Source organism: Cryptomeria japonica, chromosome 7, assembly GCF_030272615.1.
Source record: "Cryptomeria japonica chromosome 7, Sugi_1.0, whole genome shotgun sequence".
NCBI lineage: Eukaryota > Viridiplantae > Streptophyta > Pinopsida > Cupressales > Cupressaceae > Cryptomeria > Cryptomeria japonica.
In genome coordinates, this window is record NC_081411.1 from 417,832,694 (window position 1) to 417,904,782 (window position 72,089).

A 72,089-nucleotide genomic window follows, 5' to 3' on the forward strand; every position below is an offset into this window, starting at 1 on the left:
ACAGTATGAGAATAATTAAGGATAGAGATAATAGTTATTTATAAAAATGTCTAAGGCCGATAGGCCAATTAGATATTTGACTAATTAAATGATTATCCGACTGAAGCTATATATTTTCAACACTCCCTCTTAGCTAGGGACCAATATATCTATCCTTAAATGAATCGCATTACCTTATAGTGATGTCATGAACACAATAGCTTCATCAATTGTTTGAGATAACGATATCACCTCACTATGACATCAGGAGTTATGGCATATCCATGGATATCACGTCACATGATATTCACCATAAATCTTATAATGTAATATCCACCATTATGGCTTGTGCACGGATATCACATCTCATGATATCCGTCATTATGGCATTTTAAGGGTATTACTTCATGGCATGTCCACAGATATTACATCACATAATATCCACCATGAATATCTCTTTATGTAACATCAACCATCATGGCTTATCCACGGATATCACGTCTCATGATATCCACCATTATGGTATATCCATAGATATTACTTCTAGAGATATCAACCTTCATGACATATCCATAGATATCACGTCTCATGATATCCATCATAATGGTGTGATCAATCAATATTGTAAGATCGTCACCTTACAATAATAATCAGATATGCAAGTGTTTATCATTGAGAGATCGTCACCTCACAATGATATCCATCATGGCTCATCCAGAGGGTGAACACGCAAGTATAAGAAGGCCATCACGGATTCTCTCATGTGATGTTGTCATGGAGTCACACACATGACATTAATCATGAACCATATCAGATTAATAAGTTTAATTAAGAGTTTACACTTTAAACATCTTTGCTCAAATAGAAGAATACATTAGTATAACATATAACTAAATCAATGATGTTGAGACTCAATCTCAACTAGGGTTTCATTCTTTACCATGCCAAACTTACCTCGAAAGTACACACACTTTATACTGAGAAGAGGTTTGGTGAGAATGTCCATCGTCTACTCATTAGTACTAATGTATCTTAACTGAATAGCATACCTTTCCACATGCCTTGACCTTTCATGAAATACAAGGTTGGAGTCTGCATCACTCTTGGTGTATTTGAAGCTTGTCAAGTATCATCTATTCAGAATTATCATGACCTGGGAGTTAGTATAAAGACGTTCCAGTCTATATCCATTGGATTTCATCTCATGAATCATAATTCTCTGATTAATTACTAGAGAAACTATTTCAACATATTCCACTCCCTCTGAATCAATATGACCAAGATTCTTGGATATTCATTTGAAGTATATCTTCTTAGTTGCTCCCTCTATCACGGAAGCATCCCCTACTCACATGGACCCAATCATGGAAGATATCTTGCTTCAGGAGACTCTCATTTTCTGGTATGATCCTCATATGTCTGAAAGTGCTAGATCCAAACCATCATGGATCTACTATCATAAGATCGAGCCCTGCACAAATTACTTATAGCTTTTCCAAGATGACTGTAGCACTTTTGTAAGTAAATATTGTTTCATAAAAGTAGAAATTCAAAATTTCAGAATTTCCACTAAAGTCCTCTGCATATTCCTCCTGAATTTCAATCTCTTCATCACAAATAGAACTCTAAAATTTCACAAGTTGTGATCCTAAGGATGTCCTAGATGTAAGGGATAAGTTTCTCATAGTAAATTGAAGAAATTTAACCATAGGATATCCAAATGCAGCTTGTTGTAAACAAACATCTGCTAACAATGTTGATTCACAAATAACATGCATAATGTAATTGCATGAATTAATAACTACATATGAAATTCATGAACATTATTCAATCATAAAAAATTTAAAAAACTTCTCTTTCAAGTCAGAATATGAATCCATCTGAATCCTTTTGTGGAAGAGTTTCACCAATATGTGCAATGGAAGCTTGAGGCATAGTCCTGGTAGGACATTGCATTGCATAGTGACCATATTTGTCACATCTAAAGCATTGGATTTCTGAAATATCCTTCATTCTTTTGAATGTAGGAGCACCATTAGATTCCTTATCTTTCTTCCTTTTGAAATGTCCTTTCTTACCTTTCATCTTTGTGGAGTGGGAGGCAAGAACATGAATGTCTTCATTTATGGAGCTTTGGCCAATGCCTCTTATAGCCAATCTAGACTCTTCTTGAATGCAATCTTGCTTTAATCGATCAAACTTAGGAAGTTTTGATCTTGTGCTTATCCCTTGAATAAATGCCTCCCATGAGGAGGGGAGACCATTTAGTTCCAACATGGTTAATTCTTTGTTCTCTATTGTGTGACCTATAGTAGAGAGATGATTGTTCAATTCAGTAATCTTCATGAAGTATGAGGTGATGAATTCGCCTTTTGTCATTTTGACATGATGGAGTTGTTGCTTTAGAGCAAGAGCTCAGCTTGTGTTGTTTATCTCATACATGATCTCTAATGATTTGAACATGCCATAGGCAATCTCCATCTTGGAGATAATTGGCACAATATGATCTTTCACTAAGTCAACTAACATCTTCATGGCTTTATTGTTCTTTCTCATCCATTGAAGCTTTTCATCTTCTTCTTCTAGTTCCAATATGGCTTTCTTCACAAATCCATCTAATTCGTTTTCACTCAAAGCAAGCATCATTCTGAACATCCAAGATACGAAATAGATGCTCCCTCGAGTCTGTCTTCAACTCTAATCCCATTCACCATCTTGATGTTGATAGGAATTATGATTTTAAAGATGGTAGTAGAAGGATAATCTCACTTTTGCAAATCTGATCTGATCTTTTCCTTAACTTGGCTTTGATACCATGTTAAATTTGATCGGATTTAAATAGGTAGATAATTTCAAATTTTAATAACACTTATATGTGCAATACTTTAGCTCAGGTATTCAATATCAATTGGTTCAATGTATAATATATGTTTGATAACTTAATGTATTCAGTATTGCAAATAATATAATTCTTATTCATTGTTATAGATAGATCAAAATTCCTTAATTCTAATATTCGAACTGTCCACGTTCGAATATGGTGAATACTTTATACTATAACTATTCTTGCAGACCACACACTATTCTCACATGGTATGAAGGGTTTATCATGATTCATACTGCATATGTTAATACTGAATATCTATTGTCTTGATCGTCGACCACATACATATGTGGCACCATATATACACATGGTCGGTTGCATAGGGTTGCAACTCTATGTGGAACATTCACCAATTTGTAAGGATTCCTTGATTAGATGAGAATTTTAAAGACCTTATTGTTATATGTTGAGACTATATTTGTTTTTAGCATCCTTAGACATTAGTAGAACTTACATATTTGATTGCTATCATGACAAGTGTCAAGAATATGGATTATATTTTTGGGATATTTTTCTTGTTTATAGAAATGCATAAATGGATTGCATCATGGTATGACATCTCTACAAATTTTAACAAATGTATTTCGTTTGATTATTTTCAAGTCATATAACCATTATAATAATTTAATATATTTAAACTATTATGTTTAGATAATAATTTCATACTTAACCTTATCGTATTTGAGGTGTGATAATTCTACCTTGTCCATGCACATATTATAAGATCCATAGCAAGAGTACCCAAGGTCTTAATGAGTGTGTGGTTTTGTATTGAATGATTGTCCTATTAGTTGAGTTTGCTAGAAATAAGTGACAATATTGTTGTGATGCAATTCAAGAACAAGAACTTAGTGAAGGGTAGCCAATCGTAGCAGTCAAAAAACATCTCACAAATGCATTATGGAAGTAACAAACTCAAAGCACCATCTTCATTTATCAATTTTATATTGCAACCTTCCTCAAAGGCCTACTTAATCATGCATTCTTACAAGAACCTTTATAATCGTTCATTCACAACAAAAGTTTTGAAATTTTGATTACAACTACAATCATAGACATTTAGCAAAGAAACAACTAATCTTCAATCTCTAACAATTCTTGTTCCTTTTGCTAACACTTGTACCATTTCTAACTAATTTAGGCTTAATTCATCCTAGCAACTCATTTAGCATTAGACCATATTTTGGATCTCTTTGCTCCAAAAGATCAAGCAACATATTGCAATCTATCTTAGTAAAAGGCTCAACTCCTTGTTCCATGACCTTGATTGACCATGTGTACTTTCATTCACTTATTCCTCTACACTTGATCAATAAGGAATATATTTTGTTGTTGTTCTACTACACTACTTGCTTTCATTGTTACAACCTCACTTACATCATTGTATATATTTCAAACTTAATACCTTGGTTTCCCTTTTGGGGCCTAGGAGGAAGTATTTTATAATACGAGTTATTAACAAGAAGGGTAAGTGCACCAAGATGGTGAACAAAGAGGGGGGTATAAGTGGCATTTTTTTCTTCTTCCTGAAATCAGCTAAACTTGAACTTGGAGGAGTAATTTGAGACTTGTGCACTCAAAATTTGAAGATAACAAAAAAATGAGAATTGTATTACTCAAAATGTAGTGTTGAAAATGTATAGCTTCGGTCGGATAATCATTTAATTAGTCAAATGTCTAATTGGCCTATCAGCCTTGGACATTTGTATAATTAACTATTATCTCTATCCTTAATTATTCTCATACTTCATATCAGCAATTAAATTGACTAAATCATTATGTTAATTATTATTGTTTTATTGAAACATTTGAATCGGTTAAATATGTGCTATCGATTCTATGTGTAATTAATAATAATCTTTTATTATTAATTAATTACACATAGAACGGTATTATGCTACACCGATCTATTGTTATTTAGTACATTGTTGATCGCTATTATTAAATAAAACTGAGTCGTGCCTCATAGGGTTGCGACTCTATGTGGAACCGACAATGTGTAATTAATTAATAATAAAAGACTATTATTAATAAAACATAGAATCGGTAGCACATATTTAACTGATTCAAATGTTTATATAAAACAATAATAATTAACATAATGATTTAGTCAATTTAATTGCTAATATGCAGTATGAGAATTATTTAAGGATAGAGATAATAGTTAATTATACAAATGTCTAAGGCCGATATGCTAATTAGACATTTGACTAATTAAATCATTATCTGACCGAAGCTATATATTTTCAACACTACATTCAGAGTAATATAATTCTCATTTTTTTGTTATCTTCAAATTTTGAGTGCACAAGTCTCAAATTACTCCTCCAAGTTCAAGTTTAGCTGATTTCAGGGAGAAGAAAAAAATGCCACTTATACCCCCGTCATTGTTCACCATCTTGGTGCACTTACCCTTCTTGTTAATAACTCTTATTATAAAACACTTCCTCCTAAGCCCCAACAGGGAAACCAAGGTATTAAGTTTGAAATATATACAATGATGTAAGTGAGGTTGTAACAATGAAAGCAAGTATTGTAGTAGAACAACAACAAAATGTATTCCTTAATGATCAAGTGTAGAGAAATAAGTGAATGAAAGTACACATGGTCAATCAAGGTCATGGAACAAGGAGTTGAGCCTTTTACTAAGATAGATTGCAATATGTTGCTTGATCTTTTGGAGCAAAGAGATCCAAAATATGATGTAATGCTAAACGAGTTGCGAGGATGAATTAAGCCTAAATTAGTTAGAAATGGTACAAGTGTTAGAAAAAGGAACAAGAATTGTTAGAGATTGAAGATTAGTTGTTTCTTGGCTAAATGTCTATGATTGCAGTTGTAATCAAAATTTCAAAACTTTTGCTGTGAATGAACGATTATAAAGGTTCTTGTAATAATACATGATTAAGTAGGCCTTTGAGGAAGGTTGCAATATAAAATTGATAAATGAAGATGGTGCTTTGAGTTTGTTACTTCCATAATGCATTTGTGAGATGTTTTTTGACTGCTACGATTGGCTATCCTTCACTAAGTTCTTGTTCCTGAATTGCATCACAACAATATTGTCACTTATTTCTAGCAAACTCAACTAATAGGACAATCATTCAACACAAAACCACACGCTCATTAAGACCTTGGGCACTCTTGCTATGGATCTTGTAATATGTGCATGGACAAGGTAGAATTATCATACCTCAAATACGATAAGGTTAAGTATGAAATTGTTATCTAAACATAACAGTTTAAATATATTAAATTATTATAATGGTTATATGACTTGAAAATAATCAAATGAAATACATTTGTTAAAATTTGTAGAGATGTCATACCATGATGCAATCCATTTATGCATTTCTATAAACAAGCAAAATATCCCAAAAATAAAATCCATATTCTTGACACTTGTCATGATTAGCAATCAAATATGTAAGTTCTACTAATGTTGAAGGATGCTAAAAACAAATATAGTCTCAACATATAAAAACAAATATAGTCTCAACATATAATAATAAGGTCTTTAAAATTCTCATCTAATCAAGGAATCCTTACAAATTGGTGAATAGACATGCTTTTTGAAGTAAACTTGAGTACCCTAACATTAGTGGGGTAAAGGCTTCATAGTATATCATTTCTATCTTTACACACAAAATTTAGGCATCATTGAAGGTCATTTTCACGTTAGATAAACACTAGGCCTTAATAATTCAATGTTGCATTCATTTTGTATTCATTCAGACAAGAAGCAAAATATTATATCTTTTGATTGAATTACGGTTTTTGTTATTCTATTATATCACATGCTTTGTTTTACACTTGTCATTGATATTATAATAGATCAGCATAAGAATTATTATTTGGTTGGAGCAACACCCTTCTAAACTCTATATCTATCCTTAGTCCTATATTTCCAGTTAGATCTTAGATCTCCTTGCTATGTAATGGCTACTATCCTTAATTGTTCAACCTATTTTTTTCTCAGCCCTATCTTATGAGTTGGTTAGTGTAGTCCACATTTATACAACTTGAAAACGACTCAACTGTTATAGCAGTAATGATCCATAAGATTCAAAAGAAGAATGAGATTCAACAACATGAAGTTTTCTAGAAATGATGAACAACAAAAAGCACCTAGTTTTTCTCAAAAGAGGAAAACCACGTCTTCCATCAAGGGATGATTTCGACACTACCCTACAAAACCATTGTTTCCAACAAAGAGGTGGTTCCATACTATCTATCTATATATATATTCAAAATCACCCTTTGATTGGAGAAGCAGTTTTATATGGACATCTGAGCCTTAGGTTTTTCCTTTAATTGTTGTATCTACTCTTTGTACTTGATTGTTTCCGACCTAAAATGATTTGTTATACATGCAATTACTGCTCCCAAAGAGCTTTTCCAGCCTTGGGGATTTCCAAGATAAAATAATTTGGTGCTTTGAGTTTCAACATTTTCTCTCTTCTATCTGAACAACTATCAATTGTCTTAAACTGTACACTTGAGTAATTCAAATACAACCTTAGTTTAATTGGGTGGGTTGCTAATTTTCATTAAGGATCATTTAAGTATCCTTTTGGAATTTTAAAAGAAAAATATACATTAACTATTTTTTCAATATCAGAAGCCACTTTAAATGTTCAACAATTTCATGATAGAACATGACACGCAACTCAAAATCAGATTTACCCGTTGGGGTGCAGGCCCAACAATGTCTTTCCTTAGTTATAGAAGAAGAGATTTTCCTTACAATCGTAATTCTCAGCTGATGTATTCTACCCATTGCAACACCTTACAATCGTAATTCTCAGCTGATGTATTCTACCCATTGCAACACCCTAAATCCGCATTCTTAACTATACGTCCCCATTAAACTTTGAATTCAACTTCTCATATTTGCTGCACTGGGGAATCGATTTCACAGCTTCAACCATCAGTATCACTAAAGATAACAAAATTTTCTTAGGATTTTGCTAAGTGGATGATGAAGCTAGAAACATTGATAGGCTTGGTGAGTTGAGGATTTGAGAGATCATGGGTATAAGCTTCAATGAAAACTCAAAACACAAGGAGTATTGTTTTTCATTAAGATAGTTACAGTTGAAACCTATCTGGATTATAAAAGAGAAAATATATGAGGCCTGCTTCAGGAGGGATTGAGTTATGCCCACAAAATTAAGGCATGACTTCTCTCAAGGCATGTATTGGTTTGCCTGATACCTATTTAACATGAATTAGACAATTTTGCTATAGATGTCTAAAGTATTACATGTGCTGCTATTGTACTCCTTGCAGGCCTTACTGAATGTTCATGCATAACACAAGCCGTGATGGAAGGTAGTCCCCTAACAAGTGCAAGGCATGCAATTTAAGCATAGAATACATAGGAAATCTGGATATACCCAAAAAACCTCTCATTTTGATACTAAAAATTTAAATATTGCTACAAAACATATTTTCCAGCACTACGAATTGATTTAATCTTTCTGATAGGAAACATTCTGCTCCTGGTTCCACAATGTCTATATGCTGTTATGCATAGACTTCTACTTCCCACTTGATTATACAGTTTTTCACTACCCTACCGACTTGTCACTGGAACTGGATGACCCGAGTCAAATTTGATTTCCAAATTATTGCATAGACTTCTACTTCCCACTTGATTATACAGTTTTTCACTACCCTACCGATTTGTCACTGGAACTGGATGACCAGAGCGAAATTTGAATTCCAAATTATCACAGTTTATTAACATTTTAATCAAAAATTTGCCAGAGTCTAACCTTGATAATGTAATCAAGTGCCTTGGACTAAGTCTCTTTGATAATTGAAATGTTAAATTCTTCTGAACAGTCGGAATCACAATAATTCAAAAGGAAAACATAACTGTTTTGGCTGATATCAAACCAATAACATTTCATTTCAGTTTAGTTTTGCTTTCCATATTTACTATTGCCAACTTTTATAGGGTCCAGATATGTTGAAAAATTCAGATATTGTATGAACATTGGTGTTTCCCAATCGTCTTTGGATTTATATGCATGGAAAGGATTGCTAAGAGCGTGGAATTTTGAGAAGAAAGCAGCACATGCCTCACCATTCCATAAAAGATGAATGCACTTAAATAATTGCAATCCCTTTGAAAATGATCGTTTTTAACACAAACAATTTTTTTTGGAAAGACTAAAGACTAAACAATAGTCTAGTCAGTCAACAATCAAAAACAAAATGGAGTAAATGGAACTATTTACCTTGCCTTTAAAAAACTGCTAAGCCATTTAATCAACAGGAACCCAAAAAATGCCTAACAAGTTGCCCCATGGGCCCTATATGATTTACTACTTATAAAACATTATCAGATCACATATTGCAAAGTCACACTCATGCAGAAACTATGGTTTATAACTTCATATGCTCAAATGATTGGGTAATGATTTTCTAATCACAAATGAAGGGGGCATCTACATGACAATCACTACAGTAGAGACCTGGGCGCTGTGTAAAACCTTGCTTTGAGAGCACCTTCTGAGCTTTCATCACTAGCTCGCGGTTTGCTATGGGACCATCATGCTCAGAAAGGATTGCTTGAATTGCATTGCTTAAAGCTCCATATGCATTAAGAGGGTTTCCAGTAGGATTTGCATCAGCAGAAGTTTGATCAGATTGGCAGCCACTGATCAAAATTCCCATATCTGGAACCCCATTCTTCATAGATCCAGCATACACTTCATGGGTGCTGGAAACCTTTTCCTGTAATGCTGGCTCCAAATACCCAGAACTGTCATCACTGTCCTCCAACTTCTGCTTCAGAAACTGCTGAGCCAAATTTCCAATGGCCCCAAGGAACCCACCATCATCATTTGACTCCAGTTTGCTCACAAGAACTTTGACAAACTTCTTCACTTTGGGGCTTGCATCCTCTCTGAAAAAGTCAAAAAGAGTTGGCCGGATTTTCCCAACATCAATATCTTCTTGACCAGTTTTCTCTTTCAGAATTTCTATTAATACAGACAGAGGAAGAGACCGGTTTCTAGCTTCTCCTTCCCTATAGTTCAGGACCTTCACTGTTTCTTCTTTATTGTATTCACTCTCGTGCCTGTGCCCATTTCGAGAAGGTAGATGAATGCCTCGAGACTCAAAGGCATCATGCACAAGATCATGCACAGTTTCAGATAATAATTCTCTGAAACCAAATCTTCCTTCTCTCTTCTGCTCCCCATCAAATTCAGTTTGAGTACTGTGTCCAATTTGTTCCTTTTCATTCTTAATTAGACCCCCACTGTGGCAAGAATCTGCAACTATTGTAAAGATACAGTCACTTGGGACCTTATCAACAAACTCGCAGAAGTCATCATCTGTATTAAAACAATTTCAGGCCTTAGACTCATATTTTCATCTTATGTCTTAAATTACATATTTGCAATCACATATGTAACAATTATATTTATAACACTCTTTATATGCATTGTATATATATATAAAATTATGCATACATATTACAGATAATTCATAAGAGCCATAATTGAGATGAATTTAGTAACAACAGAAATTCAATGTATTTATAAACTAGAATAAGTAAACTAAGTACTAATGTTTGTGAAAAGTTCCAATTACACAGGAATGAACCAATCACAAACCACCTAAGGTAAATAGATTTTGAGACTGTCCACAATTTGCATTCTGAGAAGATGCACAAACGGAAAACTAGTGGGGATTGTTGCATGGCTCAATGTCACTTGAAATATCTCAGGTATTTTTCTCTGAAACAGTGAATTGGCTTGAATTTGTCTTGACCCTTGATAACCATTTGCAATGTCCCCTATCAGAAAATCTCAAGATCCTAAAGTGATACTTTTTGTAAGTTGGGAATGAATGGAATAGATACAAAGGCCCCTATACTTGATTGGAGAATAATACTGCCTAAATGAGCTAAATTACAAGTCAAAATAATTAGGTACAGGAATAGGTATTCAATGGCTTTCATTTGTTTATGACCAGTTGATCAACATTCAATTAGTTCTGCAATATCACAAACTACAACAGCAATTCATACCAATGGCAATAGCAAATCAGATCAATACAATGTGGCTTGAGTTTGCATCAAATGAAGCTCACATACGAATTGTGTATAAGATTCTCCTCGAAATCACTAGAGTTTTCATCCCAGGATTCCCACACTCAAACACGAGTGGATCAAGTGTAGATGATGATCCCAAACTAAAACGTTCGCTCTTTTATATCCTGCAAATGGAATAAGTTGGCCACCATGCATGCACACCCACAACTTTGAATTTGAATAGTGATCAAGGGCAAGAAAGATTCCACTTTGAAATTAATGGCACCAAAAACAGACTACTAGAAACAATACAACATGAATTGGGAAGTTAGGAGGGAAACAAAAACCTAGGAAGAAATATCAGGTATCAGGGGTCAGCCATATGACAAGACTCAAACCATAGGATGAGGCTTCGAGGATCAAGCAATGGACATGTTAGTAAGGGAAAGTACAAGATTTTGATAGGAAGAGCAGAGTTGAAAGAAAAAGCATACTCAGGAAGGGAAAACACATAGCAAATGGAAATAGGGAAGACACAAGTATAGACCTAATTCGTACAGAATTAGGATGACTAGAGATGAGACATAACAGGTCTAAATTACTCAAAATTGCTTATCCCCAAGCAATTGCAAGTTCGGATGTTCCAATATCTGTAGGCCTTCCCATGTTGCATCCTCCACCAAAAGATCTTTCCACTGAATTATGTACTCCTCAGTGTTTTCGTTTCTCAAATTCCTCTCGCTTACATCCATGACTACTTCAAGAATCAGCACTAGTTTGTTGTCATCATCAATCAAAGGCAACTCATCCAAGGGTTCTATATGTTTTCCTAGCACCTTTTTATGGCAAGACACATGAAAACATTGAGTATCTTGCTTCCCTTTGATAGCTTCAACTCATAGGCCACTTTGCCAATCCTTCTCAACATTTTGTATGGCCCATAGAAATGCGGATTGATCTTTTTTGACCCTCTTGCCTTCAAGAAATTCCCTGTATGGTTGCAATCTCACAAAAACCATGTCTCCAATCTCAAATGTTTTCTCGATCATATGACAATCTGCATACATCTTCTGTTGATTTTGAGCTTGTCGGAGATTATTCTTGAGTGACTTCAAAATCTTTTGGCTCTAATTGATCACATCACTTGCTCCCAATACCCTATTATCCCCAAAAATGAGATCAATGAAGCTTTGAGATTCATACTTGTGCAAAAATATGAATAGTGTTATCTAGATTAACATGTGTAGGTGGTGTTATAATAGTACTTTCCCAAATAGACCCACTTGATCCAAGTCTTCTACTAATTAACAACATATTTTCTCAAAAAACCTTCCACCCATTTGTTCAAAATCTCAATTTGGCCATCTGTTTGTGGGTGGTAGCTGGTGTTGAGGGAGCTCGATTTCCACCAAAAGGAAGAGCTCTTACCGAAACAAGCTCATGAAACAGCCACTTCTATCACTCATGATATTCTTAGGTAGTCCATGGAGTTTCATTACTTCCTTGAAGAAACAAATTGCCACTTGTGGCACCTTAAAATTTCAAGAGATGGCAAAGAAATATGCATACTTCGTTAATCTATCCACAACATATATCCAATTCTTACCTTGGACTTTAGGAAGTTCCATGATGAAAATCCATTGAGACACTTTTCCTTTTTTGCTCCAAAATGTGTAAGGGCTGCAAAAGACTAGCTGGAAATGTGTGTTACCTTTTGTTCTTTTGACAAATGATGCATTCTTTGATATGGGTGAGGACATCATCCTCGAATCCCTTCCATGTGAACCTTTCTCTGATCTATTTGTAGGTTTTGAAATACCCAAGATAGCCCACCAACGGACTGTCATGACCTACCGGCAAAATCATTCCCTTCATCCTTGATTTCAGCACCAAGTAGACTCTTCCCTTGTAAAGAAAATGAGTTCATTATAGATGGTGTACTTGTCTTCTGATAGTTTCCCTTCCAATACATCAACTATGAAGGCATTATTGGTATACTCAGTTATGATCTTATCCTTCCAATCTGCAAGGTCTGGGACACGAAACACAGATTTGGCCTTCTAGACAAGCATCAAGAACAACATTCTTCTTCCCTTTGACATAATATCAAAATCATATGCTTGGAGTTTGCTAACATACTTTTTCTGTGACTCATTTAGATCCTTTTGATTGAGAAAATATCTCAAAATGTTGTGATCAGTTTTGATTACAAATTGGCTACCCACCAAGTATTTCCTTAATTTGACCAATGCATGCATGATGGCCAAAATTTCCTTATCATAGATGGAGAACCATCTTTCCACCTCTATGAGTTTTCAACTCTCAAAAGCAATCAAGTGCATGTTCTGCATGAGCATGGCCTCAATTCCTTCTCCTAATGCATCACATTCCAATGTGAAAGGAAGAGTGAAATCCAAAATTTTTGACACAAGAGACGATCGAATTACCTCTTTTAGTCTATCAAATGCTTTCTATGCACCCTTAGCCCATGTGAAAGCTCCCTTATTTGTTCAATCAATTATAGCTACAACTAGTTGGGAGAAAACCTTAACAAATCAATTGTAGCAGTTGCAAAGGCTGAAGAATCCTTATAGATATGGCAAGCATAGTTACAAGACTCTATGAGTCTGGCCCAAACTTTGCGAGTCCCAAGCCGGATCGACTCTACATAGTCCAGACCACCCTGGACTCGATCGAATCTAGCCAAGTCTGCTTAGACTCATCGAGTCTATTAGACTCGACAGACTCGCGGAGTCCCGAGGGTAAGACTCTGCCGCGCAAAAGATTTCAAAGCTGATTTTAAGATATGGAAATTTTATTTTCAATTCTTAATATGTGTTATAGATGATGTTATCAAATCATGAGCTGCATCTATTGATGTGTTTTTTATGCACATGCAAACACAGAATAAAATACCCAAGAGTATCTTATCCTCTCTGGAACAAAATCTCTCAAATGCTAAAGATTAGCTTAAGGATCACTTGAGAAGACTCCAAGGTTCATGAATGTAGGGTCACTACTTGTGGATAAGCTCCATTGGTTGATGTGATTATGGTGGAATCACAAGGGGACTTACATTTGAATGCCTGAATGCTTGATTCGTTGGAACTTAGATCATCTGATGTTACAATATGGTGATGCTTTTGTTCCTAAACGAGCTGGAGTTCAAATAAATTGGCAAAAGATGAGGAGTTGGGAGAGTCTATTCTAATCCTAAGAATGTAGGAAGATGAGTGAATGATTAGATGGAATCCTACTGAGCGAGGTCTCACCATCAACTTGAACAATTTGACACAAGCTCAGTGCAATCTTCTAAGGATATTTCAAAGATATTTGAATCAATACCATCAAACATCGATCATCATTCAAGTTAATGCATAAGCAATGAATGTAGAACAATTCGAAGTTAAGCTCATATCGTTCCAGTTGACCACACAAGGCACGCTTACAATCAGTAAGAGGCTAGTGGTATGGACTAGGCGGATTCCACATGATACATTCAAAAAATTCCTCCATTCAATCTAATTTATTTATCATCTAACATGAAGATCCAACAAGAAACCATGCGCATTGTAAAGAAACAACACACTTCACCATAACTTCAATGAAAATGGAGTTCATTTACAACTTAGGCAACAATTTCTGCCTTCTCCTCCTACTCTACTCTAATTGCTATTCTATTCTTCTCCTATTTCTTTGCTACTAACTATCCACTATTAGCTATTAACTTTTACAAATGAGAGACTTAAGCCTTTTAAAGTGCTCTCAATACAATTCAATGGCTCAGATCAACTTGAGATCAAAGGTCGAGGATTTACAATGAAACCCTAATTAGGGTTTGTTACAACCAACTCTTCTTAGCCAATGAGATAATTACATTCAAAGAATGTGGACCAATAGATATTGAGGGTAGTTACATTGGAGTTTGTGCCTTCAAATATGAGGTTGATTCATTGCTTCAGGACGTGCTGATGTGGACCTCTCTGATTGGTGGAAGGGATGACTATGCTGCCACCTCAATCTTGCACTTTGTAGACTTGATTTGATTCATCATCATGAAGGGATGTTGAGAGATATCTCTTGATACTCAACATTATTCAGTTGCTCCATGTGATGATGATGATGAGAAGCAAACTTTGATTAACTCTTTTGAACTATCTGCTTCTTCAATCATGTTTGATGTAGGTCTTGTAATGACTTTGGTTGATCCTCCTTCGTTTTCAACATACTTGATGAATGATGCAAATGGTTGAATGTAGCTCCTCATTGTACTGACTTTGATTCTTGGATTCCTAGAGGGAATTCAAGATTGTAAAACATCTTTCCATCATGTAGGTTATCCTTCCTTGATGCTCTAGTGTCTTGAGGTAGTTGGATGATTTCTCCTTTGCACTCTTGTGATCTTTCCATATCAGTGTGATAGAATGAGAACCTTGAAAATATCCCAATCTATTGCTTGCAGCTATGCAATTGAGGTGGTGAGAGTCTTTAAACACTTTGAGATCTTCTCCTCCTTGATGTTCTAGTGTCTGCTGACGAAGCTTCTGGAAGAGGTTCTCCTTCTACCTTGCTTCATCTCCTACAAAACAAACAAGAGAGTATCAAATACACTTGATATATAGATTTAATAAGAACATATAAAGAGAATTTGAGACACTTGTGAAGTTGTTTTAGCGCTCTTTGGAGAGGAGTTCTTGAAGTTTATTCCACCCTTGATGTTCATTAAGTTGCCCTTGTCTTTTGAACTTGCACTTGAAGCCCCCTACATGAAGTTAGCTTATCTCAAACATGAAGTTAAACTTTACCCGAGTAACCTGATTCATGAAGTTGATATTTGCTCATGAAGTTGAGATTCGCTTATCTATATTTGAATATGAAGATTGCTCTAGATGGTGTGCACGTGAAGCTTGTTTTAATCAATTTGCTCCAATCTTCTAAGTCATGAAGTTCACCTTTGTAGAAATTCGCTCGAAATCTTCAACTCCTGAACTTCGCTCCAAACCTTAAACTTATGAAGTTCGATCCAAATTTTGAACTCATGAAGTGCACTCATGCTTCTCAAATTTGCTTCATTCCTTTATCTTCCATTTCGCTTGTGAAGCCTTGAAGGTGAAATTCGCTCCAATACCCCAACTCATTAAGTTCGCTCCAAAAAGGCAACTCACGAAGTTGGAAATTTCGCTCCAAGAAGGCAACTCGTGAAGTTGGAGAATTCGCTCCAAGAAGGCAACTCATGAAGTTAGAAATTTCGCTCCAAGAAGGCAACTCATGAAGTTGGAAATTTCGCTCCAAGAAGGCAACTCATGAAGTGCATTTGAAATCCTCTCTAAGGGGTGTACACATGATGTCTTATTTCAATCACATTGCTTGCTAAGCTTGCTTGTCTCTTCCAAACACAAAGTTCGCTCCAAAAGGTGAAGTCATGAATTTCGCTCCAAAGATGAAGTTCGCTCCAAAACATGAAATCATGAAGCTCCTCGCTTGGAATCTCTCAAACATGAAATTCGATCCAAAACATGAAGTCATGAAGTTTGCTCCAAAAAGGCAACTCGTGAAGTTGGAAATTCGCTCCAAGAAGGCAACTCATGAAGTCGGAAATTTCGCTCCAAGAAGGCAACTCATGAAGTTGGAGAATTCGCTCCAAGAAGGCAACTCATGAAGTTGGAAATTTTGCTCCAAGAAGGCCACTCATGAAGTTGGAAATTTCGCTCCAAGAAGGCAACTCATGAAGTGCATTTGAAATCCGCTCTAAGGGGTGTACACATGATGTCTTATTTCAATCACATTGCTTGCTAAGCTTGCTTGTCTCTTCCAAACATAAAGTTCACTCCAAGAGGTGAAGTCATGAAGTTCGCTCCAAAAGTCTAACTCTTGAAGTTCGCTCCAAGATGGCAAGTCATGAAGTTCGCCCCAATTCTTGAAGTCATGAATTTCGCTCCAAAACATGAAGTCGTGAAGTTGAAATTCACCCCTGAGGCTTTGAAGATGAAATCTCTCCCGAGGTTGAGCTTATGAAGTGGATCTCAAATCACGATTAAATTCTCCCTTGCTCACTTTCACTTACATCCTTGACTTCAATATATAATGACATGGACATCATGAAGTCTTAGAGCAAATTTTAGTTCTTTACATGAGGAGTGTTCATGAAGTGAAATTTGTTCCCCAAAAGTAGCACTTGAAGTGACCTTCTAATCCTTCTTCATTCATGAAATCTAGACTTTGTGAACCTACTTCACAATCATGCAAGACTATACACCTGACTCCTAGCCATTTGAGAACCTATATCTCTCTAATGCAAAGGCTAATAGCAAGGACACAACTAACAACTAAGCAAGTAGGAAAAAAGTGGGCATCCCCATTTGCAACGGGGCGATGTGTGAATACCTCACAACAATATCCAATGTACGATCCAGATAGTTATTGAATACAGAGGATGACATATCTTGACTCTTGAGTGAGGATATTGTATCTACCAACATAGAAAGTTTCTAAATGGATGGGATAAAATTAGTATTACTATATATAATATATTGAATGCTATCTTGTGGAATTAAAATTTCAATAAAAAAATTGCAAGATTTCATTGCTACACATCTGCAAAAGAATATCTTGAATTCAAATTTGAAGATGCATAACTTGTAGCCCAATCAATCTTTTCCAGTAGCAACATAGTTAGGTAAGGCATAAACAAGAGAATAAACACAGAACTAATATATGATATCCTAAATCTAATACATGCAAAAAGTTTCAATATCGCATTCATGTGCACCTGATTAATTCTGCTAAGCATTGTATTAGGCATGCATGAACCCCATTGGTGCATCAGGGCAAATAAAAATTTACAAAGAGTCATGAATAAGGGATTTGCTGTCATTTTAGACTTTCTGTTTGAAAATTGTGTTGGTTGATTTCAAAGATTGAACCTATGAAGAAGTTGTCATCTGCACATGATTGTCTTCAATCAACCTTGTATAGTCTATACACAGATCTAGAAATTTATAGTGTCTTTAAGGGTATCTAGTAATTTTTATTCTATTTGATGAGATTATTGTGTCTTTAAGATTAATTTATTAAAGGATGCATGAAACAAGTTTTAAATCCTTAAAAATCTTTGAATTTCTTGGGTTTTTCAATTTGCCAAGTCTTGGCTGAGTTTTTGCCGAGTCCAAGCGCCAAGTCCAAGTCCGAGTCAAAAATCAGCTTGCCGAGTCTGAGTCTTGTAACACTGATGTCAAGGTCTTTGGGGGAGACTAGTCTCGAATTGATTTCTCCTCCATGTCCACCTGCACTCCCTTTCCATTGATGATGTGACCTAGATACAATATTTCTATCCTAGTGAACTCATACTTTGACTCCTTGAAAAATAGCATTTTTGTGCTTCCAAAACACCCCATACTTCATCAATGTGCCATAGCTACTCCTTCCACTTTTTGTTGTAGATTAAAACATCATCAAAAAAGACAAGAACAAACTTTCTCAATTGCTTGTAGAAAACCTTACTCATGCATTATTGGAAAGTTGTTGGAGATTTTATCAAACCAAACGGCCCGCTTAGAAATCAATAGTGCACGTATTGACATCAAAAAGACATCTTGTGAATATCCGCCTCTATTATGTCCCATTTGCTCAGGCACAATGACTATTGTTTTACTAATAAAACTGGTTTTAAACACAATTACTATAATAATATAATTATATAATAATAATAACATTTCAAATTTTGGAATTGACTTACTTTGCAAATCCTTCATCAATCAAGTATAAAGGAGGGGACTTCACATTTTGAAGGTATCATTTTCTATGCATTTGAAATTGTTTTGCAATTATAAACTAGGACGAAACCTTTAGTTTGGGCATGCTCTAGGTAGGACACAAACTCTATCTAGGCATTGAACATTACACTTGAATCTGGTATGATTTGCAAGCATCTAATCCAAATTCAATTTATTCAAGTCAATGACCCGCATTGGGTGATCTGATTATGACCAATAAGCAATTTAATATCCATTAGAACTCACCACATACATCAAAGGTAGAGTTTATAGGGTTGACCTACTATCAAACACCCTAGTTGTCAACACTAACTAGAGTGATGAATAAGGAGGTCAAGTGTGGTACCCTATGTGCCCTTACTCCAGTTCCTTGGACAGATCCAAGCAGGTGATTTGCAATTCCAAAGCACATATCGGACCTTGGGAGGTCGTTGCCACAAAGTCGTGATAGTTCCAATACTCACCAATAATCTTCTCAACTGCCAAGCAGCACTTGGGTTAACTCAAGCTAATATAGTCTATCCTTTCTGATTGATTTGGAGCTTAATACTTAGAAACGCCATGTCATATGTAAGTTATTGAGATTGTAGACAATGATTATCTAAATTGCAATTTCTTTGAAATTTTGTATTGGAATCAAAGAAACGGGACTCGCCCGGACTCGCCCAAACTCGGTGAGTTTGGGTCCGAGTCATGCCCCCCAAGTATGGCTTGCTCGGACTCGGACTCGACCGAGTCCAGGGGGCGAACTCGCCAGACTCGCCGAGTTGGCGAGTTTGGCATAAACTCGCCAGACTCGGCCAGTCCCGTGCTTGGGACTCGATCGGCCGGCCGGGCTTTAAAAAATCCAAAAAAAAACATTTTTTAAAGTTTTTTTAACTTCTTTTTTTGTTGTTATTTATCCTCCAACCCTAAAAGTGAACTTCATTTCATTCATTTGGCAAAATAGGAGAAAAGTGAGTTAGTTGTGAAGAAAAACAAGGGTGCACTGAAGAAAAACTAGCAAGGAGGAAGCTCAAGATTTCTTCCATTTATCACATTGGGGCTGCGTTGTGTTTGGATTTGGTGCATCAAGAGTTGGATAGGAAGAGTTTGCAGCTCATTTCAAGCTTGTTGTAAGAGGTAAGATTGTTTTTTTTGAGATTTATTTGTTTCTTGTATGCAAAAATTTCATTTTCTATTCATTTCTTTTGAAAGTTTTACATTTTTTTCCAAAATCTTTTGTATGTTACTATGTAGGGTTGTATGTAGAGTTTGTAAATTTATTTTTTTTTAAAGTAGGGTTTGAAATTTTGATCAAACCCTACATTTTTTTAAAAAACAAATTACAAACCCTATCTTAGTTTTTTTGAAAAAAATGTACAATGAGAATGAGTTCACAACAAAGAATGAATGTATTAATTTTTTTTTGTATTTGTAATGTCTTATGACTTATAATTTATTGCAGCAACCTTCGCTTTCTTATTTGCCTCAAGTTTCACAAAACTATCATACAATGTCTTCTTCATCTTCTAGACCCCCAATTAGAAAGGACCCCGCTTGGAAATTTCACGAAGATTTTCCTGGGCAAAGAAAGGGGCAGACAAAATGTATGTTTTGCAAAACAATAATCCATGGAGGCATTTATATATTGAAATACCATATTGCTTGTGTGCGTGGCCATGATGCTGACCCATACATTGAAGCAACGACTAAGGCCATACGCGAGTGCTATGTAATGGTTGAAGCAATTGAAAACAAAAAGAAGCAAAAGGAGGATCGCGCAGCCATTGGAAGTGGGACAACTTTAGGTTGTGTTGGAGGGCCTTCTTCCATGCCTCCACATCATCCCACTCACCATGCTATTGCTAGTGGTAGTGCTTCCTCTTCTACAGGTGCCAATACTCATGTTCCTAGCACTGCCAGTGGTAGTGGGACTGAGAGTGTTAGCATTGGACCTAGAGATTCGTAAATCTAAGTTGGATACCTTCTTTGTGCCTCGCACTACTCCTGGGTCCCAACAGTCGCTTGAGAGCATGGGTTGGAACAAGGAAGTCCATGATGCTGCTAAAATGGCAATTGGTAGGTTTTGGGTCTACGGCAATGTTCCATTCTTTACAGCCAGGTGAATGTTTTATGTTTGATTGTTTTAATGTTTATACTTTAATTCTTCGTTTTATTTTTTCTCGTACATACTACATAGTTCATACTTAACTTATCTCATCTAATTTATTTGTGACAGGTCTCCTTATTGGCAAGAAACGGTTGATGCCCTTACCATATGTGGGGCGGGGTTCTAAGTCCCTTCTGAGTCTAATTTGAGGGGACCCATTTTGACTCATTTGGTGAATGATGTGAAGAAGGAATTAGGTGAACAACGCTAGATATGGAGCACTAAAGGTTGCACCATCATGACTGATGGTTGGACGGATAGGAGAAATAAAACTCTCCTTAATTTTCTTGTTTCTTCCGCAGGTGATTGATTAATTTTAGTTTCATTTAGTCATTAATTTTTTATTTTTCATTTAATGATTTATTGAATGATCATTGATCTTGCTTTATTTTTTAATTTCAGGGGGCACCGTTTTCATCGAGTCCATTGATGCCTCCGCCCATTGCAAGAATGCCACCTACCTATGTGAGTAGATAGAGGAGGTGATTGATGAGGTGGGTGAGGAGAATGTGGTACAGGTGGTGACCAACAACGCAGCAAATTATGTTGTTGCAAGTAAACTTTTGATTACAAATACAGACTAATTTTGTTTGCAAATTAGTTACTATTTTGTAACTTCATTAATTACAATGCAACAAATTATGTTGTTGTAGGTAGACTATTGATGGAGAGGCACCCATCTATAGTTTGGACTCCATGTGTCGTCCATTGCATTGACCTCATGTTGGAGGATATTGAAAAACTCCCATGGGTCAAGAGATGTGTAGAAAGGGCAAGAAATGTGTGCAAATTTGTATATAATCATTCATGGGTGTTGGCTCTTATGAGACAATACACAAAGCAGAAGGAGTTAGCTCGTCCAGGAATCACAAGATTTGCCACAAACTTCATCACATTACAGTCCATGCTTCACTGTAAGTCGGCCTTGAGACGTATGATTGTTGGTGAGGAGTGGTCTTCCTCATCCTATGCTGCCACCCTTGCAGGGAAAGATTGGCAAACTGCATTTTTTATGAGCAAGACTTTTGGATCCCTTGTGATGAGATAGTGAAGGTAAATTTTTTATAAATTCTACAATTTAACTTTTTGTTTTATAACTTATTCATCATGTTCTCTTATTTGCTCATTTTTCTAAATTACACAATATTTTCAATTTTGCAATTTGTTAAGCCCTTGGTGGTTTTGTTGCGAGTTGCGGATGGAGAAAAGCTCGCAATGGGCTACATATATGAGGGCATGGATAGGGCGAAGGAGGGCATCAAATCTGTTTATGAAGGAGATGAGAGCAAGTATGGTCCCATTTGGGAGATCATTAATAGGAGATGGCATCATCAGCTTCATAGGCGCATCCATGCAGCAGCCTATTATCTAAATCCGGCATTCCATTTTAGCCCTACTTTCAAGGCTGATGTGGAGGTTCTTAATGGGCTATACTCAAACATGGAGAAGATGGCACCTGCTGGTACTACTCAGACAGAGCTTATTCGAGAGCTACAGTTGTTCTCAAATGCACAAGGGGAGACCTTCTCTCCTCCTATCGCAAAAGAAAGTAGGAAAACCATGATGCCAGGTAAAAATAAATTGTAAGGCTTAATTTTAGTTTTATTGTATATTGTTAAATGAGTTTGAGTGAGAGTGATTTTATTTATTTTTCTCATTTCAAACTCAGATAATTGGTGGAGCTTTTTTGGCCCAATGACACCAAATATTCAGAAGTTGGCCATTCGCATCTTGAGCCAACCATGCAGCGCATCTGGTTGTGAGCGCAATTGGAGTATGTTTGAGCACATACACTCCAAGAGGCGCAATAGATTATCCGTGGAGAAGATGAATGATCTCGTCTTTGTTCACTACAACCTCCGCCTGAGAATGAGAAAGAATGCATTAGCTGACATATCTACTATCATTCTAGATGAGGTTAATCCTGATGCAGAGTGGGCCACTGAGACAGATCCTGCGGCTGTCTTTAGTGATGATGGCATTGATTGGATCGACCAGGTAGATATAGAGGCTAAGGCTGTACCCATGGCAGAGGAGGAGCGGAGAGCACGAGCAGAGACAGGAGATTCAGAGGCAGATACTGATAGTGACACAGATGTTCCTAATGTTGGTGAGCATGGCATGGTGTCACGGGGAGTGGCTATGGCTGTCGAATCATCCAGGACCTACCTTAGACGCCTTCACAGGGGGTCGGGGCCAGAGGGTGCACGCTCCGCTGAGCCATAGGCTTGTAGTTGTATTTACCTTTGGTATTTGTATGGAACATTTGATGATGATCATATGATGACATGGATTTTTTATTCCATGAGTTTTGCAATATTGTATACATTTGACAATATTTATATATCTATGTTTGTTATTTCCTTCAGCTACAATTTGCCTTTATGCTTATGTGATTGATGTATACTTGTGTATGTAATCAAATGAGCCGAGTTTGATGATGTTATTGTGTCTTTAAGGTGTATTCAATAAAGGGTGCATGAAACAAGTTTTAAATCTTTTAAAATCTCTAAATTTCTTGAGTTTTTCACTTTCCTGAGTCCAGCCGAGTCTAAGTCCGAGTCGACCTTGCCGAGTCTGAGCTGAGTCTGAGTCCCGTTTCTCTGATTGGAATAAAGTTTTTTTATCAGATTGGTTGAGATCTGCAAACTATTATTTGTATGGTTTATTTTCATGTGCTTCTGATTTTCAATTCTATGCAAACTAGTTATTGCATAAGTGTTAAATCTGGGCTGACTAGGAAAATAACCATGATGAATCTTATTGTGGTGTAAAAGCCACTTTGTTTGCCAGCCTATGGGTGTCTAATGAAAAATTATGCAAAAAAGTGAAATAAATTAAATATTATCCTCAACCTTAGAAATCACCAAGGCACTAACTTTGAGCACTTCACTTTGAACTGAGAGGAGCCATAAGCCAAGACCAAGTGCTAAAAATAGACATATGCTGAAAATATAAACTCTACTAGAAAACATTGAAATCACCTACTAGAGCTCTCCACCAAACACTAAGTCCCCTAACCAAATCCACTTAGCCTACGGGAACATGGGAATAGGCTAATGAAAACCCAAAACTGACTAGGTGCAAGAAGGGGACATTACAAGAAATTAGGTACCAACAAAGGGAAAAAAGAAAGGAAGAAGCCATGGGTGATAGGAATGAGGAAATCAACCTCCAAGAGGTCATTAGGAATGAAAACAGAGAGTTGGCCAAAGAATTTCAGTCCACCATGTGGGTGTCTATGGCAAAGGTTGTGAGAACTTTGAAAGGAATGAATCAACATTGGAGTGCTACAAGATCTATTCTGAATGGTCCTTAAGGAAGTCATTCAACCAATGGTGATGTTTCAGTCAATCCAGCAACTAAAACATTTAGAGACAATTTTTCGCAGAGAGAGTTAAGAGGATCCATTTGAGGAAGAGCAACAAGTTCCACCAAGACTTGAGGATGATATGGCAAGGTATCATGATGAATATAGTGCCCTAAACCTAGCCTTCCACCATGACATGCCATTAATGGAGTAATATAATATGAAAATAAGGAATGATCGTCATGGAGGAAGAAGACATCAAGATCAGCCAAGGACAGATATACAACAGCAGTTGGGAAAGATCACTATACCCACCTATAATGGATCCAATGGGGTCACAGCTAGAGCTTGGTTGCAGAAATTGGATAGCTATTTCTCATTAAACCATATGCATAAGGAGGAAGCAATCAAGTTTGCATTACTTCACCTATAGGGTGTGGCTCCTAAGTGGTGATACCATGGCATGGTGACCCAAGGACATAGCTCAATCACTTTCCTAGAGGAGTTTGGCCAAAGATTGATGGAGAGGTTTGACAAGAAGGAATTAGAGATTCACTTCAGGGAGCTAGCACAATTGAGGCAAGAGAGCATAATTGAGCACTATGTGGCATAATTTTAAAGGCTATCAGTCATGGTTCTTGATGTGACAGAGAGGGGACTCATAGTTCTTTTTGTAGAGGGCTTATCCAAACCACTCAAGAGTTTGGTAAGGGCATTTGACTTGAATTCCTTGCAAGAGGCCATTAGGCAATCCCTAAATTTGGAGGATTCAATAACCAAAAACAAATTCTACTTAAAGAATGCACCACTAATTCAACATATGAAGCTTCGTGATAAGAGTTTCCCTCAACCTAAGGCATTACCCCCAAAACTAGACAAATTTGAGGAATCCAAGAATGAACTTTGAAGTAAAAAATGGTGCTTCACTTGTCAAGATCCATGGCAACCAAGTCATGGGTGTTTGGAAAAAGGATAGATACACTACATTGAGGTGGTTTCCAATTAAGATTTTGAGGTGGGAGAATGAGGAGACTCCCATCCAATAGAAGAGACTCACACCATGAATCATAGAAGCCCACAATTTGTAGAAATACTAAGACAACCACACCAAGCAACAAGCCCATTCCAAGAAAATGCAATATAATGAAACGAACAAGCAATCCAAGCTCCCATGCCAAAGGACTCACAATATTATATTTCTTTGAGCTCCATATGGGTCGCTTAATAGATAATACCGAACATGGCATCTCTATTCCCCTTTCACAACTATTTGCTATATAAGTATATGTTCAAAACCCTACAAATTTTTCTCTAAAAGAGACTTCATAGATTTGAAGGACACAACTAATAAATGCACAATGAAATACTTGAATGATATCTCCAACACTGACTAGGGTAGATAGGCCCACTACCGAAACCAACAATCCATGAGGGTTTTCATCCTAGGGTTACAAGCTTCAAGAAGCTCTCCAAGCCAATATGAGAAAACAACCAAGCATATCTCAAATGAGCCTCTCATTGCTCCTCCATAACATTCTGGGAAAGCTTCTAGAACTTGTTTTAATTTTCCGGCACTTTTAATATTTAACTTAAGCCCGAGGAAAAATAAAGTGACTTTATTAAAATATTTACTTAAAAACCATTAAAGTCACTTTATACACTTATTACATTAAATAAATAAATAATATCACCCATATAATCTCCTTTCTCGCCACTATTTATTCCCTTGAATTGGTTATAGCATGTGCCTTCCATTATGAGCCTACCACTAGAAGTAACATAACTTTTGACAACTAAATAATTTGTAGATTGGATGCTGATACCCTCAAATCCATATTGGGATTATAGTTCTATGAAGAAACAGTTAATTGATCTAGAACAATGTGAACTTCAGTGGGATAACGATGTACAAGAATGCCAAAAAGAAATCACACAAAATTGGATCAATGACAAAGAGGACTGCCTACTTACTGAAATTGTATCAAAGTGATTTCAAAGAACTCAGCCTAATCACCATGATCAATAAGATAACAGGTCAACTAGAAACAAGGAATCTCATCTATTCTTTAGTGCACGCAAATGCTTTTACTGGGTTTAAGAAGAATGAGAAAGAGCACATTGTTGTTAAACTACCATACCTGCCTTTGAATAAAAATGCCCAAGATTTGCAAGTTGCTGATCTCCAATTTTTAGAGGCCAACTTAAGACAAGTAAACAGGTGAGGTAACATTGACTTGTTACACTTTGCCACAGAAAATGTGAAAGAAATGTTAGAAAATGATTGTAAGGCAAAAGCAAAGTGAAAGGCAGAAAGCAGGGAATTAAATGCATACATTGCTCATCTTGTGAATCTCGTATCCGAGACAAGAACAAGTTCACCACCAAGGCTGGATGAAGGATCTCAACGGAAACAACTTGACTAGGTGGTGTCACATGGAAGAACAATTCAATAGTGGAATGGGAATCCTTGTGATGATGGCACAAGAACAATTGATGATTTATTCAATTTGTTGAAAGAGGTAGGATTTACCATTTGAAAGTTTATTGAGTTAGAATGCTCTATGACTGTTAATATTTCCTTGTGTAGTGGCATTCTATATAATTCAGAGCCAATGACGTTTTGGGGAGAAGAAGAGTTGGTGAGATTGAAGGTGATTGTAAATCTTGATTAATCATATTCCAAAGTGGATGGATAATTGCCAAGTGCTATCTAAGTTGCAGGAAGATGAAGATTGTTTAGTAGGATATTCTATCTTTCTACACACCTTTGCCATTCACATTTACTGAAGATAATGTGGATATGCTGAAGAGTAATTTAGAGCAGATAAACACAACCTAGTTAGGAGGATCGGCTTTCAATGTCAACAATATGGAATAATTGATGTAGATAGTAGTTAGATTTAATATAAACAGACTTAAGTTGCTAGAATTGCTATTTGCCTAAGTATCAAATATAGTTTACAGAAGTTTTGTTCAACAATTAGACAGCGAAGAATCAGATGAAAACCTGCAACCACAAAAATCATAGAGTTCTCAGATTGAGTTTGATTGGCAAGAGGAAAAGATAGCGCTCTGTCTCCTAAGTCTCCAAATTATTCAGATAATTCAGATTTAGATCTGTAATAGAAAATTATGATTCATAAATAATCATTTTTAACTATTTTATATTTTGAAGCTATTAGTTAATTTTGAGCAAAAGTAAAAGCATAATTTTGTCAACTTGCAATTCTTTATTTGTTTTAGCAATTATTGTTTTAGGATAGCATTATTTCCTTAGTTTAGAAGATAGGGATAAGTTTTTCTTTAAATAAAGAGTTTATTGGGATTATTTTATTCTATTTTTCCTTTAAAGTTTCTTCTTGAGCACTTATACATTTCTTGCGCACATAGATGGTAATGAAATTTTGTTCAAAACCTATGTTGCAAAAGTTCCCATTCAGCTTTGAAGTTAGTCTATTGTATTCAGATTCAATAACGTAGTAATAAGATCTATGTTCAACACTCATTCTCTCTTCTTAATCGGTAGCTTTGTGTGTTTTTAAGGAATTGTTACCTTCAATCTCACATTTGTAGAATGTTTCTTATGTCAAAAAAAATCCTATGGTTAATAAAAATTCATTGGTCTCTATTTTGTTTCTAGTTCACATTGTTATTCAACTGCATAATAGAATCTCTTTGTGGCAAGATGAGAACTTTTAGAGTCTTGTGCTCCTACTTCTGAGATTAAAAAGACAAGTCAACTTTACTTTTACATTGTTTTACTTTCATGCAAAACCTCAATAGATATGTTGGACAATATGCATAAGTAGCAATCTTGTTTGTTGTTTAGATTGTAGAAGTAGATTTAATCAAGGAGCTTCCACTGCAAATTTCAATAGAGGATTTCCTCGCATTGTTCCATTTTGTAATGTCCCCTTTTCCACTCTAGTTTGTTTTGGGGGTCATTAGCCTATTTCGGAGACCCATAGGCTAGTCGGAAGCAGAAATTAGGGTTTCCTACCTCTGGGAGAATGTTTCTGCATTTTCGAAGGCTTGCATGTTGGAATTTATCAGTTTGGGTTCTGGATTCCTTCTGGGTTTTCAGAAAGCTTCGCAGTGAGGGTACATGCATAGCAAGTTATGGAGTTTATTTGACTTACTATTTTTAGTAAGTGGGTTTTTCTGGGTTTTCTATGAACTCTATAATGGTATAACATGCAAACCAATCTAAGGACCTTTTCGGGACTTACTATTTTTAGTAAGTTTGGCAACTGCTCAGAATGTGGTAAAAATCACTTTGGAAACACTTACTGTTTTTAGCAGTATGCTATTTATAATAAGTACTATTTTTGGCAGTGCTATTTTTGGCAAGGGTTCTGCAACTCAACTCAATGGCTATTTCTGGCAGTATTATTTTGGCAAGATCTTGTGTTCACTCAGATGAATATTTTTAGCAATTCAGTTCAGAACTCCAACTCAGTTCAATTTTGGTGATTTCCAGCATTTCAATCCCCGACTCAATTTGGCAATAATCAGTATTTGAGGAGAAGGAATTTTTAATATATTAATACTTTAAGCATAAGGTTTTAATATTTGATTATTTTATGGATGGACGACTTGGGAAAAAAAAGAAAATAATAATTTTATCCTAAGTCTACTTGGGCGAATTATTTCACCCTCTTGTTGGACGCCAAAATACAATGCATCATTATTATTTTATAGACTTTATGTTATCTCCAAAAGTTCGACTTAAGGGGGGACATGTTTGGACGCCATATGCTAAGGGGAAAATATGAAATGCAGCGCCTAAGGGGTGAAATGAAATGTAATGGAATTTGGGTGCCATTTGAGTGGAATTTGAATTTGAATTTGGTTGGCGAAAAGTTATAAATACACGCCTTGGGCTCTCATTTGGACATCCATGAATAATTGTAACGAAGTGCTACCGAATTGTAAAGATAGTAGTTCTTATTGTTCTTTCTTGTCCCACTGCATAAGTGGAAGAGGCTGGCTATGCCGCCTATCTTGGAATAGTGATTTCTCTTAGTTTGTAATCCATATTATGCATTGTAAGCTAGTTAGTAGTACTAACAGCCATCTGATTGGATTATTGCTTTAAGTCCCACTGCATAAGTGGAAGAGGCTGGCTTTGCTGCCTATTTTGGATATTGTAATACTATCCTCCTGCTGCATAAGCGGTAGAGCTGATTTAAATTTCATTTCTAGTCCTCCCGCTGAACAAGTGGTTGATCTTTGGCTTGTCCTTGGCTGGTTTACCGCCAAGTGATTGCATTGTTTTCAATATCTCGCTATATAAGCGGAACGGGCTGGCTTGCCGCCTGAAGATTGTAATCATTTTCCATTATTGGCATCTAACAATCTCCTCGTCACGGTATGCTCTCACCCTCCCAAATTGGGCTCTCAGTGATCAAAAAGTGGAGGGTTACTTTCAACAGCATTTAGTTTACATTTCCTAACATTAACAAGTGTTGTGTTGAATGTAACTTTGTGATAAAATCAGAAAAAAAATAAGGGGGATATTACACATTTTGAGTTGTCTAGAAAAGGAAAAATTCAAAAATCAACAATGTGTTAGCATTTCAATTCTCTTTTGCAAGGCAACATAAATTAGAACAATGTGTGATGTACCATTCTTCATTTGCCCTATAATTTGCCCACAACAATAGTTATTAATGCTATTAGTTGTTTGATATGAGGAATCTGGATTTGATCTATTACAGGTCTGGTCCTTTGCTTGTATCCGCTGTTCACAATAATATTTGCCTGATTGGATGATTGTTGTAGATGTTCGATTCTATGGATGCTCTTCTCCAAAAAATTACTTGTTCTTCTTCCATGCCCTTCATGCCAACGTGGATTTGTTTTATGTATCACTTCTATTTCAATAAAGGGTCATGTCTTCTCCCCACATATACAACCCTCTTCAAAGTTTTGTCTCTTCACAACTATCCCATGCCTCTTGTTTCGACTTTGTTAATTTGCTTAAGTCAATCCTCTAACTTGCTTAGACAAATCACCAATTGCTTGAAGAGAATTTGCTTAGACAAATTGTCTATTAGAATTGAATTTGATCTGTTGTTCTTAACCGTTCCTATCTTGGAAGGCGTCTAGCTATTAGGAGCAAGTACTTGACAGGCTGATCGAGGTCATGACAATCCACCCTTCCCAAAATTTGCTTGTCCCCAAGCAAAGTTAGTGTTCAAAAAATAGAAATATGATGATAGGAATATGTTTATAATAATCATTGAAAACACATCAAGTATGAACCAAACACAGAGCATACACATTAAAAAATGAAGCATACACATGAATATATGTAGACACGGAGCATACATAGAAATACACGTATTGTTAGATCCCTTCTTATCAACTAGAATGCATCCATTGATTTATTCTTACCTTGCAGGCAAGCAAGATCAAGAAGAAAGAAAAAGGTGTTTGGATCTACAACAAGCAAGTGCATCGAAGGATTTGGAGGAGGAAGCATGATAGGTCCGCCCAAAGCCATCCTCACACTAAGCCCAAGAGGAGACACTTACCCTCTTGGCCCCAACGGCAGGCACATTGGACATCCACTTGAGCTGGTCTACCTAGTGGGATGCTTGTATCTGCTTTCCCTATTCACACTTCATCCCTTTAAGTCAATAGTCAATCATCGGAGGGTAGGAAGGGAGCCTAACTCCACCTTACTACTCTGATGATCCTAGAAGGGGACCTAACTCCACCTTGCCGCTTATAAGCCACTTAGAGCCAAAAAGAGGGCCTAACCCCATCTTGCTTCTCATAAGCCATTTAGAGCCAAAAAGTGGGCCTAACCCCATCTTGCTGCTCATAAGCCATTTAGAGTCAAAAAGTGGGCCTAACCCCATCTTGCTGCTCATAAGCCATTTAGAGTCCAAAAGTGGGCCTAACCCCATCTTGCCACTCATAAGCCATTTACAGTCAGAAAATGGGCCTAACCCCACCTTTTAATCTGCTAGAAATCAGATTATAAACTCCTCATAAGTCTCATAAAATCTTCACAATCCTCTCCTCAATTCTGAAATAATTTTCTTATGTAAGACCAAACTGGTGTGTATATATAATCGAATATATCTTTGTACATTCAACACACTCTACTTGTAAGTGATATGTTATTCACAAATTGATATAATCAATCTATTTATTAAATCTGCATGCACTCTCTTCATAAATCTACATGCACCTTTTTAGATCTGCACATTGTATATTCATCACTCAACGCATCTCTTTTAGATCTGCATGTATTCCTTATGCTCTGCTTCTTCAATCAATGTCTATTGCTACCTTCATATAATTCTCTTCTTGTTAATTTTCATTGCTGCACTTCTTATCTTCTTCTAAAATGATCTTTCTTCTTTTTATTCACACAGATCACACTCCATAATACACACCCTTAACTATAATTTCCAATCTCCATTTATACCTTTACCAAGGGAGCCTATTTTCAAAAGATATCACTCTTCATTCTTCAACGGAAGGGTCTTTTTCATAGGTTGCATCTTCTAATAATAAGTCATTCCTTCAGAAAAATCGCAGCTCTTGGTTTATATATTATTACTTGTTTATTAGTAGTTTGTTTATTCTAATCAAATAACTGCATTATCAACCTCTTAAGAAATTGCACTTTGTTATTAATTACTATTTCTTATTCATGAATCGCTCAACCATATCGTATTAAGTCACTTCTGTTGCCTAGTATATGAATTGATTGCTATTCTTGGTTTTATGCTATCATCACTGCATATTATTCTACTCTTTAGTCTTTGCTTTAGTCATCATACACGTGTCTTTCTATAATTGTAGAAGCGCTTGCCTTTCTATACTGAGATCTCTGTCATAGTTGTAGGTATCAATGATTTTGGAGTTGGCCAATTTGAGTTTGCCTAAGCGGTGCCATGAATATACAGATCTCTGCCTTATCATTGGTTTGCTGTCCATAATGATGATCATTGCTATCTTTAACTGATTTGTAATGTCCCCTCAGGCTGGCAGGAATGGTGCTCTGATATCATTTGTGACGTCCCCTTCTTGATTTACTCTCAAATTTGCCCACAACAATAGTTATTAATGCTATTAGTTGTTTGATATGAGCAATCTAGATCTTATCTATTACAGGTCTGATCCTTTGCCTGTCTCTTCTGTTCACAATAATATTTGCCTGATTGGATGATTGTTGTAAATGTTCGATTCTATGAATGCTCTTCTCCAAAAAATTGCTCATTCTGCTTCCATACCCTTCATGCCCACGTGGATCTATCTTATATATCACCTCTATCTCAATGAAGGATCATGTCTTTTCCCACATACACAACCTTCTCCAAAGATGCATCTCTTCATAACTATCCCATGCCTCTTGTTTAGACTTTGTTAATTTGCTTAAGTTAATCCCTTAACTTGCTTAGACAAATCACCAATTGCTTGAAGAGAATCTGGTTAGACAAATTGTTGATTAGAATTGGATTTGATTCGCTGTTCTTAACCATTCCTATCTTGGAGGACGTCTAGCTATCAGGAGCAAATACTTGACAGGCTGATCCGTGTCATGACACACTGTGAGATAAAACCTCTTTTCAAATTAGGAGGGGAAGCTCCCTAAGAATTAACTAAACCTAAGACTAAATTAAACAAACCTTAGACCATAGTTGCAAAAGTTTCCGTTACTCACAAAACTCACAAGTTCTCATGAGCCAGAAATCCCGACAAGTTACTCGCCATAAACCTCACTGGCAAGTTTTTTAATAACTCGTACAAATTTTATCTAAAAAAATTGCCTAAATGGATAAAAGCTTTTTTTTTCACCCCCTATTAAAATTTTTATTGTTATAAGCATTTTGGGCAGCACACAACTAGCGATTTAGGACATGCAATTAAGACATGAATCCACAAGTAACTTATTATTATTTTTGCTTGAAATCAGAAATTTTATTTTATTTTTGCAAGTTCAAGTGAGCTACACATTGTGATTTTCTTTTTCTTAGTTTAATATCCTTTGATTCCTTCTATGTTAAAGTCTAAAAGTGTTGAATTTTCACAGTTATAATTCAAGCCTACAAGTAATTTAAACTTGCAATATGAACAAAATGTGAATTAAACAACCTATAAGCTTGAATTTTCACAATTATAACTGTGAAAATTCAAGCCTACAGGTCATTTGAATTTGCGATAAGAACAAAACTTTAGAAAAATTCATATAATTTCCACATCCAACACTATTGATCTCTGAAATCTTTTATGCAACATTTTTGTAATTTTATTCACAACATTTATGCTGCTAACTATGGTATTACTGTTTTATGTATGTTGCATCCCTTTTGTTAAATTTCAATTTTTTTTTTTGAAAGGAATATGGCTTCCGAAAATTGAAGAACTGATGGCAAACCAAAGGATCCTTGCTAAAAGCATGGACACCAAGTCTAGCAATTATATCCATTGCATTATGAGTATGAACGAAAGCATAAATTGACTCAAATATCACCTTGCATGGATCCCTTGTCAATATGTTACACCATATACAATAGCTAGTCCAAAGGTTGAGAAGGAGATGAAGCACTCCTTGCAACATATGACCAAACAAAAGCAGATAAAAGGAGAACAACAAAGGTGCTGACAGCCCCAAGGGCCAAGCCCAATTTTTAGTTCTGTAAGGTCACAAAGAAATATGGGGGGCTCTTCTTTGTAATGTCCCCTTTTCAATTAATTTGTGTTTGTGGACTGAAGGCTATTTCTTGTTTTTCAGTGTTCCCCTTGGTCCAATTTTTCTTGTGTTCTTTCTCCTCTTCCCCAATGTGCTTATTGGGTTTAGAATTTGTTAAGGTTCCAATATGTTTTAAGCCTACAAGATGTAGGAGTGTCAGAGTTATCCTTCTTGGCATGCCACTTCTCCCAACTCCTTGCCTTTATTCTTGTTGAAGTGTGAAATTGCTCCTTCCCAACGTCCCTTCCCTTTGACCCCACTCTTCTCCATTTCTCTGTCAATGAATCAGACTTCTCTCTGTGTCCCTCACTCCAGACTTGTGGCATCTATCATGCGATATCCCCAAACTCCAAATTCCAAGATTATCGGCTTTTTGCTATGTCATTCCTACCTACTCCTTGCATAGCTACGAGTGTCGTTCATGGCCAGATGGCATGTCATGACTTCTCCAAGAGGGATTCTCCTATCAGAAAACAATTCAAGATAAAGGGTGAAAATATTGTGCAAATAATACAAAAACTTATGTTATTATAGATAGACTTTTCATTGTCTTCACCTCATATTAGAGGCCTTGGCAAAATTCCATGGATCAAATCATATGAAGTATGGTATAAATGTTTTACAAATATATATTCAACCATGCTTGGATCCTCATCCTAAGGAGAAAATATACGAACAAGGAGTTGGCTCATCTAAGAATGGCTCACTTTGCAACAAACTTTACTACATGAATTGCAATAATTTTTTAGTCAAAGGCTGCTTTGAGTCACATTTTTGTTAGTGAAAGATGGTGTACATCATCATATGCTAAGATCAATGCAAGGGTTCACATTGTTGATAGGGTTTTTAATGAGCATAGCTTCTAGCTTTCAACAAAGGAGACTGTAGAGGCATAGTTTGCATTTCATTATATTTTTGTTTGTATTTCTATTTTGGAATTTCTTTCACACTTATTTATGTTAATGTTTGATTATAACTGCAATTAATAGAACCTTTAATTGTTCACCTTCAAGTTGTTAATGGGGAGAAACCTGCAATGAACTATATATGTGATCAAGAAGGCCATTAGATCCATTTATGTTGGGATTTAGGATCAATTTCGTCATATTTGGGACATCATTGATTGATGATGCCACATTCAACTTCACAAGCCCTTACAAGCAATTGTATGTTTCTTAAACCTCGCATTCTAATTTCATTGAGATTTCAAGGCTAATGAAGAGGTTCTAAGTGGATTATACAATAGAGCACAGATAATCTCTAAGATTGAGATCTATAGACTTGCACAAGGAGACCTTTTTGCATGAGACACATAAAAGGCAACTCGGAAAACATTACAGCCAGGTAAGTCTATTAATTCTATGTAGTACTTGTTGTACAGCTATGGATGTTAAGACGAGTGATGCAAGCCCCTCTTAGCCCAAGACTTATTCCTTTAGCTTTGATATTTGTTTGATGCCATGAATTTCATAATCCATGAGTTTTGTGTACACTTGACAATATCTATAATAGATATCTGAAAATGTTGTTCCCTTCAGCAAAAATCTGTTTTTATTACTCATGTGATCGATACATGCTTACATATATGATCAAAATAACATCTATTTGATTAGTTTATTGTGTCTTTAATATTTATTTATTGAAAGGTACAAGATACAAGCTTTCAATTATTAAAAATTCTCGATATTTCATAGTTTTTTCAGTTTGGTGAGCCTTAGCCACATCTTGGCCTAGTCTAAGCATCAAGTCTTTTCAAAAATCAGCTTGTCAAGTCTGAGTTGAGTCCAAGTATTGTAGCTATGGTTGAAATAGATAAAACTACAGCATCCGATTTCAGGTGTGACTCACAATGGACAAGACCTACTGAAGAGATACCCAAGTCATGGTATCTAAACCAACAAGTGTAGCGAGATACTCCCAGGTCGTCGCATCTAAGTTGAAAAATACTGAATGTTGAAAAAGGTAAAACTACAGCATTCCAATTTTGGGTACCATTAGCCCAATGGACAAGACCTGCTGAAGAGATACCCCAAGTTGTGGCATCTAAGCCAACGGGTTTAGCAAGATACCGTTTGGTCATGGCATCTCAACTTAAAAATATGGAGTGTCGAAATAGTAAAACTAGAGCGTCCAATTTTGGGTGTGGCTATTCGGACAATAATGCAGACTGAAGATACCCCCAATTGTGCTATTTTTTGGGTGTGGTTGAAGAAGTGAAAAAAAATTAATGAGGCTAAAAAAGTCTATGTAACAGTCAGCCTGGTCAAATTGACACCCAAGGGACAAGACAAGACAGTGGGCACCCTGTCACATGTTGCATCTAACCTGAAAGACGTCTCACAAGAGGGATTTGCCAATCCAAAATAGAGAAGTTAAAACAGGAAAAGGCAATCAGCGATGATAAAGAAATAAGAAAGCAAAACAAACCTGTGATAAGATTCATGTCAGTGGGAACAATGCATTCATCATAGCCGGTATCATCATCGTCGCCGGTCTCAGCAGGCAGACGAACACCATGCCCACTGTAGTGGAAAAACAGCACATCTCCGGGCTCTGCACCTTTCACCAGGGTCAATAGGGCTCTCCTGATGTTGGCTCCCGTGGGCTTCCTGAAATTTTCATCCGTGTCTATGAGTACTGTTATGTTTTCCTCTTGGAATCCAAAACGATCAGTCAGGCATCGGTACATTCTCTCCACATCGTTCACACATCCCTTCAATTCCGCCTTGGTTCCCGGGTAGTTGCATCCGACCAGTACGGCCTTCTTAGTCATTGTAATCAAATCACCCTTTGAATCTCCCAAAAACCACTGTTAATCTTTCTGCAGATACAGCAGATAACAATCACAGAATTTTGTCGAGAGTTTTGCGCGTGAAGGTAGGTTGATTGTGCGCATAGCGATCTACCATACTGGATGCTTTGTTGACCCAAAGGAATTTTTTAATGGCAAAACCCACAATTTTGAATTCTTTCCCTGGATTTCCAGTGGGGGTGGCCATGTGGGGAGGACGTATTGTGCATATAATTTGGATTATCAGGATGGTGGGACCATATTTATCATTATTTTTATTGGAGTCTGGTTGGGAATAACGTCAAAGGCCGCCTATTGGACAGAAACTCTAAAGAATTTAAGGTCAAGGTTTCCAACATAAAAAAACAATTGTTCCAATCATTTACTGTCCACTGCTAAATTATGTTTTAGGACAGGTAGTTACTAGCAGGCCTGGAACTTGACGGTCTATTTGGCCGTTTTTCTACTTATAGATCGTATATAACAACCAATAAAATTATTAAACCATATGCATTGACAGGTTATTTTTTCTAAAAAAAATTAAATATGACACTTCAAATTATTAATAAACCATAAAAAATCATAATAGGTAATATTGATATATTATTTTAGAAGGTTTATTATAAAAATATAAACTTATTTAGAATATTTTGAAATGATACGATTAAGATATAATTGTTTCTAATTTTTTATTATTTTTTATATGAATTTTTAGTATGTTTTTTGTTATAAAAATTTAGAAACTTTGTCAATTTATTTTTAAAATATTTTTTTATAGGATTGTCTTAAATATCAATTTAGAAACTTCTCATAATTGAAACGATAAGGCATAATCATTTCTAAATTTTAAAATATTGTAATAAAAAAAATTAGATTTAAGATTTTTGTGTAGTACCAATTATCATTGTTTTTAAATTTTTACATTCTTTTTATTTATATAAGATATTAGGAATAATGAAAGTACATGGATTTTTATTTCGTTGGAAGTCCAAAGTTTTTCTTATAGGTGTCGAGCTCCGAAATTCCAAGAATCGCCAAAATCAACAATGTCGTGACTCCAAGGTTTTGCAAAGTATGCGAAATAGGGCGCTCAGGTCTGAAGTTTTAAAAAATTACGAAGCGTGCTAAGTGCTCTGAAAATCTCTAGCTCGCCTAAAACCCCAAAGACCTCCGAAATTCGCCAGAAGTAGATTTTTGTGTATTACCAATTATCATTGTTTTTAAATTTTTACATTCTTTTTATTTATATAAGATATTAGGAATAATGAAAGTACATGGATTTTTATTTCTTTTCACATCAATTGAATTTTATTGTAGCTTCTATGAAGCATGAAGCTAAAGGATTTATTTTATGTAGCTTCAATATATGAAGCTTAAGATATTTATTTTGTAAGTGCATAAATTGTTTTTATTTTATTTATTTTATTGTAGCTTCAATTTCAATGTGTCAATTTTTGAAAGTAATTATTTTTACGCTGAAGGCGTACCCTATTTGAAGTAATTGAGTTAACTCTGAAGATCAATGGTTTACATCTTCTAAAAATTGATGCAAGACGATTGAACTTGTCATGACCATCGATATTGAATTTACAAATTTAAATTAATCCTATTTTCCTCGTCACTCAACATTCTTTTTTCCTCATTGGCCAGTTGGGATTGACAAAGATTTTTTTTAAGCAAAGCAGAGTATCCATTTTTAAAATAATATTATAATTTTGTGAGAGAATTTTATAAAAAATTAAATAAAGAGAGTATCTATTTTTAAAATAATATTATAATTTTGTGAGAGAATTTTATAAATAAATAAATAAAAGTTTTACTAGTGGATGGATATTGAATTCACAAATTTTAATTAATCCTATTTTCCTCGTCACTCAACCATTCTTTTTTCCTCATTGGCCAATTGGGATTGAGAAAGATTTTTTGTGTAAGCAAAACAGAGTATCCATTTTTAAAATAATATTATAATTTTGTGAGAGTATTTTATCAAAAATAAATAAATAACCATCGATATTGAATTCACAAATTTAAGTTAATCCTATTTTCCTCGTCACTCAACGTTCTTTTTTCCTCATTGGCTAGTTGGGATTGACAAATATTTTTTTTAAGCAAAGTAGTGTATCCATTTTTAAAATAATATTATAATTTTGTGAGAGAATTTTATAAAAAATTAAATAAATAAATAAAAGTTTTACTAGTGGATGGATATTGAATTCACAAATTTTAATTAATCCTATTTTCCTCTCACTCAACCATTCTTTTTTACTCATTGGCTAGTTGGGATTGAGAAAGATTTTTTGTGTAAGCAAAGCACAGTATCCATTTTTTAAATAATATTATAATTTTGCGAGAGTATTTTATCAAAAATAAATAAATAAATAAAAGTTTTTATAGTGGATAGAGGTTTACCATCGATATTGAATTCACAAATTTAAATTAATACTATTTTCCTCTTCACTCAACATTCTTTTTTCCTCATTGATCAGTTGGGATTGACAAAGATTGTTTTTTAAGCAAAGCAGAGTATCCAGTTTTAAAATAATATTATAATTTTGTGAGAGAATTTTATAAAAAAAATTAAATAAAGCAGAGTATCCATTTTTAAAATAATATTATAATTTTGTGAGAGAATTTTACAAAAAATTAAATAAATAAATAAAAGTTTTACTAGTGGATGGATATTGAATTCACAAATTTTAATTAATCCTATTTTCCTCGTCACTCAACCATTCTTTTTTCCTCATTGGCCAATTGAGATTGAGAAAGATTTTTTGTGTAAGCAAAGAAGAGTATCCATTTCTAAAATAATATTATAATTTTGTGAGAATATTTTATCAAAAATAAATAAATAAATAAATAAAAGTTTTACTTGTGGATAGAGATTTAAGTGAAAAATAGAAATAAATCATAGTAAATTATAATAGTTTGATTTCATTCCATGTTTTTTTCCATCTTTATTGTTATTTTCAATCTATCACAATTTGTCATTTTATAAAACAAGATTAAAAACTATTTTATAATTTTGTGAGAGTATTTTATAAAATAAAATAAAATAAATAAATAAAAGTTCTAGATTATGTAAAAAAAATATATATGCTTTATTTCCTCAAGTTCATCCACAACATAAATAGATGTGAGTTCTTATGCACTATGATCTAATTAAAATAATTTTTACCCTATAAAAAATAGGAACCATATGCAAGGCATGAGAGGATGAGTAAAAACAATAAATATCTATTTTTTAAATTATTCAATAATTAAATGAATGTATTATTTCTTATTAAGTTTTCAAATTATTATTTATTTATTATAAATTTTAGAAATTAATATTTTCATATAGGTTAACTTTGCATTTACTTATATATTTTTTATTTTTACTTAGATTTGGATTTCAATTTTTTTTATTATTATTTATGTCTATATACCTAACTACAAATAATAAATAAAATTTATCAAATGATTCACAGGAAAACATTTGCCACTATGAAAACATTTGCCACTATGACAACATTAACTACAAATGCAATTGCCAACATTCTTGCGGGCATGTCTATTTCTGATCCTTCTTTACAAGTAACATGTGTAGAGTCCATAAAACAACGATCTGTGAATGTGAAATATCGATTACACCTCTCTGATGGTGTACATACACATCCTTCTCTGCTTCCTGACCAATTCAACAAGCTTGTTTTGAAGGACACTTTAGGCAAAGGTTCCATCATTTTCTTGAGCGGATATACTTGCAAGAAGTTCCACAAATTCACATATGTCCACAATTGCATACTATTATTTTTAAAGTTCTCATTTATTCATCTATATCTCCTTACTAAATTTAAATCTCCTTTCATTGCAGGGCTATTGCAATTAATAGCTTGAAAATAATTTTAAATAATGCAAAAATAGTTGGAACACCAATTCCTCTTCTACAAGCTACTAACTTCATTCCATCAAGCAGCTCTCAAAACCCACTCGAATCTGATCCATCTGAAAAATATTCCCTCCAACAATCTAGAAGGTCTACATATGAACAAACCTTATCCCCTTTTACAATAATCCCCATCAAAACATTGAGCCCATATCATAAGCAATGGTCAATTGAGGGTCCCATCCATGAATATAAAAATGTTGGATGTGATGGGAAAGTTTTTGGCTTTGATTTTATTGACAAAGTGGGAATTGAAATATATGTGACTTGTTTCAATGAACTTGTTGACGAGTTCTACCATGTTATTCAATCTAATAGTCTTTATGTGATATCCAATGGTTGTGTTAAAGTTGGCAACACCAAATATAGTAGCTCCACAAACCCTTTTGAAATATTCCTCCACAACTCATCTGCCATAATTACATCCACATCCATAGACTCTACCATACCCATGCATAGCTTTGATATAAAGACCATAGATTCATTGGAATCATTACCTGTTAATCACCTTGTAGATGTCATCGGAATTCTTGTATCTATCTCTACAACATCAACCATATGCAAAAGGGATGGCACCAAAATAACAAAATGTATTGTTACAATCATAGACACCTTAAATTGTACTATTGAAGTTACACTTTGGGGTCGTCATTGTCAGATTGAAGGTAACCAAATCTCTGAAATGTCCATAGAAACAACTCGCCCAACCCTTTTAATCAAATCTGCCCGTATAATTTCCTGGCATGGAAAAGAACTTGACACCATATTTTCCACTACAATTGTAACCAATCCCAAAATATTGGAAGCGTCAACATTGCAAACATGGTATGCTACCAGATAAATTGACCATCATTCCCTTTCATTGTCAAAGAGACACCTTTCCTCCCACAACTTTAAAAATCTGCAAGCTATTTCTTCTATAAAAAATAGAAGCATTTCTAAGGAGGAGAATGTGTGTGTAAAGGCCACTATCTCAAAACTCCATGTTGATAAATTTTACTACCTTTCTTGTCCTCATATTGTGGACAATAAAAAATGTAAGAAAAAAGTAATCTAGACTTCACCAAATACATTTTGATGCCCGAAGTGTTCTATTGATCTCTCTGAATTTGATTTTAGATATATGCTAAAAATCAACTTGCAAGATGAAACAAGTGAACTCATTAAATTTATCGCATTTGAAGGACCGAGCTTTTTTGGGTGTTGGCGCAAAAGATTTCCAACTACTAGCAGAGCCTGATGGTGCTAAACAAATCTTAGACAATGTAATCAATTGTCAATTTCTACTTGATCTCAAAATCAAAATGATCCCATTTGGTGGACACGAAACATAAAGCTTCATTATTATAGTTGTTAAGCTACTTTAGCTTGATTGCATTTAAATATTAGTACATGTGGAACTATAGTCATATATTGATTTGTACCTCAAAACATTTCTTACTTTTTGTTATGTACAAAGTTCTATTTCCATAACTTGTTATGTCCTAAGTAAGAGAGCATGTACTTCATTCGATACATTCTAATAGATGAAATGAGTTTCATTGGCGCAAAGCTAATACAATAAATTGATAGCAGATTGCGTGAAGCATTCCCAAGCCAAAATCATATCCCATTTGGAGGATGATCAATCATGCTATTTGGTGACTTAGGGCAACTACCACCAGTCAAAGATATCCCTATGTATGCTTCAACTTCTTATGGGGGAATATTGTGGAATTCTTTCACAACAGTTATAACTTTGAACAAAATATTTCATCAAATTGGAGACGATCCAGCACAAATTAGTTTTCGTACCCTTCTCTCAAATTTATAAATTGCAAAGCCTACAATTGCAAATTGGCAACTTCTAATGTCATGATCAATCTCCTCACTCACAACTGAAGAGAAATCTCATTTCTCATCCTCCATACATCTATTTGCAATGAATGAAATTGTGTCTTCACATAATAAACGTGTGTTGTTATCTTCAACAATGCCAGTAGCATTATCCATAGCAGAGCAACTTAGGGGATCAACATGCTCAAATCTAGAAGAAGAAGAACTTGAATCTAACGTACTCCTATGTATTGGCCAAAAGGTTATGTTATGTTCAAATTTGTGGGTGGAAACATGGCTTGTAAATGGTGCACTTGGAAAAGTCAAAGCAATTGTATATAGACATGGAGAAAGACCACCTCAACTTCCATTATTTGTTGTTGTTTGCTTCAAAAATTATAGAGAACCAATGTGGGATCACAATCAACCAAAAAATGTTCCTATAACCCCTGTGAGTCATGGTGTTCGCTGTCAAATACCACTAAAAATGGCATGGGCATTAACTATACACAAATCACAGGGGCTCACACTCCAACGAGCAACAATCGACATCAGCAACATTGATCGTCAAGGATTGACATTCACAACTATCTTGTGAGTTTGTGAACTCACAAGTCTCCACATACACCCCACCCTCACATTCGAAAGATATTCACGCATGCAAACCAACCCATATGTTGCTCGTCGAAAACAAGAGGAGGAGCGATTGCTAGCATTATCAAATACTAGTTCTACAAACACAAGTTAAAAGATCTCCAGGTTTGTTCACTCAAGAACTTGTTTCCATAACTTTAAAATATATACATTAAAACCATACTTTTAAAACTTGCAAAGTATTCAACAAATACTTCCTTTAATTTTGTTTGAATTACTAAATCTACAAATATTTGATAATCAATGTTAAACAAACAAACATGTAACAAAAGTTGTGCAATATTCAAATTCTAATTATATCTCTTTTTCCATACTCTACAGGTACAAATTATACAAAAGGATAATTCAACACTTATTCGTAATACTATTCTATTATTACTACAAGTGAAAAGATCTCCAGTTGTTCAATAAATCACTTGTTTTTGTATCTTTATAATGTATACATTAAATCTAGACTTTTTCAACTTACAAAAAATTCAACAAATAGTTCCTTTAAAAAAATATTAATTACTAAATCTACAAATATTCAATAATCAATGTTAAACAATCAAGCATGTAACAAAAGTTGTATAATTTTTGACTTTCTAATTATATCTCGTTTTCATACTCTACAAGTACAAGTTTTACAATACAATAATTTCCCTTATTCGTAACACCATTGCATTATTAGTTACTTCCAATTCAAAAGAGTTTGCAAAAATAATTTGTACAAATAAAAGAACATTATAGTGTTAATTGTATATATTGTTCAACGTCAAAAACTAACTTAAATACAATATCAAAGATATCCTCGGTGTACCCATTGCACACTAAGGTGCAATTGCTAGTACCTTTGGCTTCAGTCTATGAAGCTTAAACTAATTATTTTAGTAGATTGAAGCTTAAGGATTTATTTTGTACGTATTTTTTTGATGCAAGTGAGAAGTTATCATATTTCCTTGAATTATTTTACTCCAGAGAAAAATTCTTCCTTTTTGGTGCCCTGCAATTTTTGTAAGTTTGTCTTTCTTTCTGTAAAAATTAAGTGCATGTTTTTTTCAAAACATTGTAAGTCTGTAATATAATTATTTTATACATAATTTTTTTTTTGTTTAGGTTCTTCAAAAATATGTCTTCAAAGAGAAAGAAGCAAGCTACCATTGGAGAAATGTATAGGTGGACTAGAGAGAAGGATTCTAGAACTTCTAGTAATTCAGTGTTAAATGAACAATATCATAATAAGGATCTGAGAGAAACTTATAAGGAAATTTTTGGGTCTTCTTCTGAGGATGATTCAAATGAAGAAATATTTCAATCTGGGGAAGGGGATAGTATTAATGTTGAAATTGGGGAGGGATCAAATATTAATCAAGGGAAGGAAAAAGTAAAAAGAAAATTTTGAATGGAATGGCTAGAGAAATTTGTGTGGTTAAACTATTTGAAGCATGATGGTAAGATAGTAATGAAATGCAAATATTGTGAGAAATATAAGTTGCCAGGACCATGGGGGATAGAGGGTGGATGCATTAATTTACAACGTGATGCTCTTGTCACTCATGAAAAATCTGTGATACATAAAGATGCTCAAGCAAGATGGATTAATGCATCAGAAAAAGAAAAAAAAAGATAGTCTATTCTTGATCATATTTTAGAGGTTGAAGATGTCAATAAGGAAAGAGTAATTACCACATTGAAAACAACCTATTTTGTTTGTTAGGAAGATTTATCTTTATCTAAGTATGAGAAGATATGTAAATTTCTTATGGATTTAAGAACTCCTAATATGCCAAAATATGAAGACAATCAACTTACACAAATCATAAGGGTACAAATGACTTTCTTTTTTGCATATCAAAATATCTTGAGCAAATTCAAATAGATGAGATGCTAAAAAGTCCTTTTTTTCAATAATGATTAATGAAAGTACTGATCCAAGTTTAGAGCTCAACATCTTGTTGTTTATGCAATATATTTGACATCAGAGGGTCATGGGGCACCTATATCTATGTTTATGAAAATGATGTCTGTGTCAGATGGAAAAGGGAAAACCATATATAATACTATCAATCAATTGATGAATGATAGAGGTCTTTCATTAACAAAACTAATCGTTGTCTCAACAGATGGTGCTTCTGCAATGGTTGGGCGTGAAAATGGGTTTGTTTCTCTTATGAAACAAAATATTCCAAATCTTATTTCAATCCATTGCATAGCTCATCGTGAGTCACTAGCAGTAGCAAATGCTTCGAAAAAGATACCTGAATTATTATTTGTTGAAAAAATAGCAAATAAAGTGCATTCATAGATCCAAAATTCACCAAAGAGAAATAATGAGTTGAATGAATTACTTAGAGTTATGGAAATTGATGTTTTGAATGTTTTGTAGATCCACACAATCATATGGTTATCCAGAGGATAAGTCATAATAAGGCTTGTGAAGCTTATGCCACCCATTTTAACTTTGTGGAAAAAAGATAAGAAGTGTTCAACATTATATGAAAAGACAAGGATTTATTCTGTTCAATTTTGTTTGCATATGCTTCTTGATGTTTTGGGTGAACTAAATAAATTGAGTAAGATTTTTCAAGAAGAAAATGTAGACATTTTTGTTATTGGTTTGGCTCTTGATGAAGCAATAGGAAATTTATATAGATGGTTTTTGAGGAAAAGTACATTTGCAGAAGGTACAACTTATCTTTCAAAATTCTTGATTGATTCTCAATTTGGGTGTATTGAAGTCAAAGAAGATGGTGTCACTGATAAACATGAATTTCTATACATCCCTATTCTAATTGAGGGATTTCAGTATGGTGATTTAGGGAAGCATTCCATGCAACCTCGTATTGAAGGAACAAAACAAAGTTGTCAACGCTTGACAGAAGGCTATATCCAATCTCTCATTGATTGTTTAAATGAAATATTTCTAGATCTTCCTCTATTTAATGCAGCAAAAGTCTTCAGCCCTTCTTATTATCCATCGGATCATCAAACTCGAGATAATGTCTCAAAGCGTTGGCTTGATAAGCTTCTCCAACATTTACAACACACTACAAATAATGTATCCATATTTGATGTGAATGGTTACAAAAGAGAGTTAAAATATTTTTTTGACTCATTGCATTCAATTTGTGAGGGTTTTAAGATGAAAGATGCATGGAGAGTCTTTCATAACATATAATATTGGCATAGAAGCTATCCTCATATGATGAAGTTATGGAAAGTTGTTCTTACTATTCCTGCAAGTACTATTGATTGTGAAAGAGGGTTTTCAAAACAAAACATCATCAAAGATGTTAGAAAGTCAAAGCTAGCTTTGGATACATTGGATGCATTAATGAGGGTATCTTTAAATAGGTCTAAAATAAATGATGTAAATTTGAATGAAGTATATCATATATGGAAGAATACAAAGTCAAGAAGAGTTCTTGACCTTTGATATCATTTGTTTGTATTTCTTAATTTCAAATTAATAAAATAAAAAAATGTCTCCCTTTCATTTTAGATTATTACATGTTTTACTTGTTAGTAGCATTTTTTAAGTTAGAATCTCTATTAAAAATAATTAACTAATTTCAATAATATATAATAATATACTTTAAATTAATAGCAAAATTATTTGCACATTGATTTATTAAAAAAAATTATATATTTTTCTAATTTTGATATGTATCATTGATTGAATTGATTAAAAAATTTAAATATAAAAAATTAATATTTAATTATTAACAATTTTTTTAAAAAATTGACACTTAATATTTTTCTTAAAACATAAAATGAAAGGCATTACAATGAATGAACCGTCATAAAAAAACCATAGGACAATCAGGGGTGACCGTCAAATTCCAGGCCTGGTTACTAGGCAATTGCACTCTCAAAGATACATGATTATAAGGATGGGGTGATTTTTTATCAGTACTGTAGGGAGATAAATCACACTAGGCATTCACTCAATAGTTAAAAAGAAAATAGTGATGAAATATTAGTTGCATTATATTTTAAAGTATTCATAATAGATATATTTAATAATTGGAGATAGAGATAAATTGAAATGTTGAGATAGAATATGGGTATATTTTAAAATTTGATGTATTATTGTTTATTTTTATTGTTTGTAATGTTGTTATAAGTTATAACATAAAAAAATAAAAAATAAAAAGAGGATTCAAAATCCTTTGCAACGGGCATCATGGATCGGGCAGGATCCTCCCAAGCTTTTGCGACAAAATCAATGGCTGAAGGGGCAGGCTTGGTTCAAAGGGGAAAACAATGATTTGACCATGGGTTCAAATCGTATTCCACTGGGTGAGAGGAAACAAAATCCACCGATTCCCATTAGAAATGGTAACCCTAGCTCCCAGATGGGCGGATGGAAAAGATCGGGTCTGCTAAGAACTCAATATACCTTTAGGGTTGGCCCTAGGGGTAGGTATGATCATGGGCAAAGTTCAAGGCTCAAAAATAGGAACAAATTTGGTTATTTAAATCATGGGTTTGGAGGCAATCGATGGGTCATGAAGGTTCCTAGGGTGGTCAATAATGGATCGGCTTCAGACAACATTAAGAGATTTGGAAGCAAGATGATAGTTCTCCCTCCTAATCTTCTGAAAGCATCTTCAAAAAAGCTGAAGGAGAAAGCACTCTCTGTTAAATGGTATGGCTCGGAGGGATCACAGGAGGAAATTATGGCATGGTGGAGAGAGTCGTTTCCCAATAAGTTATGTATCAAACCTCTTCAAAACATGTTTCTCCTAATCATATGCAATGATGCCAACTTAAAAATGGATTTATTACATGGTTTCTCTATATTTTTCAAAGGTTCTAGTTTCTATAGGCGACACTGGATTCTAGGGTTTGATCCTCTCAAACACAATATTGTTAGAAAATAAATGTGGATCAGCTTGATGGGACTTCCTGCTGAATTTTGGCCGATAGAAGCATTGATCAGGATAGGAGATGCCTTAGGAACTTGTTTAGGCATAGAAGAAAATTTTCTCACGGGGCTAGCAGGGGATATATCTAATTTGTTTGTAGAGGTAGATGTGAACTCTGGAATATATAAAGAAATAGAAATCCTCTCAGAATTCGGCAGAAGGAAATAAAGAATAGAAATAATGAAAAATAAAATCCTAGGGAAGTGCCTGATGAGAGAAGACATGTTATTAGAAAATCCTACTTGTGTTATAGATTGTAGAATTCCTCACATCACTAAAGTAGTTGGGAGTAATCCAGAAGATCTCCCAACCCCAATTATGGGTGATAATTTGGTGTTAGAGGATATGAGCCCAAACATAGCAATAGAGGGTTTGGAAAGAGAATTATCATAGATTGATAATACCAGGGTATTACCAAATGGACATTTAGCCTCAGGGCAAGACCTCATGAAGGAGCCCCAAATAGAAGTAAATGCAGACAGTCATAATGAAAACACTCCTACAAAAATTTTGGGCAGGGATCACGATAAGGTCGAGATAAATACATTATAGAGAGTGAGATTGGAGGCTTCAGATTCTAAATAATTAGATGCAATATGTTGTGCAGAAAATCTCTAAAAGAACAGAAGATTTAAAAAAATGATAGTGAGACCCTAAACAAAGAGATCCCAGATCAATTAAATATTCTTAGTAATCAAGGAGATTCAGAAACATTGATTTCTAGAGAGGTAGAGAAAGTATCAAAAACATTAATGAACTCTAATGATTAGGGGTCAGGTCCCTCTAGGCTTGAAGTAGTATGTGAGTTTATGGGCCTCTTGACATCTGCAAACATGGATTCAGGGGCTCTTAAACAAGCCAACTTTAAAATAATGCAAAAAATCCTGGAAAATGGAGGTTTAGATGAAATGGAATAGGAGGAGCTAGTAGAGGATGAAAATATGGATAACTTGGAGGAGGATCCTGAAGAAGGGAAATGTTTGGGATTATGTATGTGTTTCCCTCAGAAAGATAAACCAGATTGTGGTAGAGCTGAGGGGAAAAAAAGAGGAAGAAAATCATTGGAAAAACTTAGGTTAATAGATGGTTATGCATTATATCAAACCAAAATAACATACATGTCAAATATAGGGAAGGGGAAGAACCTTCCCAAGGAAACATGAAGCTCCTCACATGGAATGTTAGGGGTTTAAATGCCCCTAACAAGCAGTGCTTAATCAAGTGCGGGATCGAAATGCATCAACTTGAGGTAGTACTTATCCAAGAAACAAAATTGAGCATGGAGGAAATGGAAGGATTTAAGAGGTCACTAGATACATGGGCTATCTGGGTGGTTCAAGCGACAGGAGCTATAGCAGGGATGGAAATAATATGGAATCCTAATAGGGTTGTAGTGGAATCAGTAATTGAAAAAGAAAATTGGATGGGAGGCCTTCTGAGAAGTATAAACAGTGATCTAAGTTTCAGAGTGATCAATGTATATGGTCCGACACCACCTGACAAAAAGAGAGAGCTATGGAGGGAGATTGAAACATTTTGTAGTAGTAATGTCTTCCCACATACTATTATAGGGGGTGATTTTAATGTGATTTTGCATTTGTCAGAAAATAAAGGGGGTATCAGAAGAGAGCTACAAGCTCAAACAAATTTCAGTGAATGGGTTCAAAGGAATAACCTAATAGACATTAAGTGTGGAAATGGAATATTCACATGGAATAATAGACACAAAGATTTCAGCAACATAGCCGAGAAGTTAGACAGATTCTTCTTCAAAGGAGATTTTCTTTCATTTAAAGGAGAGATGGCTACAAATATATTAGCCTAGTCAGGATTAGACCATTATCTGGTGATGTTGGATATCGGGGAGGAACAAAAACCTAGGCATGGTCCATTTAAATTTGAAAATATGTGGTTTAAGGATGAACATTTTTTTGATATCATTGAAAAGTGGTGGCGGGAGGAAACTGTGGATGGGTTAAACTATTCTGCTTTGTTTCTAAAATGAAAGCAATAAAGCATAAATTATTAAAGTGGAACCAAGGTGAATTTCAAGATATATTCAAGAGGAAAAAAGAGTTGGAAGAGGAGACGAAATCAACATCAGAAGAAGTGATAAATAAGGGGATGGATACACAACTTTATGAACAATAAAAAATACTATTAGGAGAATATCATGAAGTTTTGGTAGAAGAGGTGTTTTGGAGGCAGAAATCCAAAGAAACATGGTTGGAGGCAGGGGACAACAATTCTAAATTATTTGATGCCAGCACTAAAATCAAAAGAGGAACCAATAAAATCCTAAGGGTTGTCAGAGAGGATGGATTGGTATTGGATACTACAAAGGAGGTAGTGCAGGAAAGAGTAAATTATTTTAGAGATATGTTCAATAATTGGGAAGGATCAAATCTTAGAGATCAATCAGAAATATTAGCATGCCTACCAAAAATAATAACTGATAGACAAAATGCTACCTTGACAGAAAAATTATTCGAAGCAGAGATCCATTTAGCATTGTTTCAACTTCATCTAGACAAAGCTCCTGGTCCAGATAGTTTCCCAACTAGCTTCTATCAGAAATGTTGGCATATAATTGGCAAAGAGATGACAATATCACTAGAAGTTGCTAGAAATGGTGGTAGATTTTTAAAAGAAGTAAACAACACTTTTCTAGTTTTGATTCCCAAAAAAGAGAATGTCTGAAGCTTCGAGGAGTATAGACCAATTTCGCTATGCAATACCTTGTATAAGATAATGATTAAAGCCATGGAAAATAGATTAAAGTTGTTTTTATTTCAAATTATATCAGAGGAGCAATCAGGTTTTGTTCCAGGACGTTAAATCTTAGATGGCATCAAAATAGCCAAGGAAGCATTACATTCCATACAGACAAAGAAGCTCCCTAGCATGTTAATTAAACTTGACATAAATAAGGCATATGATAAAGTGGACTAGAGATTTTTATGCAAGTGTCTAGAGGCTTTCGGATTTTGTAAGAAATGGATCAATCTGATCTACTTATGTATTGCTACTCCAAGATACTCAGTGATAATCAATGGGACACTAGAGGGTTTCTTTGAATCTTCCAAAGGGTTAAGATAAGGGGACCCAATCTCACCCTTTTTATTTATAATTATGCTTGAGGCATTAGGTAGAAAAATACAAAAGGTTCAGTCCATGAGTAACATTGAAGGCATTACCATCACCAGTGCGATCTTGAACGTAACTCGCCAACGATTTGCGGATGATACATTTCTTTTGGGTGTGGGATCTATTCAAGAGGCCACAAACTTTAAAAGTATTCTAAAGTAGTATACCAAGATAAATGCAGGGGGAGCTCCAATTTTGTCCAATTTTGCTGAATAGTCAGATCCCTATAACCCTCCTTTGTCAAGTGTAAATATTGTTGAAAACCATTGCTTCAAAGGAGATAACAATACTTAAAGCTTTTTCTAATAATGCATTTAATCTCCAATTTGGCATTATCTCTTTATTCAATGAATTGATTACTATGATAGAATCCCCTTGGATCTCTAAAAGTTTTATATCCAGATCTCTACATTTCTTAAGCCCTACCACCAAATCTTGGAATTCTGCTTTATTGTTGGTACCCTGTTCTAAAGGCTCTACCATTTTAGCTATGATCCTTCCATCCCATTTTGAAACAAAACATCCAACACCTGATGTTCCTAGATTTCCTCTCGCCACTCCATCAAAGTTTAATTTATACCATCCCTCCTTAGGTGGTTCCCATTTACATTCAAATATGTCTTGGTTACTAGACAAGCCCCCCTTGCCACAAAAGTGAGGGATTTTAAGGCCAGACCATCTCCCTCTAATTTCACCATCCCAATGAGTAAATAAAGAGTTCTTGTGAGATCTATTTTCATTCCTGATATTCACCACCTCTACAATAGCCCCTTCAATTTTGTTGATTAATGAAGATACCTTCATCTTTGAATCTTTAAAAATTCTTCTATTTTGTTCTTTCCAGATTTCCCAAGTCAAAATGGATAGACTTATTGTCCAAAAACCACTAATTAAACTTGAACTATTTATCCTTGGCCAACTCTTGAATAGACTTAAGATATCTTGTGGAAAGGCAGATACTCACCCTAATTTCATACACAACCATTGCTAGCATTGTTGAGAGAAAGGGAAATGGAGGAACACATGATTAATTGTTTCCTCAGTCTGTTCACATAGGATGCATCTTGAAGGTCCATTAAAACCAATTTTTTAAAACCGTTCTACTATCATAACTCGCCCTTTAAGCACAAACCAAACAAAAATCCCCACTTTAGGAAGGCATCCTTTGTTCCAACATAAATGTAGGGGGAGCTTCAATTTTGTCCAATTTTTCTAAATAGTCAAATCCCTATAACCCTCCTTTGCCAGGTGTAAATATGGTTGAAAACCATTGCTTCAAAGGAGATAACAATACTTAAAACTTTATCTAATAATGCATTTAATATCCAATTTGGCATTATCTCTTTTCTCAATGCATTGATTACTATGATAGAATCCCCTTGGATCTCTAAAAGTTTTATATCCAGATCTCTACATTTCTTAAGCCCTACCACCAAATCTTGGAATTCTGCTTGATTGTTGGTACCCTGTTCTAAAGGCTCTACCATTTTAGCTATGATCTTTCCATCCCATTTTGAAATAAAACATCCAACACCTGATATTCCTATATTTCCTCTCACCACTCCATCAAAGTTTAATTTATACCATCCCTCCTTGGGTGGTTCCCATTTACATTCAAATATGTCTTGGTTACTAGACAAGCCCCCCTTGCCACAAAAGTGAGGGATTTTAAGGCCAGACCATCTCCCTCTAATTTCACCATCCCAATGAGAAAATAAAGAGTGCTTGTGAGATCTATTCTCATTCCTGATATTCACCACCTCTACAATAGCCCCTTCAATTTTGTTGATTAATGAAGCTACCTTCATCTTTGAATCTTTAAAAATTCTTCTATTTTGTTCTTTCCAGATTTCCCAAGTCAAAATAGATGAACCACTAATTAAACTTGAACTATTTATCCTTGGCCAACTCTTGAATAGACTTAAGATATCTTGTGGAAAGGCAGATGCCCACCCTAATTTCATACACAACCATTGCTAGCATTGCTAAGAGAAAGGGAAATGGAGGAACACATGATTAATTGTTTCCTCAGTCTGTTCACAGAGGACGCATCTTGAAGGTCCATTAAAACCAATTTTTTAAAACCGTTCTACTATCAGAACTCGCCCTTTAAGCACAAACCAAACAAAAATCCCCGCTTTAGGAAGGCATCCTTTGTTCCAACATAAATGCAGGGGGAGCTCCAATTTTGTCCAATTTTGCTGAATAGTCAGATCCTTATAACCCTCCTTTGCTGAGTGTAAATATGGTTGAAAACCATTGCTTCAAAGGAGATAACAATACTTAAAGCTTTTTCTAATAATGCATTTAATCTCCAATTTGGTATTATCTCTTTTCTCAATGCATTGATTACTATGACAGAATCCCCTTGGATCTCTAAAAGTTTTATATCTAGATCTCTACATTTCTTAAGCCCTACCACCAAATTTTGGAATTCTGCTTGATTGTTGGTATCTAGGATCATAGATAAAATTGTAGAGCCTTCAAAACAGGGTACCAACAATCAAGCAGAATTCCAAGATTTGGTGGTAGGGCTTAAGAAATGTAGAGATCTGGATATAAAACTTTAAGAGATCCAAGGGGATTCTGTCAAAGTAATCAATGCATTGAGAAAAGAGATAATGCCAAATTGGAGATTAAATGCATTATTAGAAAAATCTTTAAGTATTGTTATCTCCTTTGAAGCAATGGTTTTCAACCATATTTACACTCAGCAAAGGAGGGTTATAAGGATCTGACTATTCAGCAAAATTGGACAAAATTGGAGCTCCCCCTGCATTTATGTTGGAACAAAGGATGCCTTCCTAAAGCGAGGATTTTTGTTTGGTTTGTGCTTAAAGGGCGAGTTCTGATATTAGAACGGTTTTAAAAAATTGGTTTTAATGGACCTTCAAGATGCGTCCTATGTGAACAGACTGAGGAAACAATTAATCACTTGTTCCTCCATTTCCCTTTCTCTCAGCAATGCTAGCAATGGTTGTGTATGAAATTAGGGTGGGCATCTGCCTTTCCACAAGATATCTTAAGTCTATTCAAGAGTTGGCCAAGGATAAATAGTTCAAGTTTAATTAGTGGTTCATCTATTTTGACTTGGGAAATCTGGAAAGAACAAAATAGAAGAATTTTTAAAGATTCAAAGATGAAGGTAGCTTCATTAATCAACAAAATTGAAGGGGCTATTGTAGAGGTGGTGAATATCAGGAATGAGAATAGATCTCACAAGCACTCTTTATTTACTCATTAGGATGGTGAAATTAGAGGGAGATGGTTTGGCCTTAAAATCCCTCACTTTTGTGGCAAGGGGGCTTGTCTAGTAACTAGGACATATTTGAATGTAAATGGGAACCACCCAAGGAGGGATGGTATAAATTAAACTTTGATGAAGTGGCGAGAGGAAATCTAGGAATATCAGGGGTTGGATATTTTATTTCAAAATGAAATGAAAGGATCATATCTAAAATGGTAGAGCCTTTAGAACAAGGTACCAACAATCAAGCAAAATTCCAAGATTTGGTGGTAGGGCTTAAGAAATGGAGAGATCTGGATATAAAAGTTTTAGAGATCCAAGAAGATTCTGTCATAGTAATCAATGCATTGAGAAAAGAGATAATGCCAAATTGGAGATTAAATGCATTATTAGAAAAAGCTTTAAGTATTGTTATCTCCTTTGAAGCAATGGTTTTCAACCATATTTACAGGGAAGGAAATCAGTCAACAGATGTTTTGGATAATAAAGTAACAGACGGTATGCATATAGATGTGGAGGATCTATTTTAAGTCGTGTTTGGTTTGTCAGTTATTTTTATTAGTTTTTGGTTTTGTAAGGTTTTAAAATCCTTCGGAGTGGGAAATCAATCCGAATTTTGAAAATTGAAATGGAGAGTACTGGGCCCATAATGATTTAAGCTGGATGGACACACCATTAATAATAAGAACGGGCAGATTTTATTTAAAAATTAATAAGATGTGAAGTGATGTAGACGAATTGTCAGGAAAAGTATTGATGAGTAGGAAAGCATACAATCATAGCATCATCATATATGACATAGTTGAGCGGCGATTCGAGAATTTTTTGCTATATTTTTTGAAGAAAGTACTCCCTTGCCAACTCTTTAGCCTAAAGTCTTGCGGTGATCACACAAGTGGATCTAGATACGGAGATTGCAATAGACTTGTTTTGTGTGTCTCCAGACATTCACTATGGGGTGTAAATCTTGCTCGAGAAGCTTCACCGCCTCTATTAAACCGATATCTTCTAACCATTCTTCATTCGTTTTCTATTTGTGTTTAGCAGAGCCGAGCGAAGAATTTCAATGGATTCTTATATCAGGCTGGTAGTGGAGAAGCGACAAATGGCATTCCTGGGTCCTATCACGAGTAAAAGGATTCAACACGTGACAAAAAATTCAGATCCACTCCTGTTGGATGCAATCTGTGATATATTGGGAGTTCAGTTTCTCATAGCCAACCACAGCTATAGAGTCAATACCGACATTCTGGTTCATTTCTTGGCTACTAACTTGAAATTGGGGGAATCCAAAGTGGTAGCAGAAGAGTTATGTTTGAGGATTTTTAGGGCAGGCTTTTTGGGGGATATGGACAGAGATCTCTGTGAGATTTATCACAATCTTACTATCCCTCCATCTTCCTTTTACGAGTTACCAAGAAGGATTGGAGTCCCAACGCCTAGGTTTCCAATTTTTTTCATATGGGATCAAGCGCGTTGGGAAGTGAGTATTCCTTTAAAGAGGATATGCTTAGACTTTATCAAAAAGGTTATGGGATTTGCAGATGATGGAGTTCTGGTTCCTCCTATAGGGGATGATATTGATGTCACTCTGCAATGGGTGTGTGAGTTCAAACATTTGACGGGTAGGCATAACGAAGATGATCCTTTTCTCAGAGAGTGGGAGTAGCAGCAATAGTGAAGGAGACGAGGAAGGCCCAGTTTTAGGCAGGGAGTGAGCCTTGTATTGACTTATAGCCCTATCATGGTTTTGATAATATATACATGATAATTTATTAGAAAGTTATATATGGTCAGGATATGATAGTAAAATATCTCTGGTTTTGTTAATTGTCAGAGACAGTAGATCTACTATGGATTCCATCCCTATTTTGCTATTCAGGGATTGTTGTAGCTCAAAAGTCTACTTTGAGATAAATCAGTAGTGATATGGCTCCGTATATGATCTGAAGAGATCCGAGAAGGGTCAATTTGTAAGATGTAAATTTTTGCTTATATTAATACAATACGGCTATATACCCTTTATCGAGCAAAAAAAAATAAAAAATATTTTTATAAGTTATTGAGTCAAATGGGTGGAGGATTTGTATTCTTGTGTTGGCATATGTACTCTTGAGCTAGACTAATGGTGGATAATGTGTACTTTTGAAAGAGAGGTGACAATTTTAAATCCTACAAGAGTCAAATATTTATGCATCATTTGTAGCACAATCAAGTGCCTCATGCATGGATCACAAGGTAGCCTCCTATATTAAAGCCATTTGTAGACCCAAAAAAGGAAAGAAAAAAATAATTTTAATGTCCCTGAGGCTAAGATTAGCCTATGGGAGAAACCACTTGATCAATTTGACTTTTGCAATTCCATCCTTTTCCTATGTAAGGTGATGATGAGAGCCCCCAACTTCTCAATGATCCCTTAGTTGAATAAATAAGGCCAGGAGCTAGTTGTCAAGATATGCACATATTTGTCCATATTGTCTTTGAAGGCATCATGCTCTAAAATGAAATGCTTTTATGTTTCTGCATTCCCAAAAGTTCAAAAATTACACACTCTTTCTTCCCAATATTCTTTCGACCCTTTCGATACCTAGTTTTGCAACAGAGTTGATGAGAAGTAGTTCTTAACTAAGCAATAAGGATTCTAGCTCTCCACGAAATGTTAGCCCCTATGTATGCTTTTTGATGATGGTCAAAAGTAGGATTGAACTCATTAATATAATAATTTTTGTTTCTCCCTAGCTCTTTACTCCAAATGCGTTTGTGGAACTTATCCATAACAAAAAAAATTATCTCTTTGCCAGTCTTAAGACACCTTTTAAGTAAATATTTCATTTACTCATCCTTATGCTATTTTGTCACATCCAAGTCTTCTTTCTTTTGCACAAAATATCATTGAGAATAAAATTCGGCCATCTATCTTCCTTCATTTGCTCAATTATTTTTTGATAACTTAAGAGACACACCATAGCAATTGTTTTGATAGGAGTAGCCTCAGTTTCACTTTACATGCTACCATAGGGAACCATGTTTTTAATTTTGAACTTGCTTGTGATCTTGAACATTTCTAATTTTTCTCAATTTTCTTCCACTGTGACTCTAAGATAATGCTAGGCCACTATTCACACCCATAAGAACAATTGAAAGTACCAAAAGCCCAAAAAGTGTTAAGATAGTTTCCAATCCCATATCTCTTCCTCTCTACATATATTTTGAAGAGCATAAAATTATTTCCAACTGCCTCAAGTTCTCTTCTTTCTACATCATTCCCAACTCAATTTTTTGCTAAAATCAATCCCAAGATATTTGTAAAAAGTCAATCCAAAGATATTTGTAATCATTGACTTCTTCAAGGATATTACCTCCAAATTAGAACTTATGTTGGTTTTGTTTTCTTCTATTAGAGAAAACCATGACTTTTGTCTTGTTGATATTGGCTTGCAACCCCTCCACTTTGCATAATTTCTCAAGGACAAAAAGGTGCTCATGTAGACGAAGAGTCAGTTTAGCAATCAAAATGAGGTTGTCTGCTTAAAGAAGAAGCCTAGTCACAAATTCACCCAAGTGGATACCATCACTGACCCTATAGATTTAACAATTCTTCCAACTTGTCAATCTATAAACCAAAGAGGACTAGGAGATAGAGGGCATCCTTTCTTGACCCCAATATCACTCCTAAAACTCTCTAAAATTCCATTGGAGGTTTTGATTTTGACTTTGACATCTTCATAGAACCTATGGACAATTGCTCTGAGATGTTTAAAGGAATCTCAAGTTCTTCCATTCTATGTCAAAGCTTATCCCTAGGGACTGTGTCAAAAGCCTTTCTGAAATAAACAAAATAGCAAAATACTTCTTCCTTTTCTTTAAAGCCTTGTCAATGATGTGCCTCAAAGTAATACAATGATCAACTAGAGTTTTTTGGTTTGAAACCAACTTTCCCTTTTGTTTGTTTATCTTTTTCTTCTGCCCATTTTCTAATTCTACTTTCTATCATGCTGCCAAATAGTTTTGCAAATAAAGGATTGATCATAATGGTTTTATAATTGGAGGGACTGTTAACGCCACCATACTTTTGAAAAATGAAATTACAAGGCTAGTTGTCCAATCTCTAGGAAACCCACATTGGATGATGTTGTTGAATATATTCATAACGCGTGGTGCAAGAGTTTTCATACCCTACTTTAAATACTCAACTTGAAGCTCAAACAAGTCTTTTTCTTTTTCAACACCCAGTTTCATAATATCCATCTCTATCTCCTACAACAATGTTGACCAAGGGTGGAGGATCAACCTCAAAGTCTTGCTCATAGTTTTGCCTTACATAATCAAACCATTGAGAAGTTATGATTTATTTTAAATTTGTTTCTTACTTGGTTGGAGTTCTTCCAAAATAACTTGGGTCACCCAATATTATAGACTATGAAAGGGTCCATTTCCAAATTATTGATCGAAGATCAAAGATAAAGATGCCCATGGATTTCTAGTGCCTTGCATCAAGTCACATATATGATCTAATCCACATATGTCCAAAAAATAATGCAAGAGAAAAAACTATTCATATTTCACACTTTGTGAGCATTGTGATGGTCTTCTATCAAATCTACAACTAAGAAATATTATCTTATAAAGAACATGAAATTGAAGGTTGCCACATGAGTTAACCCCTTCAACTTTGTTTTTAAATATTATATCATACCTCTCTATCCTCCTAGATGCCAAAATAGAAATGTTAAAAAAAAAATCAAGAACCTAAACACTTCCTATTTCACTCTTTGCCCACATAGCTCACTATAATTGTCTTATAAACCTTGTTGCCTAGAAATTTTGTCTCACCTCACTTGAAATCTCAAAAAGAACATTAAACTGAAGGTTACCACCTGAGATACCCCCTACAACTTTATTTTTGCATAATATATCATACCCTTTTATCCTTTCAAGTGCCAGAATAGAATAACAAATGTAAAAAATAACAATTCAAGAGCTAAAACACTTCAGAGTTCACTCTCGGTCAACATAGTGATGTATTCACCACTTATAATGAATTGGTGTTTGTGCATTTGTAATGATATTCATACATACATTTTAGCATTTTATGCACATGTCAAAAAATTTGGTACTTTCACCACTCATATCAAGAAAAAAAAAATCATTCTTAGGTATTTGCTTAGATTATAAGTTTGTAAATTGCTATGGAGACTCTTGAGATGCTTTGTATCACCTTAGTGACCCCCTTTACTTGTTTGCAACATAAAATAATGATTTGACATTGAATTATTATCCTTGTATAACAATTCACCTTCTTAACTAAAGTGCTTCTAATGAAACCTACTAGGAAAACATGACTAAACTTGATGTTTAAGAGATCTTTAATCCCCTAATTATCAATAACTAATAAAATGTAAGAACTCAATGGGTGGAAGTGGCAGGATGGAGTGCAGGAGGAGACTAGGGTTTGCAGGTGGCGACGGGTTTCGTTCGCGAGCTTTGGAGGATGGCTATAGGCGCCTAGATAACCAACAACCTTGGTTTCCACCGCGCGCAAACCAGTTTTAGTGATAGGCCTCAAACCGAAGGAGGAGAGACGGGGGTAGTTTTGGTGAGGCCAGACTCTCTTTTGAGCTAGATAAAAATAAATGGGGTCATTCCCGGATTCTGAATTTCCCTAAGTGGAGTAAAAAGCAGACAGAGGAGCGGTTTTGGAAGAAAAAACCAGCAGCTACAAAGAATCCCATTACAGTGGAGGCACCGATGACGACAAATAAGAGAACCATTAGCATCTGTATTGATTCATCGACTTGGAAGGAATTGGTTCAGGTCTTGCATGCTAGAGCTTTCTTCATGAAGTGGGGAGGAGATTGGCCCGCTTTTTCTAAGATTAGGAAATGGGTTGATGAGGAATGGGGGAGCCACTTTGAGATTAAAACCCTAACTAATGATTTTTTCCTAATCATTGCTGGGTCAGAAGTGGAAAAAACCAGAATTATGTATAATGGGTCTTTCATGATGATGGGAGTAGGGTTCTACATTAAAGATTGGATCCCCAACTTTGATCCCCGACAAGCCTTCATTGAGGAAATCCCTATTTGGATTAGGTTGTACAACCTACCGCATGAATACTGGAAGGAGGAAGTCTTCAAGGTAATCGGCGACAAGTTAGGGAGATTCATTAAATCAGATGAAGCCATTGACAAACTGGACTCATGTATGTATGCTTGAATCTATATTATGTGGAAACCACACCCTTTGCTCCCCAAGGCCATTGAAATCCGCTCCCTTGAGGGTTTCTGGAGGCAAGAGATAGAAGTTGAAGAGATCATGGTGAAGTGTAAGTCCTGTAAAGAATGGGGGCATGAGGATTTAGAATGCATGGCAGGACATAAAGGCAAAGGTAGGGCAAACAGAGCACTAGAGGATTAGTTGATAGCATCATCGAAAGTTGTTAAGGTCATGTCAGATGTCATACTCACAGATTCAGCTCATGTCATCAACTCTGTTGTTAGTCCGGGTGCGACGTGCCTACAACGCGACTCAAAAAGGGGCAGGCTTGAAGTGTCCATGGATTTTTCTAAAGATGCACTGGTGTCTAAGTCGGTAGATCAAGCCACGGCCTTTGTTCCTGCTGTCGGTTTGGATGTTGCAAAACGGATAGGGTTTGAAGGGGAGGCTACATTGAATCAGGTATCGCTCCTGGCAGGATATGACAGGGAGATCCACGCAGTTTCAGCAAGTGGAGAAGTGCTTCAGGGAGGTCTCATTCCAATGATTGGCTATGTTTTAGAGTCAGACCCAGTGCTTATACTTTAGGCTGGGATAGGCTGTGTGGGGATTCCCTTTCCTCCCCCGCCGTCTCCTCCCTTAGGGCCCGGAATGGAGGTACCTATTGTAGGTATCATGGGGAATCAAACATCGACCCTGATTTATGACACTTTTGCAGAGATTGAAGAGGTAAAGGCAGACAGGTTCAAAGATATTCATGTCTCCTCGATCAAGGAGGATTATGAGAAATCAGTGGGGCTGGAGTTTGAAGATGAAGATGGCCTGAGTTATGATTCATTAGGGTTGTTGGTGGAGGTAGGGGAGATGGATTCAAGGATCATCAAATAGACCAAAGAAAATCCTTTTAAGGCAACTAAAGGGAGTATGAGGGGAAGGAAAAACAAACAAAAGTTGTTGGAGGAAGCAAACAACATGAAGGGGAAGACTAGACTTCTTAGATCTAGGAGAGACCTGTTCTCTCCTGGGCAGCAATGAAGTTCCTTACTTGGAATGTCAGGGGCTGCAATTCCCTTGAAAAGCGACACATGATCAAAAGAGGATTTGATTAGGTGAAGCCGAAAATTATTTGCATTCAGGAAACTAAGTTAGGTAGTGAAGAGGCAGCTAGAATTCTTGGTGTTAGACAGAGGTGGTCTAGTTTTTTTGTTTATTTGGAGGGGGCTTCAGGTGGCCTGGGTATCTTATGGAACCCCCAACTAGTGAAAGTGGAAGCAGTCTCAAGTTCTAGATATTGGCAGATGGAAAAGGTAAGCTCAAGGACTATCAACTTTTCAAGTTTCTTAATCAATGTTTATGGCCCTATTAAAACAGTAGATAAGTGCCAGCTATGGGAGGAAATTACCAATATTTTAGAGGATATAAGGTTGGCCTTAACAATTGTTGCAGGGGATTTCAATGCCACCCTCTCCTACTCGGACAAGTGTGGAGGGGTGAGAAGGATGTGCATGATTCAATTTGATTTTCAGACCTTTGTGGATTCTAATGCTTTGTTTGAGGTGGCTGCTAAAGGTGGGAACTTTACGTGGACCAATAAGCATTTGGGTTTCTCCAACATAGCTAAGAAACTCGATAGGTTCTTTTTAGCAGGGGATTGGAACCTGGTTCCCCTTATTTTTGAGGTGGAAGTTTTGGCTATCTCAGGTTCGGATCACTCCCCGGTCTCAATTGTTGTGTAGAAGGATGGAGTTCCACTCAGATGCCCCTTTAATGTGGAAAAGATGTGGCTAAGGGAGCAGGGCTTCAAAGATCAGGTGGTTCGATGGTGGAAGGAGGCCCTTATGGTTGAAGGCTTCTTGTCCTATCAGTTCTTTAAAAATCTAAGCTATGTTAAATAGAAACTGAAAAGCTGGAACATGAATGTTTTTGGTAATATCTTTGAAGAAAAATGAAAGATTGAAGGTGAGTTAGGGGCTCTAAACTCGAAAGTCCTTGCAGAGGGAATGGACGAGGTGGACTACCTCATGGAGAAAGACCTGCTCAGTAGATATGGGGAAGTTTTGTAGAGGGAAGAGATTTTCTGGAGGCAAAAATCTCGTAAGAATTGGATTAGAGCTGGAGACAGAAACACAAAAAAAATTCATAGTTCTGTGAAGGTAAAGAGATGTCTTAATATAATTCTATCTCTGTGTCTCATGGATGATACTTTGATGGAGGATTCCACCTGAATTAACCAGGAGGTAGTAGATTTTTTTGGAAATTTATGGAATAAGAGTGGGTTATATCAGAACAAATTGAAAGAGGAGTTTTTGGTGGTGATTCCTCATTTAGTTTATAGGGAGGACAATCAGATGCTTGAGGAGCTTGTCTCTCTGAAGGAATTGAAAGTAGTTGTTTTTGGTTTGGGAGGGGAGAAAGCGTTGGGTCTAGATGGCTTTCAGGCTTTCTTCTACCAGTTTTTATGGGATTTGTTAGGTGGCGAGCTGTTGGCAGTGGTTGAAGAGTCTAGGACTAGGAGTTTTATCCTGAAAGAATTCAATTGTACTCTGGTGGCGCTTATCCCAAAGAAAGATAAACTGGTGGGTTTCGAGGAATTCCGCCCGATCTCGCTGTGTAATACTATTTATAAAATCATTTCAAAAATTGTTGCCAATAGACTCAAATTGATTTTGGAAAAATTGATTTCATGTGAACAGAGTGGTTTCACCTCGAGGAGGAACATTGTTGATGGGGTTATTGTGGCTATGAGGTGATTCATATGGCCATGAAGAGCAGACAGAGAAGAATGATGTTGAAGCTTGACATTCGAAAAGCCTACGATAGAGTTGACAGGTCCTTTCTTTTGGTTGCGCTTGCCAAGTTCGACTTCAATAAGTGCTGGATTAAGTGGATTTCTAGTATGGTTATCTAGTTCAATGCTTCGGTTTTAGTTAATGGCAGCCCCCAAGGTTTCTTTCCTACCTCACAGGGTATTCGTCAGGGGGATCCCATCTCCCCATTTCTTTTCATCTTGTTGGCGAAAGTTTTAGGCCGATCGATAGCACGTAAGCGGGGGATGTGGAAAGGTATCGAGATTGCTAGAGGGGTGGAAACGACTACACATTCTTAGTTTGCCGATGATACTTGCCTTTTTGGTGTGGCTTCCATGCAAGAAGCAATGGTGATGAAACAAGTGCTTGATTGATTTAGCTGGGCCACTGGACAGGAGATAAATTGGCAAAAGTCAAAGATATTCTTTTTCCACATAGAAGTTGGTACTCAGAGGGCCATTGCCAGACTCTTTGGTATGAGAATTGGATAGCTCCCTGGGAAGTTTCTTGGTATGCCGCTCTTTGCTGGAGCAGGTAAGACAAAGATTTGGAAAGGACCTCTTGATGGTTGCAAAGCAAAAATGGAGGGCTGGAAAAGTAAATGGCTCACGTTGGCTGGTCACATTTTAATGTTGAAATCAATTATCTCGGCAATGTCGATCTTCTCCATGACTTGTTTTAAACTTCCAAGCACGATCATTAAGAATATTCAATAGAAAATGAGGAAATTTTTGTGGAACGGTAAATAGGATCAGGACAAAATTCCTTTAATGGCTTGGGATAGAGTTTGTAAACTGAAAGGGGGAGGAGGTGCAGGGCTCCATGACTGGAAGTTAATTAATGAATCTATGGGGGCGAAGTTGGTCTGGAAGATGTACAGTAAGCCAGAGCAGAGACAGGTTCGTATTCTTCAAGCTAAGTACTTGGATAATGGAGACAGGGAGAGGATTCTCACGGTTGAAAATCCCTCGAGAGGATCTGCCCTTTGGAACTTTCTGATGATTTGTAGAAGTCTGATTACTAATCATCTGACTTAGCGAATTGGAGATGGTCATAAGGCTAGTTTTTGGCAGGATTATTTGGACAGATGCCCATCTCTAGAGGTCGGGGCTTCCCATCAGATTGTTCAAAAGACCATCCAACGTTGGGGAGACAAAGTGAGTGATTTTCTAGTCCAAGACTCTTTTGAATTGGGATAGTGAATGACTTGGAAGGATCCCAGTGATCTGAACTTGGAGGAGGTTGATCAAAGGTTGTTGAGGAATATCCCAGCTAGCAGAGAGATGATGAGTTCTAGGGAGGAAGATGAAATAATTTGGTGTGGTGTGAAGAGTGGTATTTATTCCGTTAAGCTGGGGTATGCCTTGTTGGAGGTAGAAGGCAAGAAGGTTGATTGGGAAGCAAAGGTATGTTGGAGCAATGCTTGTCTACCGAAAGCAAGTGCTTTCTCTTGGTTGATGGGCAACAGTCAGATTCTGACTAGGGATAGACTCAAAAGAATGGGGTTTGTGGGTCCCTTCCATTGTGTACTTTGCAAGAAGGAGGAGGAAGATGTGGATCATCTTCTCCTGAGATGTGATTTTGCCTAGAAAGCATGGCATTTTGGGTTGCAGAGGCTGAGTTGGAAGGGGCCGATGGCAGGGAATCTGCGTGATTGGTTGGAATCATGGCCGACTTTGTACAATTCTTCAACTTTTGCTGCAATTTGGAAGGTCATGCCTTCAACAGTAATGTGGGAAGTCTGGAAAGAATGAAATCAAAGAATTTTTGAGGATAATTCAAAACCAATGGAACGATTTCTGATCAGGTTAGAGAGGGAAATTTTGGAATTAGTCTCTAATGCTGCTTCCCAGGTTAATATGGCAAAGACCCCTTTCACTCAATTTGATTCTAGTATCCTGGTGGGTTGTCCTTTGATCAAATTCAGGCCTGCTAATGGGCTTTTGAGGGTTTATCCTCCTAGGATGGGTGATAAAATCCAAGAGTGGATTCTGCCAGATAAGGGATGGACCAAGATCAACTTCAACAAGGCATCAAGGGGGAATCCCGAGATCTCCGGGGCTAGGGTCATAACTCATGATGAGAATGGTAGTATTCTTTCTCTTGGAGCAAAGAGATTGGTGGATGGCATGAACAACGAAGCTGAGTGTCAGGCGACAATTGAAGCAATTCTTTTGGCAAAGAAATTGGAGGTGAAAAAAATCCATCTTGAAGGGGACTCCCAAAGAGTGGTGAATGGTATTGCTAGGGGACAGATGGAGGCTTGGCACCTGGATAAACATATCAGAAGGATGAATAAGCTTCTGAGTGTGTTTGAGGATTTTAGGGTATCACATGTTCTCAGGGAAGTGAATGCTGAGGCTGATAGGCTTTCGAACGTAGGTGCAAATGGTTCCTTGGTTGATCATTTTAATTTCTTTGAAGACCTAAGGGATTTGAGTCTCTTAGATTTTGGATGAAGGTACTTAGTGAGTGAAAGGGGAGCCCGAGACGTGGTGGTGAGACTTGCGTGATTTGTTTAAGATACACATGATGAAGGGGTGGGGATGGCTCACGTGGTTCGTGTTCATCAAACTGGCAGCAAGTTGTAATAGTGACGTAGGTGCAATGATGTTAGTGATTAGAGTTTTGTTCTATCGATGATATGTGGTATGAGGTGGTGCGTGTGAAGAAATTGATTTTTGGAGTGGCTACAGAGTGTTATTTTAGGCCCTTGTTTCCTTTTGTTTTGGCATTGTGCAGAGGATTGTTTTGGCTATTGTGAGTGCTAGTTTTGGCTGTGAGTGTGGGGAAGGATGGAAACCAACTTTTTGCTATCAACAGAGGGCCAAATGCCTGAATTTCAAGGCACAATCTCAAGAAACCACCTGTTGAATGTTTTTAGGGTGGATGAGGAAGTTTTATGGAGGGTTGTGCACCTGATGTTTGGGGAAGAATTCTTGGACACTAACTGTTTCCCACGAACAAACTTGGATGTTTCATCCCTATTCGTGGCTCTGGACCTGGTGGTGGGAGGTTCGAAGGAGGAGGTGCTATGGGTGACATCCCTAGTATTGAGACCAAAATGGTCGGGTGGACTGGCGGTGGTGGTGGCTCTAGCGGAGCTTGGCAAGGGTCTGAGAATGGAGCAAGGGTTGTGGTGATGTTTAGGTGAGGGAATGGAAGCAGTGTAGCCATTGGTGGTGTGGTCGGCTTCTTGTTCGGTGGAATCACAGATGGATGATGCAAGGAATGGGTGGAGGGAAATTGTGGAATTTGTGCGGGAGTTGGGACCAGTGGAGAGAGCAAAAATGCATGGCAAGCAAACTCCGGTGAAGTCGTAGGCTCCAATAGGCGAAGATGGGCGGTCGCTGGTGCATCACCAAATTCCATGGAAGAATGCGAAGGTGGTGGATCACAATATGCTTCGAGGAAGATGACCGGGAACCATGACAGGTGTCGAGATGGAGCTGCCCAAGGCAGGTCCCAGTCAGGGCATTCCCAACTTCTCCAAGGAGGAAGCCCTTGGTTGGTTCCAGTAGGATGGTCTCTTGTGGGTTGTTAGTTTTTTGGGTGGGGAGGCTTAGTTGTAAGGATTATATTTGGTATGGCAGGCTTTGTAGGTGTGGTGTCTATCTCGGGTTCTTTTGGTTATTGTAGGGGCGAGACCCCATTTTTTGGAATTCTGCTGAGTAGCTTAAGGCATGTATACTTTCCTTTCAAGCAATATAAATCTTATCCAGTTATCGATCAAAAAATAAAATAAAATGTAAGAACTCTTCCTTACATTGTTATTTGGAAAGGGTAAAGTACAAACACATGTCACACTTAAAATTAAAGGAAATGGCCAATAACAACGAAAAAATCAAATTTAACCACATAAAAGTAGTCTTTATGTTTTAAATTTCAAAATGAATTAAACTAATGAAATGTAAAATTCTTAAAGAAGTTTATGCTTGTAATTTAATAAAAATTGTTAAATTGTTAAATGATATATTGTTATAAATTTAAAAGAAAATTTTGAATTATTAAAAATTTTAGAAAATAATGAGGTTGATGAGACATCACCAAAAAAAAAGAAAACATTTTTTTTGCCTTGGATTTTTTCCCCAAATCTAGATAAATTTAATATCAAGCACGTGGGAAAATAATAATATTTTCCTTGTAATAACATTTTAAATTCAACCACTTGGAAATAGGTTGATATCAAGGAAAAAGAGTTGGAAGAAATGAATTTTTTTGCAATCAATATGAAGTAGATGGTGGTTCATGTGGAAGAACTCATGAGAAACATTTAGTTGTCCTTGTGTTGTCTCGGTGTTGTCTTTGTGCTTTCCTTTGGTTGTCTAGTGTTGTTCTCTTTGTCTTGTGCTCCCTTTTTGTTTTGACTGGGATATGTTCTATGTATGGGTGACCAGGCACTGTTGTTTCATGCCTTTTTTATGCTTTATCTTTCTCCTACTATGTATCAAGGTTCCAGGTTCCTTTCAAAAACCTATTTTTAATTAATTAAAACATTTTAAATTCAAACTTTACCAAAATGTCATAGTTTTTATTTGATGTCAATCTTTGTTTTTTAATCATTACCAAAAAAATATTATACCATTTTGGAGAGGATTCTCTCCTCTGGTGCACCATATATCTCAAAAAAAAATTATATATTGATTTTTATAAAAAAATCTAATTATCCTCACATTTGATTATAAAAACCTAATTATAATAAAAACAATCAAAATATCATTTATGTACACACACACACAAGGTGAACTCACAATAATGGTTCCCACTTTTTTGCCACTTTTGACACTGAGATGAACATTTTTAAAATAATCTTCAACTTCCGAGAACTATAAATTTTAAACTATTAAAAATTTGAAGAAGATGTAAATCAGTGATTTGTAGCATTTTGTCTTTAGATTCTATATATATTTTTTTCAAATTTTTTTGAAGGATTTTTTTAAAATTTTTCCATCTCCCCCGAAAAGTAGTTTTTTACAACAAACTATATTTTTTAAGAGTGATGTGCCTCCTGAAACGCATAAATTTTTTTCTATAAATGATAAAAACTCAATTCTTTTGAATTTTGGTTTGTAACATCAATATCCAGGGCCTGCAGTTGGTTTGATAGTGACATGTTGAATATTTTTCATTTTATTAAGTTTTGAAGTCCGACTAGTCATAAATCAGACATAGGTTTAAGTTTGAGCACATAACTTGTTCTATATATATATCGAAATTGAATTTATTTATTTTTGTTAGAAAGAAGACATCAATACCTGGGCATAGATATTTTTTAGAATTTTTTTGAATTAGTTTCCTATTTTTCCCAATGCGTTGAACAGAGAAATTCATGTTTGGTGAAAAACCAATATTCCACAAAATTAATAAAACAAGAACATAATAAATTCACAATGTAATAAAATTATACTCGTTGGAAAGCTTGCTCCAAGTACTACCATCTAATATTTTTAGGTTATCAAGATTATTTCATTTGTACCTTGAACTAGAGGTCCGAAAGAAAAAAATCCTCAGAACTCTGAAATTTTTTGGGAGAGACCTCTAACAAGAGGGTTCAAATGAACACTGGTTTGAGTGAAGGGGGGTTCGCTTGAACCCTAAGGGGTTTGAGTGAACCCCTCTTCACTCGAACCCACAGGCAAAATTATGATGCGCACGTTTATGTAACGGTCGAGTTCGAATGAACACAACCTTTTCTAACTGTCGGCGTTTGTTCGAACCTTGGCCGACTCAATTTATTTATTTTTTTACATTTTAGTAGAGTCGTATAAATATACATATTTTTTTTTATTTTTTAACACATAAATGATTAAAACAATTCACATTTTTGGATGAAAGAAAACATTTGAAAATTATTTTGAGGGCAATAATTTGAAGACATTTGAAGGTTTTTTTTTAAAGCATGGGGAACAAGAAGAGAAGGCAAAATAAGACTTCAAGGAATTCTTCTCCCGAAACGGAACAAAGCTATCGAGAACAAATAAGGCAAAGATATCATGATGCAAGTATGTATTTTTATTTTTATTTCTATTTAATTTTATATGTATTACGTACCAAAGTTTTTGTTTATTTGTTAGTATTAGTTAAATATTTTTTATCTAATATTTTTAATGAAAATTAATTCAAATAGTATTAATTAAATTTATTTAATTTATATAATAATTCTATCTTAATTAATTCTAAATGATGTTATTTTTATTAAATTAATTGGAAATTTAGTAGGATTAAAATTAATCTCATTTTAATTAAAATCAATTATGCTTTAATTTGAAATAATATGTGTATTTGCAAATTTGAAATTCCATTAACTTGCTTGTTGTGTAATTGACTTTTTCTCCTATATAATTAAGTCCATTTATAATAGATCCTGGTTTTAATTTAAAATTTAGATCTTTAAGACCCCTCTCTTTCCCATTTATTATTTAATTTAGATAATCCATAATTATATAATTTAATTTAGATTTTGAAACCATGTGTCTTTATAGTTTAGCAAACACTTCAATTGGTGCTCTAAAATTAACAAACTTGTCTTTTGTGTCTTCAACAATAGGCTCTTTTTGTTTTATCCTTAGAAAGGAGCCTACCTCCCGAGTAGCCCTTAAGGCTTGGTGAGAGGGAACGACCCAAAGTGGTAACAAGCTAAAGCCAATCTCTTCCAAGCCACTATAAATAAATGTGTTTGTGATGAAGGTTGCAAGCAACGGGTGTTACATGTTGCTATAATGACGTTATGACTCCCCATAAACCCTATAGAGTGCAACCTCTATAGGCTGGGAGGCCTTCCATTTAATAGAGCATAACACGTTATTGATTATAGCCACCCGAACGAATGCCCTTACTAGACACCTTTTGTGTTAGAAGCCAAAAACCTTCTAGTTGTTGGTGCAGGAGGTCGGACCTCTAAAGCGGCTCACATTCTTATGGTTCTTAATAGAGATAAAGTTCGCCAAGAGGATTTTTTTGTGGGGACTGGTGCTTGGCTGCCCCAGAGAAGTGAGTGTCGTTGAGGGGAGCCAATGGGGTCAAGCACCTAAGTATCCACTCTGAATTGTGTAGCTTGGGGTAACCCCCCAAGTGAGATTCAACAACTACTGTCTCATCCAGCCCTAGGATTTGTGCTTGCATGATCAAAAAAATCAAACACTTTCAAACAAACAAACATTGTGTCTTCTTTGTTTTCAAGTGTATGCAAAAATATTTCACATTATACTTGAGTCCCCTTAAAACCTATATTATGTGATACTAGGACCTATTATATGATATTAAGACCTATTATCTACGATAATACCTATCTTAAATATGACATAATAGAACCTATTATGACATAATAGAACCTATTATGACATAATAGGTCTTATTGTGACTTAATAACATGATCACGCATGCAATTTAAACATTTCATTTTATATACTTGAGTCCGGGCCTTAAGAGGTCTATATTTATGATATATTAGGGCCTACTATTTACATGTGATAAATTAATGACCTATTATCGCATAATTTAGGTCCTAATATCACATACATAATAGGTCATAATTTTTGCATAATATAGGTCTTAAGGGGAGTCAAGTATAATGTGAAATGTTTTTGCATATGTGGTCTTGTATTAAGTCATAAAATTAATAAGACCTATTATGTCATAATTTAGGTTCTAACTTATATCATATTTAAGACAGGTACTTAATTTCATGTGATAGGTCCTTTAATATCACATAATATATCTTTCTTAAGGGGATTCAAGTATATTAAAATGTGAAATGTTTTTGCATATGTGGTCATATTAAGTAATAATAAGGCCTAATATGTGATATTAGGACTTATTATGTGATTATAGGTCTTAAATGTGACATAAATTTAGAACCTATTATGTCATAATAGGTTCTATAATTTATATGACTTCACGTATGCAAAAACATTTCACATTATACTCAAGAGTCCCCTTAATACCTATATTATGCAGATCATATTAGGACCTATTACATGTGATATTAGGAGGTCTATTATACAATAATACATGTCTTAAATACATGACATTATAGTCCACGTGTTCTAACATAATTTTTAAACATCTTACTAAATGTCTTGAAAATTTGGTTTCAAATTAAACTTGAAATTTCGATGCATTAAAAATATTCTCTGTCATCTTAAATTATGTGCAGAATGAGCTTGAGAAGAAGGGAGTTCTGAAGCGGGAGTCGAGGAAAATGAACCTGTTGAAGAACACAATATAGTTGATGAACATAGGGAGGAGCTTGCCCAAGTTGAACCAATGGAGGTTGAAGGAGAGGGGTCAGGCTCCTTACCTCCTACCATTGGTATGGATGAGCATATTGTGGATCTAGCTAAATAGGTGAAAAGAAATATTTCTGTAGCGTCCTAAAATTGTGACACTTGCAATTTCGATTGCATTTCGGTCTTCACGATGGCGACGCAACACGCAACCTGAATGGAGACCCCAAAACTTGCTCACGACACTGAAAAACTGCATTTTTCAAGCACAATTGGCCTGAACCTCCTTGCACCCCACTGTCCCAGAGGTGGGACCAGAGTGCCCAGCGCCCTGGTCCCTGGGTCCTATTTTGGGCCCGGTTTCCTAAGTGATATCAGGTCTTTTTGATTGCAATTTGGAAATATACTTCCCTGGTCGGCCTAAGGTCGGGAAAATCAGTCTATCAGCCCTAATTGACAAGTATATAAACTACATTTTTCTCTCTCA

General features: G+C 35.6%; 1 protein-coding gene across 1 annotated transcript; it reads right to left on the reverse strand.

Annotated features, from left to right (window-relative positions):
* Nucleotides 1-8,966: 8,966 nt before the first annotated feature.
* On the reverse strand, nt 8,967-37,058 carry LOC131033389 (metacaspase-5). Its single transcript, XM_057964614.2, has 2 exons — nt 36,293-37,058; nt 8,967-10,215 (listed from the first exon to the last, which is right to left on the reverse strand). Exons 1-2 carry the CDS (start codon nt 36,636-36,638, stop codon nt 9,299-9,301), a joined length of 1,263 nt encoding a protein of 420 aa, XP_057820597.2. The 5' UTR covers nt 36,639-37,058; the 3' UTR covers nt 8,967-9,298.
* Between the last annotated feature and the right edge of the window lie 35,031 nt (nt 37,059-72,089).

Bases quoted from the DNA above. Each gene is read 5' to 3' on its own strand.
- LOC131033389 (XM_057964614.2), bottom strand. From the start codon at position 36,638: ATGACTAAGAAGGCCGTACTGGTCGGATGCAACTACCCGGGAACCAAG. The intron at 10,216-36,292 runs GTTTGTTTTGCT...GTTTTAATACAG, and splicing joins TGACATGAATCTTATCACAG to ATGATGACTTCTGCGAGTTT.